The 70660-nt window shown below is 53.3% G+C and overlaps 1 protein-coding gene and 1 long non-coding RNA gene across 2 annotated transcripts; both read right to left on the reverse strand.

The window, feature by feature from the left end:
- Positions 1-14323: 14323 nt before the first annotated feature.
- On the reverse strand, positions 14324-18045 carry LOC138438014 (odorant-binding protein 2b-like). The gene is made up of 6 exons (XM_069586265.1): positions 16830-18045; positions 16497-16567; positions 15844-15954; positions 15117-15218; positions 14844-14870; positions 14324-14499 (listed from the first exon to the last, which is right to left on the reverse strand). Exons 2-5 carry the CDS (start codon positions 16531-16533, stop codon positions 14845-14847), a joined length of 276 nt encoding a protein of 91 aa, XP_069442366.1. The 5' UTR covers positions 16534-16567; positions 16830-18045; the 3' UTR covers positions 14324-14499; position 14844.
- Positions 18046-61886: 43841 nt separating this feature from the next.
- Positions 61887-63573, reverse strand: LOC138435384 (uncharacterized). Its single transcript, XR_011255072.1, has 3 exons — positions 63317-63573; positions 62677-62848; positions 61887-62172 (listed from the first exon to the last, which is right to left on the reverse strand). It is a non-coding gene; the product is annotated as an uncharacterized lncRNA (long non-coding RNA).
- Positions 63574-70660: the final 7087 nt, after the last annotated feature.

The raw sequence follows: 70660 nt of genomic DNA on the forward strand, positions 1-70660 counted from the left end.
TCAGGTTTCTGAGAAACAAACTTCATGAGGTTGAGGAGACGTTCTGTTTGCAGTTTGCCAGGAGGGTTTGGTCCTCTGGTTGTGTGGAGCTTTTTATCAAGTGCTTTTCCCATCTAGTGAAATAGACGTAGAGTTTTCTTTCGATCTGTGCATGTGGTGACCTATACGGACAGATTTCCTAAATTTCAGGAACAACAAGAGTCTGCCATGAAAACCATCACTACCTAATATTGTACCAGCCCATTTGTTAATGCAATTAGATAAGCAGGACAAACGGAAGTATAAAAACTGGGAAGAGGAAAGTAAACCGACCGCCGCAGACAGGTGATGTGCTTGTGTGTCTAGAAAGCCCGAGAAAATCACCCAGAGGTCAACTATGAATGATAGACATCCGATGACTCATGAGAAGACAAACACAGAGTTACTGAAAAATAAATAAATAAAGTTCTAGAGTGAAAAAAGAACATAAATAAAAGTAGTTTAGGAAACAGTGTCTTTCATACATGGGTAAGCGGCAAGCAGCTATAAGCCCTAAAGCAGGTAAAGAGTCAATTGGAATATGAGCAAAATAATAAAACCCTTGCAGCGCGTAACAGACAAGCGCAGGGACTTTTCCAGGAGAGCTTTCAAAGCCTTTTGGGGACCGCCTAGCAACTTGACTTCCCAGGCGGCGTTAGTGGTAAAGAACGTGCTTGCCAGTGCAGGAGACACAAGAGGCGTGGGTTTGATCCCTGGGTTGGGAAGATCCCCTAGAGTAGGAAATGGCATCCCACTCCAGTCCTGGAAGATTCCGTGGACAGAGGAGTCTGGTAGGCTACAGGCCATGGGGTCGTAAGGAGTCAGACATGACTGAGCATGCGTGCAGCAACTCAAAAGGAAGACAGCGCCTAAGGCTTGGCGTAAGGAAACCCGATGTAAAAATGTCAGTTTTCTCAAGAGCAATTATCAACGCAATATTTTTAAGAATTTATGGGAAAAAGTAAGTAACACAAATGTTGCCATCTTAACCACGCTTCGGTGCTCAGCGCAGGGGTATCAGCACGTTCCCATCGCTGGGCAGCCTCCACCACTGTCATCTCCAGAACTTTCTCGTCTTCCCAAACTGACCCTAAATCCCCATGAAGCACTCAGCCCCATGCCAGTGACTGGCCCCACTGTCTAGTCCAGTCTCCATGGGGCCCCACGTGGGTGGAATCACACAAGATTTGTCCTGTGCAAACTGGAGTGGGGGGGGCGGTGTGAGGGGCCCTGGGGTTTACAGGGGAAAGACCACGGTGTCACTGTCCCCTGTCCCCCTGCCCGTCGGTTAGAAACGGGTGCGCCCGCCCCTGCTGGGGGCGGCATTGGCTGCGGGGGGACCGGGTGGCTTCCCGGGCCGGAGCGGGCAGTGCTCGGTGACGTCCTGTGGACTCCGGTGCTAAGCGTTCCTCCAACACAGGCGGCTGCACAAGCAGATGCGGCCCCGTGGACGTTTGCCTGCGGGCCTGACGGGGCACGCACACCCTCGGGCACCCCCGGGGCCGAGCCTCTGGTCCCAGCCAGGAGGAAAAAGAGGGGGGGATGCGACTCTTACCCACATGCGAGGGGCTGACCATTTCTGTCTTGTTTAGCCCTTTCCTCTCCACAAACTCCTCGAAGGTTCTCAGGGCCTCTGGGCTCTCCTCCGGGGAGCAGCCTGCAGGGGATGGGTGGACGTGGGTCTGGGCAGCCAAGCAGGCAGGCCACATATCCTCAGGACTCCAGCCCACTCTCTCCGGGGGTACCCACGGATGGGGCCTTCCCCACCCAGATATCCCGAGGAGGCCAGATGGTGGGGCATGTGGTCTGAAGTGGGGACACTGAGGGGACATCAGGGGCTGGGGGCCGCTGAGGCCCTGTGGTCTCAGTCATGGGAGGCACCCAGACAGCGTCCTCTCCCTGGGTCTTGCTGCCTAGCCCAGCCTGGCTGCACTGGGACCTGGTAGGCACAGAGGCTGGGGGCATGACATGGACTGTCCCTGCTAGGCACATCGGGGGTGCTGGAAGGATGGGCCTGACGGGGGGAGCGCACAGAGGGATGGTCTGGACGCTCAGAGATCCTTGGGATAAACGGGAAAGCTGGTTGTCAGAGCGTCGCAGCTGCAAAACGGGGACACGTCTCAGCCGGGGTCACTGCCATGCCAAGGTCGAGGGCGGGGCTTCCCGACCCCGTTCGTCCCGTGCACAGTGAGGAGCAGCATCCGCCCACCAGGTACCTGGACCGCCTCCCTCCCTGGTCACGGCAACCACGGACATCTCCCAGCATCGCCCAGGGCCCCCGGGGGCCCCGTTTGGAACCCCTCGATCCAGGGCATGACCAGACCAGAGGCCGACTGAGGAAGGACGGGGTGGAGGGCCATGGAAGAGGTGGGTGCCTGAGTTGGACGCGGGCGCGGACAACGGGCATGGGTACACGAGATGGTGGACAAGAGCCGTCGAGAGAGCTTGCAAATCCCTCTCCCGCAGGCAGGCTCCGAGCAGTCGGGTACCGGGACCCCCGAGCCAGACCCCTGGACCTCAGAAAGCGCTGGTGCTCGGATGAGCATGGCCACGGGCAGTAGGCCCCGTCCATCCTGCCCTGGGAGTGCAGGACCACCTACCCCTTCCCCGGCAGGAAGTCTGTAGAGATGCTGTGCCTCCATCCTGCGGGTGACAAGAGGACCCTCAGGGTCTCAGCCCCGCCCCCCACCCCCGTCTGCTTCAGGGGAAACGGGCACTGGCCACTCACAGGTGCCGAAGTAGCCGGGGTTCGACCCTCCACCCAGGGCAGCTTGTACTGCAGGCATCCGATGGGCTCCCTGGAAGGCAGGAGTTACAGACGGGTGCCCGGACACAGCGCAGCCGGGCCGCCTCGCCCTCCCAACCGGCCAGCCCCTGCCAGCCCCTGTCCCGCCCAGGCTCTTGGACCCTGCCTGCCAGGCTCCCAGAGCCCCTCCCTGAAGCCCTGGAGTGAGGTCCCCACCACAGGGTCGCCTCGTTCAAACAGGGGAAGCAGGTGAGGGGGTCAGGTCGAGGTCTGGTGTGCTGGCTACGCCGTGCACAGCCCAGCCGCAGACCTCGGCCGGTTTCCAAAGGCCCTCGGCCGCCCGGCCCGTCCTTCCCCGTGATGGCTGGCTTCCCATGGCCGGCTCGCCCCTTCCCTGTGTTCCCAGGTGGTCCCAGCCAGGAGGGAAGCCAGGTAGGGCAGGGTCAGAAGGACCCCCGCACTGACTTCCAGGACAATTTGGGGCAGTTTTTACCCCAAACGAATGAGGCTCAGACCACTCTCTCCCGGTGCTGGGGTGGCCCCGGTAGGGGTCCATCTCAGACCTCCCAGTCCTTCACATCGCCTGAATCCCCAGCCTTGGATCCGCCTGGCTCCTGCCCGGTCTGCTCACTGACCCCAGAGCCCTGAGCACAGGCCTCTGTGGCCGCATGGGAACCAGACCAGGGCCAGGCTGAAGCTTCCACAGGAAGGGGTGCATGAGGCCCGCAGGGAGTGGTGGACAGGCTCCCATGGTGCTCACGTCGGGCTGGGCGAGGTCCCCATGGTTCCATGGGTCTGGGGGAGCGAAGCCACAGGATCAGGGCTTCAGGAGGCCGCTGTCCAACAGGGAGGGACTGGGCCGAGGGCTCCAGCGGGTGGCGGGCCTGTTTCCCACACAGAGGGTTGGGGCCAAGGACCCAACAGTGGGTGAGGGAAGGTGTGGGAGAGGGGTGCTCAGCTGACGTCCTGAACTGCAGCTTGCCCAGACTGTTCATCCCAAACTGGAGGGGGGCAGGGGGTGACCCCCCTTCTCCTTGGGGATCGCCCTGTTTCCTGCCCATCGCCTGATGTACAAGTTTCCTAAAAGCCGGATCGGGGTTGGGGGGGCTGGTCCGTGAACAAGGGTGGGGTTAACCAGGGCATGACCTGGCCTGCCTTGGCTTTCTCAGTACAGGCTTGGCCAGCTCCCAGAGAAGGGAGACACACAGGGGCATGATGGGCAGTAGGGGGACGGGTGCCCCTGGTCAGGAGGGGATGCAAGTGCCTAATTGGTCACTAGGGGGCGTAGGGCACCTGGACCAGCTGCCTGGATGCCCAGAGGCACCGGGGATGGGGTGAAGGCAAGCAAAGATGAGGAGGAGGCTACACCGGACACCTCAACCCCGGTGACAGGGCCCTGGCGGTGGAGGGCATTTCCAGGGCCCTGAGTCTCACCATAAATCTTAACTGAGCTTTTAAGAGTCACAGGCTATTGGCACAAATGCATGGTTTTCACATAGACCCTCACGCACTAGCCTCTCCCTGCAAAGTGGACGGTCAGACTAGAGTCCTCTTGGATGAGCAGAGAGAAGTTTCTGGGAAACACAGCCTGAGAAGGAAAGAAACAGGTCCGGGGCTGGCAGGTTCCCTCATCGGGAACCATCTGTCTGAGGCCTCACGAAGCCCCACTGCCCCGGGCCCTGGAGGAAGCCCTCTCCTTTGCCTGGACACGTCCCCAAAGACACAGACAGGGGACTCTGGCCAAGTCCGCCCAGGGTGGGAGCAGCAGGACTGGGACCCTAGCCCAGCACAGGCGCCTGACCTGGGCCATGCTCGTCCCACGACCCCACCCTCTCAGAGCCCCTCACCTCCTGAATGCTGGTGGGGGTCAGCTGGGGCCCCTGGGCCCCCAGCACGGAGAGCAGACCCAGCCCGGCCGTCAGGAGGGGCAGCTGCCTGGCTGGGGTCCCCATGACTGCTCCAGGGGTGCCTGGCCTTGGGGTCACCCATTTATCCCTGGACCGGAGGCCCCACCCCCTCCCCTTCACAAAGGCCCCTCAGTCCAGCGGGTTGGGAGTGGAAACATCATTTTCTTTGGATCCTGTGAATGGAGGTTCTCAATCATGTCATTAGCTTCCCTGGCTCTCAGGTCGGACAAGTCCAGAGAAGCCTTGTCTGGGAGGAGAATGTTATCAGAACGGGAAGCAGTGCCTCTGGGTTCAGAGCCAGGAGATAAGACAGCGGCTTCCTTCTGCTCCCCGCTCCCACCCTGTGGCCTTCACTGCCCCAGTCCCAGGAAGCCTGGACCCGCCCTGGTCCCTCGAGGCCCCTGGAGAGGTGGTCCCCATCCAGGCTCCAGCTCCCGCCTTGGAGTTGATGCCCCGATATCCCCAGACCTCCTGACCAGCTTCAGGCTGGCTCTGAGCACCTCCTCCAGGCTGCCCACTGGTCCTACCTTGCCTCTGCCCTCCAAGCAGCTCCCTTGCCCATCTCAGCCTGGATCAACTTTCCTGTGCTCTGGTCAGTACCCCAGTGGATCTGAGAGGCCTTACTGACCCTCTGGAGGCCTAGCTGACCCTTCTCAGCTCCCCTCACAGCCTGAACCCTCTTCCTTCCTCCCAAATCCACCTCCTCCCCCAAGCTGCTGGGGTGACTCCACTGACTAAAACACAGAGGTCTCGCTTCCCCAGCCCCCATTCCTCTGCCTTTCTGCTCCCAGAACTTTCCACCCAGGTTTAAATGGTGTTGTCTCACTCCCGTGCACCTATGTGTATGTCTGTGTTTGGGCACGTGTACACGTATGTGTGCCTATACTATGCACGTATGTACCTGTGTGTTCACGGGTGTCCACACGCTCACCCGCGTGTGTGTGAGCTTACATGCTCAGGTGTGCATGGATATGTGTCCGTGTGAGAGGGTATATCTGTGTGTGTCTGGGTGTGCATACGCACATGTGTACGTACGTCTGTCCATGTGCATGTGTGTCTGTGAGTGTGCGTGAGTGTGAGTGTCTGCCTGTGCACAGACATAGGAAGGCTCCAGACTGTTCCCACACTGCACAGCTCTTAACTCCACTGATGGGTGGTCCCATCCCCCCCAGACCCCAGAACCTTCTATGACCCCTCCCCCGACCGTGCAGCCACCCTGCTGGGGGCACACCACCCTGAGGTCACGAGAGGCCAGGGCTCCCCTCCTGGGAGGTCCCCCCGCTGCTCCCGAGGGGCTCAGCCCTTCTGTGTGTCCCCCGCTTGTGGCTCCTCACATGCAGTGGCCCCTCCTCGCTGTCGGATGGCAGGAAGGAACCTCTGCTCCATGGAATCAGCCTGGAGTGGGCACTGCCCCCTGAGAGGCCCCAGAACCATCCCTCTCACTGATCCTGGCAGTGCTGCCTACGTGCCCTTGCCAGCCAGGCGACGCCCAGGTGAGGCTCGTGGTAAAGACCTGAAGGCGGGGCTGGACCAGAGGGCCGGGCAGCTCAGCGTCAGACAGAGATGATCCTAGTGTGCCCAGGCCCAGTGCCATCACCCCTGATATGGGGAGGGGGCGGGAGGGACCAGGCAGGGAGGACGTGGGGTGGGCTGTCAGAGAACTCGGTGCAGGGGCTCCATGGGACTCTGTGGGGTCTGATGGTGGATGGAGGGGCCACGGGCCGTGGAGCTGGCAGCTCTAGAGCCGGGAAGGAGAGCAGACGGGTTCTGCCCGGAGCCCGAGGAGGAGCTGGTGCGCCGGTCTGTGGGCAGATGGTGTGAGTGGAGCACGTCAGCCCCTTCAGGAGGGCGTCTGGGTGTCCACTCATGAGGGGCAGGGCTCAGGAAAGGCTGGGGTGGGGGTGGTCTCTGGGAGGAGCTGGCCCAGGCCTCTCGGGACTGAAGGCAGGACCTCCAGGTGGGCTTTCAGAGCGGGTAATTCAGCCTGAGATGAGAAGCTCGCCTGTGGGCACGACAGTGGCCTGTGTGAGTGTGTCTGTGTGTCCTTAAGTGTGAGTCTACGTGGACACACACAATGTTGATGTTTTAAAATAACAGAAGTATGTCCTGGCACAGTTTGGAGGCCAGGCCTCTGAAACGAAGCTGTCTTCAAGATAACACAGTACGGGTCCAGAACCAGTGATGCCTGAGGCCGCAGCCCAGGGTCTGAAGGCCCAGTGTGACCAGCAGTCCAGGCTCTTCCTAAAGTGGGGGTGGGGATGTCCCTGGCAGACCACTGCCCCCCGGTTCCTGTGCATGGATCCAGTCAGAATGTCCAGATTCCCGTGAATCTCATTGAACTGTTTTTCTCTTTAAATCAGCTGGAGTCCTATCTAGTATTTGTAGTTAAGAATCCTGACTAGTGGTCCAGTGGCTAAGACTCTGCCCTCCCAATGCAGGGGGGCTGGGCTCGATCCCTGGTCGGGAAACTAGATCCCACATGCTATGACTAAGACCCATCAAAGCCAAATAAATGATGAATGTTGCTATGGTTTGTGCTGTCCCTGTGGTCGTGTCCGACTTCCTGTGACCCCACAGACTGTACCTCACCAGGCTCCTCTGTCCATGGGGATTCTCCAGGCAAGAATACTGGAGTGGGTTGCCATGCCTTCCTCCAAGGGGTCTTCCCAACCCAACGATTGAACCTGCGACTCTTTTGTCTCCTGCGTTCTTTACCACCAGCGCACCTGGGAAGCTGTTGTTTGGTTGCTAAATATATATATATATATATGTGCATACACACACACACACACACACATATATATATAAATAAATAACCACTGTGGCTTCTGCACTCAGAATCTGTGGCAGAACTAACACCCCCAGCGTCTTTGGGCTGGGTCATCAGACAGAAGGACCAAGAGACATCAAGCTTGTGAAGGGGAATAGGAACCCCCAGGAGGCTGTGCTGAGCGCCTGCAGCACTTAGTTGGCTTCAGTTCAGTTCAGTTCAGTCACTCAGTTGTGTTCGACTCTTTGCGACCCCATGAATCGCAGCACACCAGGTCTCCCTGTCCATCACCAACTCCCGGGGTTCACCCAAACTCATGTGCATTGGGTCGGTGATGCCATCCAACCATCTCATCCTCTGTCGTCCTCTTCTCCTCCTGCCCCCAATCCCTCAGGCATCAGGGTCTATTCCAATGAGTCAACTCTTCACATGAGGTGGCCAAAGTATTGGAGTTTCAGCCTCAGCATCAGTCCTTCCAATGAACACCCAGGACTGATCTCCTTTAGAATAGACTGGTTGGATCTCCTTGCAGTCCAAGGGACTCTCAAGAGTCTTCTCCAATACCACAGTTCAAAAGCATAAATTCTTTGGTGCTCAGCTTTCTTTATAGTCCAACTCTCACATCCATACATGACCACTGGAAAAACCATAGCCTTGACTAGATGGCCGCCGCCCCTCGGGCATGGGGTCCTCCCGACTTCTGCCCTGACCTCGGACATGGAGTAGCCATCATGGTCAACAAAAGAGTCCGAAATGCAGTACTTGGATGCAATCTCAAAAATGACAGAATGATCTCTGTTCATTTCCAAGGAAACCATTCAATATCACAGTTATCCAAGTCTATGCCCCAACCAGTAATGCTGAAGAAGCTGAAGTTGAACGGTTCTATGAAGACCTACAAGACCTTTTAGAACTAACACTCAAAAAATACGTCCTTTTCATTATAGGGGACTGGAATGCAAAAGTAGGAAGTCAAGAAACACCTGGAGTAACAGGCAAACTTGGCCTTGGAATGCGGAATGAAGCAGGACAAAAGCTAATAGAATTTTGCCAAGAAAATGCACTGGTCATAGCAAACACCCTCTTCCAACAACACAAACGAAGACTCTACACATGGACATCACCAGATGGTCAACACCAAAATCAGATTGATTATATTCTTTGCAGCCAAAGATGGAGAAGCTCTATACAGTCAGCAAAAACAAGACCAGGAGCTGACTGTGGCTCAGATCATGCGCTCCTCATTGTCAAATTCAGACTGAAATTGAAGAAAGTAGGGAAAACCGCTAGACCATTCAGGTATGACCTAAATCAAATCCCTTATGATTCTACAGTGGAAGTGAGAAATAGATTTAAGGGCCTAGATCTGATAGATAGAGTGCCTGATGAACTATGGACTGAGGTTCGTGACATTGTACAGGAGACAGGGATCAAGACCATCCCCATGGAAAAGAAATGCAAAAAAGCAAAGTGGCTGTCTGGGGAAGGCTTACAAATAGCTGTGAAAAGAAGAGAGGCGAAAAGCCAAGGAGAAAAGGAAAGATATAAGCATCTGAATGCAGAGTTCCAGAGAATAGCAAGAAGAGATAAGAAAGCCTTCCTCAGTGATCAATGCAAAGAAACAGAGGAAAACAACAGAACGGGAAAGACTAGAGATCTCCTCAAGAAAATTAGAGATACCAAGGGAACATTTCATTCAAAGATGGGCTTGATAAAGGACAGAAATGGTCTGGACCTAACAGAAGCAGAAGATATTAAGAAGAGGTGGCAAAAATACACAGAACTGTACAAAAAAGATCTTCATGACCCAGATAATCATGATGATGTGATCACTCACCTAGAGCCAGACATCCTGGAATGTGAAGTCAAGTGGGCCTTAGAAAGCATCACTACGAACAAAGCTAGTGGAGGTGATGGCATTCCAGTTGAGCTGTTTCTAATCCTGAAAGATGATGCTGTGAAAGTGCTGCACTCAATATGCCAGCAAATTTGGAAAACTCAGCAGTGACCATAGGACTGGAAAAGGTCAGTTTCCATTCCAATCCCAAAGAAAGGCAATGCCAAAGAATGCTCAAACTACCACACAGTTGCACTCATCTCACATGCTAGTAAAGTAATGCTCAAAATTCTCCAAGCCAGGCTTCAGCAATACATGAACCATGAACTTCCAGATGTTCAAGCTGGTTTTAGAAAAGGCAGAGGAACCAGAGATCAAATTGCCAACATCCGCTGGATCATCGAAAGAGCAAGAGAGTTCCAGGAAAACATCTATTTCTGCTTTATTGACTATGCCAAAGCCTTTGACTGTGTGGATCACAATAAACTGTGGAAGATTCTTCAAGAGATGGGAATACCAGACCACCTGACCTGCCTCTTGAGAAATCTGTATGCAGGTCAGGAAGCAACAGTTAGAACTAGACATGGAACAACAGACTGGTTCCAAATAGGAAAAGGAGTACGTCAAGGCTGTATATTGTCACCCTGCTTATTTAACTTATATGCAGAGTACATCATGAGAAACGCTGGGCTGGAAGAAGCACAAGCTGGAATCAAGATTGCCGGGAGAAATATCAATAAGCTCAGATATGCAGATGACACCACCATTATGGCAGAAAGTGAAGAGGAACTAAAAAGTCTCTTAATGAAAGTGAAAGAGGAGAGTGAAAAAGTTGGCTTAAAGTTCAACATTCAGAAAACTAAGATCATGGCATCCGGTCCCATCACTTCATGGGAAATAGATGGGGAAACAGTGTCAGACTTTATCTTTGGGTGCTCCAAAATCACTGCAGATGGTGATTGCAGCCATGAAATTAAAGGACGCTTACTCCTTGGAAGGAAAGTTTATGACCAACCTAGATAGCACGTTGAAAAGCAGAGGTATTACTTTGCCAACAAAAGTCCGTTTAGTCAAGGCTATGGTTTTTCCAGTGGTCATGTATGGATGTGAGAGTTGGACTGTGAAGAAAGCTGAGCACTGAAGAATTGATGCTTTTGAACTGTGGTGTTGGAGAAGACTCTTGAGAGTCCTTGGACTGCAAGGAGATCCAACCAGTCCATTCTGAAGGAGATCAGTCCTGGGTGTTCATTGGAAGGAATGATGCTAAAGCTGAAACTCCAATACTTTGGCCACCTCATGTGAAGAGTTGACTCATTGGAAAAGACTCTGATGCTGGGAGGGATTGGGGGCAGGAGGAGAAGGGGACGACAGAGGATGAGATGGCTGGATGGCATCACGGACTCGATGGACATGAGTTTGAGTGAACTCCGGGAGATGGTGATGAACAGGGAGGCCTTGCGTGCTGCAATTCATGGGGTTGCAGAGTGGACACAACTGAGCGACTGAACTGAACTGAACTGACTAGACGGACCTTTGTTGGCAAAGTAATGTCTCTGCTTTTCAATATATAATCTAGGTTGGTCATACTTTCCTTCCAAGGAGTAAGTGTCTTTTCATTTCATGGCTGTAATCACCATCTGCAGTGATTTTGGAGCCCCCCAAAATAAAGTCTGACACTGTTTCCACTGTTTCCCCGTCTATTTGCCATGAAGTGATGGGACCAGATACCATGATCTTAGTTTTCCGAATGTTGAGCTTTAAGCCACCTTTTTCACGCTCCTCTTTCAGAAACTTTCATCAAGAGGCTTTTTAATTCCTCTTCACTTTCTGCCATAAGGGTGGTGTCATCTGCATGGCTTACCTGACCCAAAAGAAGTACAGACCAGGACTCGAGTCCATGGCCAAGCCTGTTCTCCGGCTTTATTCCCTGAGCCAAACGAAGCAAACAACCCATCCTGAAGAATGGATAGCTGTATGTGGTCCAGCCACAGCGGTGTACCTTCATCCATAAAAGGAATGTGGTTCTGCCACACCTGCCACATGGATGAGCCTGAAACGTCACGCTGGGTGAAAGAGGTGCACGAAAGGCCACGTATGATACAACTTCACTGATAAGAAACGTACAGAGGAGGTAATGGGGGATATCCGGGTGTCTCCAGGGTGGTCTCCAGGATTCGGGGGTGGGGGAGGAGGAATGGGGGAGTGATTGCTCATAGGGTGAGGAGCATTTCCAGGGCGATGAAAATGTTCTGGAATGAGGTGGTGGAGGGGGTGAGGCGGGGAGGCTGTGCCTCCCAGAAGCAGGTGAGGGGCCCCCTGGAGTGTCTGAGCCTGACGGGGAGCAAAGGTGCCATGACCCGTGCTCTCTGCTGGCTGCTGTGGCCTGGGCAGCCCACTACCTATGGGCTGGGACCCCTGGAGGCTGACCCGAGAAGTAGACGGGGTGGAGGTGGGCGAACCCTGCAGGGCCAGCCCCTTGGGTGTGGGTCTTCTCCGCCTGCTGAGTGCACGGTGAGGCCTTGGACGTGCCATGGACGCTGATCCCGGTGTTATGCCCAGTGTCCGAGTCCCCAGAACTGAGAGAATAAAATGTCCACAGCAAAGCAAAAGCATAAAGGGGTTTATTGCTAGCTTGAGCTAGGGCCCAAGTCTCATCCAGCACAGTGGAATCTTGACGAGGGCCCTGAGCTCTGAATCACAGCTGCTTATATACAGGTGGTCTTTTGTCTCAGCAATAGTGTAGTTGGCGTGTGGTGATTGACTCAACCTTGGGTCATCGTGGTGATTGACTTAACCTTGGCGTCATCGAGGGGGACCTTGGTGTCATCGGGGACCTTGGTGTTATCGGGGACCTTGGTGGGGCTTCCCAGAATTATGACTCATGCTCACAAGAACCTGAGGCTTAGGCCTAGTGTGGCCTGTTGAGCCTGTCATGGCTCAGGTCAGGTCCCAACACCCGGTTTCCAGGGAGGAGAGCAGCGAGATCCAGAAGATTCTCCCCGACACCTTCAAACCAGAAGTGCGGGTCGGGCTGCTCCTTACATGGATGAGGTGCTGCCATGTGAGTGACCGGGAATGGACGCAGGCTGGCCGCCCCACGCGGTGTGCAGGTGGGAAGGAAAGGCTGGGTTGCCCCACCCCTGGGGGGCCTCGGGGGGGAAGGGCAGCGGCCAGGAGACCTTGAGGGTCAGTCCAGCCTGTGGGGCCGGTTTTGTTTGGGTGCCACTCCTCAGCCTCCACACCAGAGCCAGGTCCAGCTGGGGACAAGCTCAGTGGTTGATGGCGGGACACAAGCCCTGGGACACAGCCACCTGAGGTCCTCCTGGTCCCTCCCGCGGAACACGCGCTTACAGGATTCTGTTCAGACCCTGCTGCCCCCAGCTCATTTTGCCCTGACCATCCTCCCCATAGCCCCCAGCCCAGCGCAGGCCCGGGGGTTGAGGAACTCATGACACTGGGGCAGAGCCGGGCTTGGTTCCCAGACAGAGAAGAGCGTCTCCATGTGGGCCCTGCGGCCTCTCCCCAGGAAGACAGACCCCTAAAACAGTCTCCGTAGAAGCTGGAGCTGGACACAGGGCCCCCCTGCTCAGCCCAGGTTTCTCCAGGTGAGGTGGAGGGAGGCCTCTTGGGCAGGTCTGAGCAGGACTGTCACCGGGCAGGTCCTCGCACCCCCACCACAAGTCTTAGCCCCGAATATCAGGACTCTGAGCCCTGGCCCTGCCAGCTCCCAGCCCCTTCTCTGCCTCCCTGGGGAGAGCCAGATCAGAAGGGACCCATCGCTTAGGGACAGGTCAGTACCAAGTGGACAGATGGTGCCCGGCCTGGATCCCAAGACAGGAGCCCGAGGACCAGGCAGCCTTCACCGTGACCCCCGGTTGGACTCCCGGCATGATGGTCTTGCACTGTTGCGGGGACAGTGGGGCCAGGAGAGTTGTCACGACAGAAAGTGGACGTATGCCACCAAGGCCTGCGATGGTCTGGGCCCCGGGAGCCCCCACATTGATGAGAGGCTCACACCGAAGGGGGACCCCGGCCCAGTGTCTCCTTGTCAGCAAGGAACACTCCGAGTGCCCGAAACCTGGTATCTCCACGTGGGGCCTGCTGTGTCCAGGAGGGCCTGGGAGAGCTAGCCACCCCACTGGGGACTGGGGGGACATGAAACTCGGGGAATCTCACCGACCCTATGTGGAGGGACCCCTTATCCCCAGTCTCCAGGGAGGCTGGGCTGGGATCCGCCTCCCACCACGAGAAAGGAGACCCTGGTCGCCATCGGCTGGCTGTCAGGCGGCACGTTGCCAGGCCCCAGGGGGATAGGGGGAAACTGCGGGGTCACCGTCAGAAGAGGCCAGAGGTCCCTGCTGATGCGGGGACAGCCCAGGGACAGCGCCTGTGTGCAGCCAGGCCTGGGTGGGGGGACCAGCAGAGTCGTCCGGGTCTGGGGCCTAGTGTCGGGCCATCCTTGTCCTGTGCGCCTGGGCCAGCCTGGCCCCTCTTACTCCCACCTCGACCTCCAGCTTGTGGGGGCCCGGGGGCTGGGCGATCCCCACCTCACACGTGTCCCCACCTGGGCCTGGGGCTGATCCTGACACTCTCACACCTTCCCCAACCACAGGACCACACAAAGCCTGTGCTCCTCGGCATTAGACCCCTCATCCCAACCACACAACCACCCAAACCTGGGCTCATAGGTATCACAGCCCTCCCCCTAACCACAGGACCACCCAAACCTGCGCTCCTGGGCATTAGACCCCTCCCCCAACCACACAACCACCCAAACCTGCGCTAGTGGGCATCACATCCTCTCCCATCTTCATGACCACCCAAACCTGAGCTTGTGGGCATCAGACCTGCAGAGACCACCCGGGACCTTGGGCAGAGCTGCCAGCACCTGCTTCTCCCGGGACCCCCAGGCCCATCGGACAGAGACACACACCACCGGGACCCAGGACACAAGCGGGTCCTCTGGTCCCTCCTGCAAGGCTTCCACCTCCCTGTCCTCCCCTCTCACCCCCTGAGGGGCCCCACAGACAGGCAGAGCCCCCGGGGACACTGAAGCCTTTTATTTGAAGCCAGGAGAGGGGAGGCAGGGCTGGGCGAGAAAGCGGGGCAGGAGAGTAGGGGGTAGGGAGGCCCAGGTTCCAGGGGCTCCTCCCATGTCCCGCAGGATGGCAGGTCCTGATGGCGCTGCCGGGGGCTGCTGTGGAGCCTGGTGCCCCCTGCCCTGGAGAGGAGGGGAAAGGTCATGGAGGAAGGGGGCAAACGGGGCTCTCCCTGCCCCCAGGGCTGCAGCGTGGGGAGTGGAATGCACCCGCCACCGGGGACACAGCTGAGCGGGCACAGATGTCCTGAGTTACCCAACAGTGAGCCCTGAGCACAGAGAAGGTGCCTACGTGTGGAGTGCAGCCCAGGAACAGACCCTGCAGGGTGGGGCCGGCCGGAGGAGCCCTCAGAGCAGAGACCTCCCCCCCTCCTGGCCATGCGGGGTCCCTCTTGCCTGCCCTGGGGAGCCTGGTGGACCCTGACACCCCACTGAACCGACCTTCGATTGCTTCAAGGACCACTCACCCTAGTCACTTTCAGGCTTGCAGCTTTCTGTAGAGACAAACCCAGGAGTGAGAAGACGCCCCACACAGGGGCCCAGACCCCTCACCGCCTGTAGCCCAGATGTGGGTCACGGAGACCCAGAGCGGGGTCCCTCGGGGCTCTCTGTGACCCATCACAGCGCTGATGTCTCCCCAGGGAGGGGCTGGGGAGGTGCGGGAGGGGACGGAGGGAGGGACCCAGGGCGTGAAGAGGACGTAGAGGGGACCCAGGGATGCCGCAGGGCCGGCCCCTCACCCGTCTGCTCAGGTGTGAAGATGTCCTCCAGGGACAATCCCTTGCGCTGTGCAAATTTCTTAAAAGCCTCCAGAGCCTCTGGGTTCACATCGGGATTCCTACCTGCAGGCCAGGCGCCCGGTGAGTCAGGCTTCGGGGGACACCCGGAAGCAGGGTCCGTCCCAGCTCCCGGGGAGGGCGCAGGGCCGGAGGGCTCAGCCTGGGGTGGATGCCGAGCAGGTGCGGAGGAGACGGGCCCCTCCCAGCCAACAGGTCCCGGGGAAGGAGGTGGGGAAGCCCTGGGGGACACCTGAGTCCCTGGGGGCTCCGGGGGAACTCAGGCTGGATCCCAGAGCCACCTGCAGGGTCAGACCCCTGACCTGGAAGGGCTTCTCTCCCAGAGGAACTGCGCTGCCCTCTGACCAGAGAACACCGGCCGTCACCCCCGTGAGGGTCCCTGCCCCGAAAATTCCTCCGTCAGCGCCTCCTGCCTCCCCCACGCTGACCAAGCCCTGGCCCGAGACCCCAGGAAGCGGGACTTTGCATGTGCAGTGACCCCGAGGGCGGTCAAGTCCCAGAAGGAGCCTGGCCTGGCTGCCCGGGCCGTGAACTGTGCTGGGCGCACACGGACCACGTGGTCTGTATTCTGGAACCAGGAGTGGCCGGTGCGGTTCCCCCGGCTTCTGGAGGCAGAGGCCTTGGGGCGGGTCAGGACACGGGGATCCGAGGGCAGGAGGGGGACCCTCACCTATGAGCTTCCCCACGCGGACCGGTTTCCCCTGGCGCTGGCCTTCACAGTAAAGGACGCAGTGGCCCTCGACGGGCAGTTCCAGGATGTACATGTGCTTCTTGCCGCCATCTGTGGACGGACAGAGAAAACGCGTCTTGACTGTCTCAGTCCCTGACCTGGACATTAGAGAACATACTGGAGACCACAATAAGGAGCTTTCTGGAACATTCGGACTTCTCGACACCCTAGCCGTACTCAGCTCCCTGTCATCCAAGGACCCCATGGACATGCTGCTGCCAAGGCCCAACCTTGGGGAAGAGCCTCCTCCTAGGAAAGTCTCAACAGGAGGTGCGGAGTCAGAGAGGCTGGAGGGTTTGGATGCTTGGCTGGACCCTGCAGGCTCCAGCAGCTGCCTCGCGTGCTTCCCCATCCTGCACCTTGCTTCCCCGTGGAGTGGACGGCCAGGACCACCCAGAGGAAGGTGAGGGGTCCCTTCATCCTGCTGTGGACACACTTGTCCCATCTGGTGTCTGCTGTCAGGATGAAACCCCTGGGAAGGGAGGGGTCAGACTCTGAGTGGGGTCAGGGTGGGGACCCCGGGCAGCGAGGACGCCCGCGGGGAGGGCGAGGCCGGGGCTCTGCTTGCGGGGCGGGGACGGGCAGGGACTCACTGGAGCTGTATTTGCCAGGCTCCCCGGTTGGCTGCATCCTTGCTGTCTTCTCATGGCAGCGGGCCTCCTTCCTGGGACACACGAGGAGCAAAGGAGCCACGCTCCGCAATCACGCCTGGGCTCACCCGAGCTCGCCTGGCACGTGGGCCTCTTGCCCAGCGTCCGCCAGATGGCACCGTTGACCCCTGCCTCCTGGGACTTTTTCCCCTCGAGGTCCAGGAGATGCAAATCTTAGCAAACACTGCAACCTGGGTGGGAAGAGGTGTCCTGACAGGCGCTTAAGGGGAGGGGAGGGGACCTCAGTGCAGTGGCGGGGGGTGTGGCGACACGCACCGGAAGGTGAACCTGAGCTCCAGGTCCCCGCCGCCCAGGGCCGTCACCGTCACCGGGGACACCTTCCTGGATCTCGTCTCCTTAGGCAGGTCCCCGTCAGTCACTATGGCCTTCACATACCAAGTTCCTGCGATCTGAGCAAGGCGGGGCTGTGAGCCTCCTGCGTGGGGCAGGCCAGGTTCGCGTCCGCACCCACCACCTGCCTCCCCCAGTGCAGGCTGGGCTCCAGCACGTCTGCACCCCGAGTGTCGGTTGGAACAACCCGGCGTGCGGGGCTCCCAGTGCTAGACAGAGGCAGGATGCCCATCTTCTTCCGGGAGCAGCTTCCGCACCTGATGTGTCTTCTCTGCGGAGGGTGCAGCCGTGCCATCGGGGGTCCCAGGAGTCGCTTCCCTGGGCCCTGAGCTGGAGCTGCTCCCCGGGCAGCCCTGGGCTGAGCAGGGGCTTGACTGAGAGGCGGACAGAGAGCCCCCTGCCCCCCGACCCCTTCCTGTAGGGAGCCTGAGGCCAGGGCCCTCCTCCTGAGACGGGCCTGGTCACGCAGCCCCCACAGGTCACTGCCTTCCCCTCCACCAGGCTCACCTTCTGGGGCTCCAGAGGGCAGGATGGGGGGTCCTGGGCCCTCAGGGCAGCAAGCAGGCTGAGGGCGATGGGCAGGAGCAGGGCCTTCATCTCTGGGGCTTTGGGCTCCCAGCTGCCGGCGGGTCTGGGGGTCTGGGGAAAGTTGTGCCGGCTCCACACGAGGCAGCTGTTTATACCCGGAGAGCCTGGCACGGACCCCGCCCCGCCCACCCAGCACCCCGGCCCAGTCCTCGTCAGGGGTGTGTGTGTGCTCAGCACTGGAGTCTGAGGGGCGGGTGCCCCAGAGTGAAAGACACGCAGTGCTGTCCTGGGTCCGCCTCCCGAGGGTGCTGGCTCACAGACAGCCATCTGGAGGACGGACAGCCGGGGGGTGCGGGGCAAGGGGGCCGCTCATGTCTCTGCCCTGAGCCCAGAGCGAAGGTCAAGGCTTCCTCCCCTCCTCCTCCGCGCCCCTCCCGGAACCCTGGGCTAAGATCTTAGGCACGCTCTCTGGGAGCCCACTGAAGGGACTGAGCTTCAGAAGGGACACGCGGGGTGTGATTGGTGGAGTCCCAGGGTCCCCAGAGCCGACTTCTCACATACCTGGCACCCGTGCCCTGGCTGATCCCAGGCCTGGGAAGCAAACCCCAGATCCTCGTGGGGCTGGGGGTGCTGGTTTATGACCTGGGGTCAGTCTGGATATCTCCTCTTCAGAGTGTCCCACCCTGGGGCCCCAGAGGAGGAACCCAGCCTCCCAGCCCCTCACTCCGGACCCCGAGGCGAGGCTGGGTTTCCAGGTGAACGTGTGCTCTCCTCCCAGTGGGGCGGCTCGTTCCTGCACATGAGGGTTCACCGCCCATCTGCCCTGCTGCACCTGTAGTTCCCCAAGGTGGGGGCTCCGGCCACGTGGTAGGCGGTCACAGGATGTTTGTGGCTAAAAGAATAAACTAGTGACTGGGTCTCTGGGGCCTCAGAGGCTCGCTCTCTGAGGGGAACCCATACTTCTGTGGCTCTGGGTCCTATGAGCCGTGGGAGGACCCATGAGTGCCGGCCCCTGGGCACGTAGGAGGCTCAGCAAACCTGGGCTCTGCCTTGCACCCTCCTGCCTGGAGTGGGACCCACACTCATGCCACTCCCTGACTTCTTTCATCCTTCCAGAGCCCCGACCACCCCGGACCTTCCCCTCTCCCACCAGCTTTGACCCCTGTGTCCCCCCAGGACAGGCCTTGCATCCTATTCCATTTGGATAAACGGGCTGAGTAAGGCGCAAACCAGCCACAAGTGGGCTGGGGCTCAGGGGTCCAGGCTGAGCCTCCCTGCGCCCGGCTCCGTTAGCCTCAGCGCCGGCTGCCCTCTAACGAGATACTGGCTTCCCTCCTCCCTGACCGTGTGGGTCCTGGGTCTGAGTCACCTGCTCTGAGACCCATGCTGACCCAGGCCCCACAGGCAGGTGCTGGGGACACACAATGGCTTCTTTGTGCCTTGTTGGCCCAAGGCTGGACACGGCTGTAGATGGTCCACCCCAAGTACTGGCTCAATAATAATGATCAGCCTCTCCATAACCCCCAGGGGCTGCACGGAAGGGCTGGCGGGACCCAGTAATTACCGCATCTGGGAAGGAACTGCTAAGCACAAAGTCCACCCTCCCTGGGAGCGGAAAAGGGCGGGGTCCTTACTAAGGGCCTGACCTTAGCAAGCAGGCTCGTGTCTCCGGATCATGAGAGAGCTTTTCCTCTTCCCTATTCTCCTGCACGTTCCCCAGAGAACCTGGATCTGGGTTATTACCTGAGAGTCCCTAATCTAAGCATTTATGACAGTGACAGGCTCCATTCAGGCCTTGAGGAAACCCTGGACACAGGCAGGTCTCCCGGGGAGAATGGGGTGCCGCCCCCGCCCTCTGCGGGGTGCGACCCAAGCCCTCCAGGCCCTCCGGTCCTCCTCCACGGCGCTGTGCCCTGGCGGGCGGAACCCAGCCCAGGTGTCCAGCTGTGTTCTTCCTGGATCCTGGAGGGGCGTGCGTGGGGGTGGGAGAGGAGGCTGGCCGTGGGGCTGCAGCTGGCTCCGCTCACCACCCCTGGACAGCGTCTCAGGGCCTGTGGTCAGAGCCGCCCAGAAGCTTCAGTTCCAGAACTGACCAGAGCGGATTCCTGTGAAGCCTGAGCGCATCCGCACTGGAGCAGGGCGAGCGGTGGTCGTGGGACTGAGCTGATGCAGTGCGTGGCTCCTGCACGCAGACCACCTTCCTGCCTCCACTCCTAGCACCACTTCTTCTGGGCCTCCCCGATACACATGGGTCATAGCCGACGTGCAGGTGAATGGACATGCCCAGTCCGCATGGAGCGGAGCTCAGGGGCTACATACCTTGGGCTCCTCACTCCACAGTGAGACAATCTGACGTGATCCCACCCATTTCTCAGAGGTCCTCAGGAAGACTGAGTCCCAGTTGCCCACAGTGAGAACATTCTCATTGAAACTCCCTTTATTGCGTTTTCTACCTCCCCATCTGGGCTTCCCTGATAGCTCAGTTGGTAAGGAATCCGCCTGCAATGCAGGAGACCCCGGTTCAATTTCTGGGTCAGGAAGATATGCTGGAGAAGGGATAGGCTACCCACTCCAGTATTCTTGGGCTTCCCTGGTGGCTCACCGGGTAAAGAATTCGCCCGCAATGCGGGAGACCTGGGTTCGAGCCCTGGGTTGGGAAGATCCCCTGGAGAAGGGAAAGGCTACCAACTCCAGTATTCTGGCCTGGAGAATTCCATGCACCATGTAGTCTGTGGGGTTGCAGAGAGTCGGACACGACTGAGCAAACTTTCACTTTCACCTCCCGGTCTCACCTGACCTCAGATTTCTGGCTTCTAGAACTGGGAGAGAATGGAACTTCTCTGTTTATGCTGCAGAGTTTGTGGCAATTTGTTACAGAAACTCTAGGAAACAGATGCAAGCTCTACCATTAAATATTCTGTCAAAATATAAGTGGACTAAATATGCAAAGTAAAAGACAAAGATGGCCAGGGTGGATTAAAAGTCATGATACAGCTACACGCTGTTTTTCCAAAACCTACTTCAAATGTAAAGTAGTTGGAAGTTAAAATGCAGAAAAAAGTAAAGTACTTAAGATCGCTAGCTGATTCCAGTGCCAGCTGTGAGTGGGCTGCCTCTGTAACCCAGCACCCGTCCCCCATGGCCAGCTCTGCAGTGACAGAGCTGGGCCAGGGGCATTCCTCCTTTGCTCCTGCCCTGAGTTAAGTTCTGTTGGCAGGAGGGTGAGGATGAAGCGGCTTCCTTCCTGGTTCCAGGGTGCTTCCATTTGATCCTTCTTCTTTCTCCTGCTGTATGGCTAACGGTGGCAGCAAGAAGGGATGTCCACAGCCACTCACTGCACTGAATACAGGGGGATGCCGCCCCCTGTATTCAGTGGCACCCCCACCAATGGGTTCCCAGTGAGTCCTGTAGGCGCTCCAGCCTATCCGCTCGGAGGGGAGAGGGCCCTCCTGCTTGCTGGTCTCAGCCTGCATTTCCCTGCCTGCTGGCCACTGCCCAGACCATGAATCAGCTCTGGTCCAGGGCAGCCCAGCAGCTTCTCCACCCTTTGCGTTACATGCTCCCTTCTCCCACAAGGTCGGACCTCAGCCCTGGGGAGGGGGCTCCCCGAGCTTTGGTACTTCTTTAGCTACTCTAAATGCAAAGAAATAGAGGAAAAGAAGAGAATGGGAAAGACTAGAGATCTCTTCAAGAAAATCAGAGACACCAAGGGAACATTTCATGCAAAGATGGGCTCAATAAAGGACAGAAATGGTCTGGACCTAACAGAAGCAGAAGATATTAAGAAGAGGTGGCAAAAATACACAGAAGAACTGTACACAAAAGATCTTCACGACCCAGAAAATCACGATGGTGTGATCACTCACCTAGAGCCAGACATCCTGGAATATGAAGTCAAGTGGGCCTTAGAAAGCATCACTATGAACAAAGCTAGTGGAGGTGATGGCATTCCAGTTGAGCTGTTTCAAATCCTGAAAGATGATGCTGTGAAAGTGCTGCACTCAATATGCCAGCAAATTTGGAAAACTCAGCAGTGACCACAGGACTGGAAAAGGTCAGTTTTCATTCCAATCCCAAAGAAAGGCAATGCCAAAGAATGCTCAAACTACCACACAGTTGCACTCATCTCACACGCTAGTAAAGTAATGCTCAAAATTCTCCAAACCAGGCTTCAGCAATACGTGAACTGTGAACTTCATGATTGTTCAAGCTGGTTTTAGAAAAGGCAGAGGAACCAGAGATCAAATTGCCAACATCTGCTGGATCATCGCAGGAGCAAGAGAGTTCCAGAAAAACATCTATTTCTGCTTTATTGACTATGCCAAAGCCTTTGACCGTGTGGATCACAATAAACTGTGGAAAATTCTTCAAGAGATGGGAATACCAGACCACCTGACCTGCCTCTTGAGAAATCTGTATGCAGGTCAGGAAGCAACAGTTAGAACTGGACATGGAACAACAGACTGGTTCCAAATAGGAAAAGGAGTATGTCAAGGCTGTATATTGTCACCCTGCTTATTTAACTTATATGCAGAGTACATCATGAGAAACGCTGGACTGGAAGAAACACAAGCTGGAATCAAGATTGCCGGGAGAAATATCAATAAGCTCAGATATGCAGATGACACCACCCTTATGGCAGAAAGTGAAGAGGAACTAAAAATCCTCTTGATGCAAGTGAAAGAGGAGAGTGAAAAAGTTGGCTTAAATCTCAACATTCAGAAAACGAAGATCATGGCATCCGGTCCCATCACTTCATGGGAAATAGATGGGGAAACAGTGGAAACAGTGTCAGATTTTATTTTTTTGGGCTCCAAAATCACTGCAGATGGTGATTACAGCCATGAAATTAAAAGATGCTTACTCCTTGGAAGAAAAGTTATGACCAACCTAGACAGCATATTCAAAAGCAGAGACATTACTTTGCCGACTAAGGTCTGTCTAGTCAAGGCTATGGTTTTTCCTGTGGTCATGTATGGATGTGAGAGTTGGACTGTCAAGAAAGCTGAGTGCCGAAGAATTGATGCTTTTGAACTGTGGTGTTGGAGAAGACTCTTGAGGGTCCCTTGGACTGCAAGGAGATCCAACCAGTCCATTCTGAAGAAGATCAGCCCTGGGATTTCTTTGGAGGGAATGATGCTAAAGCTGAAACTCCAGTACTTTGGCCACCTCATGCGAAGAGTTGACTCATTGGAAAAGACTCTGATGCTGGGAGGGATTGGGGGCAGGAGGAGAAGGGGACGACAGAGGATGAGATGGCTGGATGGCATCACTAACTCGATGGACATGAGTTTGAGTGAACTCCGGGAGTTGGTGATGGACAGGGAGGCCTGGCTGCTGCGATTCATGGAGTCGCAAAGAGTCGGACACGACTGAGCGACTGAACTGAACTGAACTGGCTACTCTACTTCAGTCCTGGGCTATGCTTCGTGGTTCTTTTTTATTTATTTATTTTATTTAACACCAAAACCATTTTGTATTGGGGCATAGCGGATTAACAATGCTGTGATAGTTTCAGGTGAACAGTGGGGGACTCAGCCACACACATACATGGATCCAATCTCCCCCAGACTCTGCTCCCATGAGGCTACGCTTCATGCTTCTTTATAGTTAACTGTTCATTCTACAGACCATCTCTTCTCAGTCTACTGTATGGCTCCTGTATCCTGATTGAAGGCTGATTCATATAATTATACATTATTTAAAGAGGTGATAAGTGCTAAGCGGAACAGTCAAGGTGGAATGAGTGCAGTTGGCCGTGTGGGGACAAGGGGGTAGTTTATACTTTAAGTGGCGTGTCCGAGAGAGCAGAGTGACATTTGGACACAGAATAAAGATATTGGAGGAAGTGAGCCATGAAATCACCAGGTGGAGAAGCTTCCAGGTGGAAAGATCACCCAGGGCCTGTGTTCAGGTGGGAGAGGATTGGGCACGTGTCAGGGACACACAGGAGGGCAGGGGGCTGGAGCAAACGACACCGGGACCACGTGTGAGTCGGAGCCGGGGAGGGCTCGGCCTGATGGCGTCAGGTGTGCCGGCCACCACGTGGACCTTATCATTTACTCTGAGGAACAGAGATCCTACGGAGAGATTTTACGAAGTCAGAGGGTGACTTTTGGATTCAAAGGGTCACTCCAGTTGACGCCTTGAGGATAGAATTTGCTAAGGGGGCTGGCAGAGAATAAAGGCATAAAGGCAGAGAAATCAGTCAGAAAGACGCTGCTTGTAATCCAGGTCAGAAGGGTAATGCACTGAGGTCTACCCAGCCATCAGGGAATCACAGGGTGTGAACCTATACAGCCACCGCGAACAAATAGAAAACCAGTCAAATGTGTGAAACAGTCTCTGTTTTTAGGTGTTGGCCCACAGGCAATGCAAGGCTGCGATCCCTGGGAGGGAGAAGCTCTGAGTCAGAGGGGAGGTCCGACACTGCAGCGTGGGGAGGCGATCAAGTCGGAGCACAGCACAGACCAGGGTCTGGGGCATCTGAGACGACTAGAGGGAGATGATGAAGTGCTGGAGCAGAGAACGCCGTGCGGAGGAAGAGCTCCAGAGGCCTGCGGAGGATCTCACTGAAGGCCAGTCTATATTCTGATCAGTAAGAGCTGAAATCTTATTGTAGTTTTGACTTGCATTTCTCAGCCTCCCTGACAGCTCAGCGGGTAAAGAACCCGCCTGCAAAGCAAGAGATGCAGGAGACAGGGATTTGATCCCTGGATCAGGAAGATTCCCTGGAGAAGGAAATGGCAGCCCTCTCCAGTATTCTTGCCTGAAAAATCCCACGGATGGAAGAACCTGGCGGGCTACCAGCCAAAGGGTCGCAGAGAGTTAGACATGACTGAGTGACTAAGAAGAGTAATTAGAAAAGACTTCTGAAGTTAGGTAGTGTTGATGATTACACAACCTTGTGAAGATATTAAAATCCACCGTATTGTACACTTTTAAAAAATTGAAGAGTTTTTTTTTTTAATGCAGTTTTAGATTAACAGCAAAATCAAGGGGAAGGTGCAAAGCTTTCTCATACACACTCTACAGCACATAGATATAGCCCCCTGTCCTCAGTATTTACTCAGGGTGGTAAATATTTCATGACGATAGCCTACATTAACATGTCATAACCACCCGAAGTCCATAGCTTGCCTTCGGGTTCACTCTTGGTGTTTGGACAAACGTACGGTGTATATACATCACTAAGGAATCATGCAGCCTATTTTCCACGCCCTAAACATCCTCCCAGCTCCTGCCCCCACCAGTCTTTGGCAATCACTAATTGTTTTACCATCTCCCTGAATTTGCCTTTTCCAGAATGTCGTATCGATGGAATCAAACCGAGTGTGCCCTTTCAGAGAGGTGTGTGTCGCTTAGTCACATGCATTTAAGATTCCTTCATAGCTTCATGGCTCATTTCTTTCCAGTGCTGAACAATCCCCCTTGTCTGTTTGTACTGCAGCTTAATGTTGAATAATATCCCATTGTCTGGATCGACCACGATTTAACAATCCATCCACCTACTGAAGGACATCTTGGCTGCTTCCAAGTGTTGGCAATTTTGAATAAACCTTTTATAAACATCCGTGTGCTGGTTTTTCCGGGGACATAGGTTTTCAGTTCCTTTGGATAAATACCAAGGAGTACAACTGCTGGATCACGTGGTATGAGTTTGTCAGCTTTTGCAAGAAACCAGCAAGCCATCTTCCAAAGTGGCTGCACCACGTTGCATTCCCACCTGCAGCGGTGAGAGCTCCCGTTGGTCCACATCCTCACTGGCGTCTGTGATGTCTGTATTCCAGATTTTGTCCATTCCAATAGGGGTGTGGCTGTCGTTCAGTTGTTAAGTCATGTCCAAGTCTTTGCAACCCCATGGACTGTAGCCTGTCAGGCTCCTCTGTCCATGGGATTTCCCAGGCAAGAATGCTGGAGTGGGTTGCCATTTCCTTCTCCAAGGGATCTTCCCAACCCAGGGATCACACCCAAGCCTCCCGTGGTTCCTGCAATGGTAGGCTGATTCTTCACCACTGAGCCACCTATGCTTCCCCAACAGGGGTGTAGTGGTATCATATTGTTGCTTTAATTTGCATTTTCCTGCTGACACAGGATACGGAGCATGTTGTTGTTGTTCTAGAAAGTGCTTAGTGTTTTTTTTTTAATTTTTAGAGTATAACTACCGCACAATTGCACTCATCTCACATGTTAATAATGCTCAAAATTCTCCAAGCCAGGCTTCTGCAATATGTGAACCGTGAACTCCCTGATGTTCAAGCTGGTTTTAGAAAAGGCAGAGGAACCAGAGATCAAATTGCCAACATCCGCTGGATCATGGGAAAAGCAAGAGAGTTCCAGAAGAACATCTATTTCTGCTTTATTGACTATGTCAAAGCCTTTGACTGTGTGGATCACAATAAACTGTGGAAAATTCTTCAAGAGATGGAAATACCAGACCACCTGACCTGCCTCTTGAGAAATCTGTATGCAGGTCAGGAAGCAGCAGTTAGAACTGGACATGGAACAACAGACTGGTTCCAAATAGGAAAAGGAGTACGTCAAGGCTGTATATTGTCACCCCGCTTATTTAACTTATATGCAGAGTACATCATGATAAATGCTAGACTGGAAGAAACACAAGCTGGAATCAAGATTGCCAGGAGAAATATCAATAAGCTCAGATATGCAGATGACACCACCCTTATGGCAGAAAGTGAAGAGGGACTAAAAAGTCTCTTGAAAAAAGTGAAAGAGGAGAGTGAAAAAGTTGGCCTAAAGCTCAACATTCAGAAAACGAAGATCATGGCAACTGGTCCCATCACTTCATGGGAAATAGATGGGGAAACAGTGGAAACAGTGCCAGACTTTATTTTTTGGGCTCCAAAATCAAAGCAGATGGTGTAGCCATGAAATTAAAAGACGCTTACTCCTTGGAAGAAAAGTTATGACCAACCTAGACAGCATATTCAAAAGCAGAGACATTACTTTGCCAACTAAGGTCCGTCTAGTCAAGGCTATGGTTTTTCCTGTGGTCATATATGAATGTGAGAGTTGGACTGTGAAGAAAGCTGAGCGCCAAAGAATTGATGCTTTTGAACTGTGGTGTTGGAGAAGACTCTTGAGGGTCCCTTGGACTGCAAGGAGATCCAGCCAGTCCATTCTGAAGGAGATCAGCCCTGGGATTTCTTTGGAGGGAACGATGCTGAAATTGAAACTCCAGTACTTTGGCCACCTCATGCGAAGAGTTGACTCATTGGAAAAGACTCTGATGCTGGGAGGGATTGGGGGCAGGAGGAGAAGGGGACGACAGAGGATGAGATGGCTTGGATGGCATCACTGACTCGATGGACGTGAGTCTGAGTGAACTCCGGGAGATGGTGATGGGCAGGGAGGCCTGGCGTGCTGCGATTCATGGGGTTGCAAAGAGTCAGACACGACTGAGAGACAGAACTGAACTGAACTGAACTGATTGACAACGTTGCATCAGTTTCTGCTCTGCAGCAGGTGTATCAGTTACACGTGCACATATGTATTGTGCTGTGCTAGGTTGCTTAGTCATGTCCCGCTCTGTAACCCAGTGGACTGTAGCCCACCAGACCCCTCTGTCCATGGGATTCTCCAGTTAAGAATTCTGCAGTGGGTTGCCATGCCCTCCTCCAGGGGATCTTCCCAACCCAGGGGTCGAACCCAGGTCTCCCGAATTTCAGGCGGAGTACCCTAGCCCTTCTCTGGGGGTATCTTCCTGACCCAGGAATTGAACCAGGGTCTTCTGCATTGCAGGCGGGTTCTTTACCAGCTGAGCTATCAGGAAAGCCCCGCATATACATACAGCCACTCTTTTCTTCAATTCTTTTTCTGTATAGGTCATTACAGAGTACTGAGAAGAGTTCCCTGTGCTGTGCAGTATATCTTTATTAGTTACCTATTTTATATATGGCAATGTGTATGTCAATCCCAGTTTCCCAGTTTATCCCTCCCTGGCTCTCTGCTTTCCCTCCTGGTAACCATAAGTTGGTCTTCTCCATCTGGGTTCCTATTCCTGTTTTGTAAATAAGTTCATTTGTATTGTTTTATTTTATTTTATTTTATTTATTTATTTTTTTGAGAAGGAAATGGCAATCCACTCCAGCATTCTTGCCTGGAGAATTCCATGGACAGCAGAGTTTGGGGGGCTGTCACATGGGATTGCAAAGAGTAAAAATTCCACATATCGCAGTAGCATATGATATTTGTCTCTGACATTTCACTCAATATGACAATTTCTAGGTCCATTCATGTTGCTACAAATGGTGTTATTTCATTATTTCTAATGTCTGAGTAGTAGTCCATTGTATATATCAGTTCAGTTGTTCAGTCATGTCCGACTCTCTGCGACTCCATGAATCGCAGCACGCCAGGCCTCCCTGTCCATCACCATCTCCCGGAGTTCACTCAGACTCGTGTCCATCGAGTCCGAGATGCCATCCAAGCCATCTCATCCTTGGTCATCCCCTTCTCCTCCTGCCCCCAATCCCTCCCAGCATCAGAGTCTTTTCCAATGAGTCAACTCTTCGTATGAGGTGGCCAAAGTACTGGAGTTTCAGCTTTAGCATCATTCCCTCCAAAGAAATCCCAGGGCTGATCTCCTTCAGAATGGACTGGTTGGATCTCCTTGCAGTCCAAGGGACCCTCAAGAGTCTTCTCCAACACCACAGTTCAAAAGCATCAATTCTTCGGCGCTCAGCTTTCTTCACAGCCCAACTCTCACATCCATACATGACCACAGGAAAAACCATAGCCTTGACTAGACGGACCTTAGCGGCAAAGTAATGTCTCTGCTTTTGAATATGCTGTCTAGGTTGGTCATAACTTTTCTTCCAAGGAGTAAGCGTCTTTTAATTTCATGGCTGTAATCACCATCTGCAGTGATTTTGGAGCCCAAAAAAATAAAATCTGACACTGTTTCCACTGTTTCCCCATCTATTTCCCATGAAGTGATGGGACCGGATGCCATGATCTTCGTTTTCTGAATGTTGAGCTTTAGGCCAACTTTTTCACTCTCCTCTTTCACTTTCATCAAGAGACTTTTTAGTTCCTCTTCACTTTCTGCCATAAGGGTGGTGTCATCTGCATACCTGAAGTTATTGATATTTCTCCCAGCAATCTTGATTCCAGCTTGTGTTTCTTCCAGTCCAGCGTTTCTCATGATGTACTCTGCATATAAGTTAAATAAGCGGGGTGACAATATACAGCCTTGACATACTCCTTTTCCTATTTGGGACCCGTCTGTTGTTCCATGTCCAGTTCTAACTGTTGCTTCCTGACCTGCATTCAGATTTCTCAAGAGGCAGGTCAGGTGGTCTGGTATTCCCATCTCTTGAAGAATCTTCCACAGTTTATTGTGATCCACACAGTCAAAGGCTTTGGCATAGTCAATAAAGCAGAAATAGATGTTTTCCTGGAACTCTCTTGCTTTTTCGATGATCCAGCGGATGTTGGCAATTTGATCTCTGGTTCCTCTGCCTTTTCTAAAACCAGCTTGAACATCAGGGAGTTCACAGTTCACGTATTGCTGAAGCCTGGCTTGGAGAATTTTGAGCATTACTTTACTAACATGTGAGATGAGTGCCATTGTGTGGTAGTTTGAGCATTCTTTGGCATTGCCTTTCTTTGGGATTGGAATGAAAACGGACCTTTTCCAGTCCTGTGGCCACTGCTGAGTTTTCCAAATTTGCTGGCATATTGAGTGCAGCACTTTCACAGCATCATCTTTCAGGATTTGAAACAGCTCAACTGGAATGCCATCACCTCCACTATCTTTGTTCATAGTGATGCTTTCTAAGGCCCACTTGACTTCACATTCCAGGATGTCTGGCTCTAGATGAGTGATCACATCATCATGATTATCTGGGTTGTGAAGATCTTTTTTGTACAGTTCTTCTATGTATTCTTGCCACCTCTTCTTAATATCTTCTGCTTCTGTTAGGTCCCTACCATTTCTGTCCTTTATTGAGCCCATCTTTGCATGAAATGTTCCCTTGGTATCTCTGATTTTCTTGAAGAGATCTCTAGTCTTTCCCATTCTGTTCTTTTCCTCTATTTCTTTGCATTGATCACTGAAGAAGGCTTTCTTATTTCTTCTTGCTATTCTCTGGAACTCTGCATTCAGATGCTTATATCTTTCCTTTTCTCCTTGGCTTTTTGCCTCTGTTCTCTTCACAGCTATTTGTAAATCCTCCCCAGACAACCATTTTGCTTTTTTGCATTTCTTTTCCATGGGGATGGTCTTGATCCCTGTCTCCTGTACAATGTCATGAACCTCAGTCCATAGTTCATTAGGCACTCTATCTATCAGATCTAGACCCTTAAATCTATTTCTCACTTCCACTGTAGAATCATAAGGGATTTGATTTAGGTCATACCTGAATGGTCTAGCGGTTTTCCCTACTTTCTTCAATTTCAGCCTGAATTTGGTAATAAGGAGTTCATGATCTGAGCCACAGTCAGCTCCTGGTCTTGTTTTTGTTGACTGTATAGAGCTTCTCCATCTTTGGCTGCAAAGAATATAATCAATCTGATTTTGGTGTTGACCATCTGGTGATGTCCATGTGTGGAGTCTTCTCTTGTGTTGTTGGAAGAGGGTGTCTGCTATGACCAGTGCATTTTCTTGGCAAAACTCTATGAGTCTTTGCCCTGCTTCTTTCTGCATTCCAAGGCCAAATTTGCCCGTTGCTCCAGGTGTTTCTTGACTTCAGCTGCGACCGACCGGCGCACTAAGCACAGCTGGGAGGAGCTACCCTGCTTCCGAGGTCAGGGGGGATGGCCGAGAGGAGCCATCCCGCGTCCGCCAGGGGCTGCAGCCAGGAGGAGCCACACCACGTCCAAGGAGCGGTGGCTACGTGGGCACAGGAAGGCTAGAGGAGCTATCCCAGGTTGAAGGTCAGGAAGGGCGGTGGTGAGGAAATACCCCTCATCCAAGGTAAGGAGCAGTGGCTCTGCTTTGCTGGAGCAGCTGTGAAGAGATACCCCATGCCCAAGGTAAGAGAAACTCAAGTAAGATGGCAGGTGTTGCAAGAGGGCATCAGAGGGCAGACACACTGAAACCATACTCACAGAAAACTAGCCAGTCTAATCACACTAGGACCACAGCCTCGTCTAACTCAGTGAAACTAAGCCATGCCGGCGGGGCAACCCAAGACGGGCGGGTCATGGTGGAGAGGTCTGACAGAACGTGGTTCACTGCAGAAGGGAATGGCAAACCACTTCAGTATTCTTGCCTTGGGAACCCCATGAACAGTAGGAAAAGGCAAAATGATAGGATACTGAAAGAGGAACTCCCCAGGTCAGTAGGTGCCCAACATGCTACTGGAAATCAGTGGATAAATAACTCCAGAAAGAATGAAGGGATGGAGCCAAAGCAAAAACAATACCCAGCTGTGGATGTGACTGGTGATAGAAGCAAGGTCCGATGCTGTAAAGAGCAATATTGCATAGGAACCTGGAATGTCAGGTCCATGAATCAAAGCAAATTGGAAGTGGTCAAACAGGAGATGGCAAGAGTGAACGTTGACATTCTAGGAATCAGCAAACTAAAATGGACTGGCATGGGTGAATTTAACTCAGATGACCATTATATCTACTACCGTGGGCAGGAATCCCTCAGAAGAAATGGAGTAGCCATCATGGTCAACAAAAGAGTCCGAAATGCAGTACTTGGATGCAACCTCAAAAACGACAGAATGATCGCTGTTCGTCTCCAAGGCAAACCATTCAATATCACAGTTATCCAAGTCTATGCCCCAACCAGTAACGCTGAAGAAGCTGAAGTTGAACGGTTCTGTGAAGCCCTACAAGACCTTTTAGAACTAACACCCAAAATAGATGTCCTTTTCACTGTATATATGTATACTAGATACCACATCTTCTTTATCCGTTCATCTGTTGATGGACAGTGAGGCTGCTTCCACGTCCCGGCTATTGTAAATAGTGCTGCAATGAACAGTGGGGTGTACGTGTCATTTCAACTTATGGTTTTCTCTGGATTTATGACCAGGTGGAGTATCTTTTCATATGTTTCTTTGCAATCTGAATCTCTTCTTCCGTGAGGTGTCTGTTAAGATCTTTGGCCCATTTTTTAATAGAATTGTTTGTTTCCTTACTGTTGAGTTTCAAGAGACTTTTCTTTTTAAAAAACTTTTTTTACATCAGTCCTTTGTCAGATGTGTCCCTGATATCTTTCCTCCTGGTCTGGCTTCTCTTCTCATTCTCTCATCCTTGTCTCTCACAGACAGAAATCCAGCTTACCCATTATTTCCCTCATGGATTATGCCTCTTGTATCCACAGAGTCATCACCATGCCCAAGCTCATCTAGCAAACGATGGATGTGGGTGTGGAGGGGCTGGGCCCCCAAGCCTGGGATTTGTCAAAAGCTGGCCCTAGGAGGTGACTAGGACGAGTTTGGGGTCCTTGGAGGCTGAGGGAGGCGGCCCTGGGGGGAGTCCTAGGCTGCTCCACAGGGAGCCTTGGGGTGGGGAGCTTGGCAGGGGCTGGGGTGTTGGGGGAGTGGCTTTGGCAGGTCCAGGAGACTAGGCTCCTCACCAACCCAACCTGGACGGCACAGGGGGCTGTCCCCTTCATGGACCTGGAGCTGCTGGGATCTGCAGTGGAGGGCTCTCTAGGGTGGGGATCTGAAGGCTGGGCCGAGGGGGACCAGGTTCCTCAGGTGTAGGAGGGAGAGACCCTGCTCTGAGCCCTGAGCTCTTAAATCCCCCCTCTGAGAGCCTCCCACCTTCCTGGAGGCTGGACTTTGGGCCCCTCTCCGCCTGGAGTGAGCGGAGGCTTCACAAAGCCCCCCTGCCAGGCCTCGGGCTGGTGGGCTCGGAGCTGCCCACAGAGCCTCAGGAGACTGGTCTACGCTGGACCCCAGCCTTGGCTCAGGTGGCACCGCTGGGGAGGGAACTGGGGACCCCGCAAAATCGGGGAGCACAGACCTGCCGCAGCAGCTCCAACCTGACCCCGCCTCAGCCTCCTCCTGTGTCATCAGAGAGGGTGGAGCTGGGGGCCTCCTCCCCTGAGACCCGGGCCTGGGGCAGATGCTGTCCTGTTTCGGGCTATGTTCTGCCCCTGCTGGTCACTGTCGGTAGTGCAGCCCCAGAAGGAACCCAGGTGGTGGTGGGCTGGACCTTTCAGGGGAACATGAGGAGGGTGGGGCGGGAAATCAGAGACCCACCGGCGAGGACCACCCCCATCCCAGCTCCATCCTCTGCATCTCAGATTTATTGGGAGTTTGATGCACAGAGCTGACCTGTCCGATTGGCTGTGGGGGGAAGGGTAGCCAGTGGGAAAACTTCCTGGAGGGGGTGGTATTTGAAGCCAGCTGTAAGAAAAGGGTGGAGAAGGCAGTGGCACCCCACTCCAGCACTCTTGCCTGGAAAATCCCATGGGTGGAGGAGCCTGGTGGGCTGCAGTCCATGGGGTCGCTAAGAGTCGGACCCGAGTGAGCGACTTCACTTTCACTTTTCACTTTCATGCATTGGAGAAGGAAATGGCAACCCACTCCAGTGTTCTTGCCTGGAGAATCCCAGGGATGGGGCAGCCTGGTGGGCTGCCGTCTATGCGGTCGCACAGAGTTGGACACGACTGAAGTGACTTAGCAGTAAGAAAAGGGGAGGTCCGGATGGAATTGGAAGGAAAAGGGTCCTATGTGAGCAAAGGCCCAGGAACAGTCCCCTGCCCCAGCCTGCATCCCTGACATGCCCAGGGTCTGTGTCCTGTCATTTTTCAGCAGTGAGGGCGCAGCTGGGCCCTCGGGGTGCCCTGGGCTGGCTCCTCCCACTCTGATGGAAGGAGAGCCTAAGGAGCCTTTTCGAGGGTCCCTGAGGCCACATAGGGGCTTCCCTGATAGCTCAGTTGGTAAAGAATCCGCCTGAAGTGCAGGAGACCCCTGTTCGATTCCTGGGTTGGGAAGATCCGCTGGAGAAGGGAAAGGCCACCCACTCCAGTATTCTTGCCTGGAAAATTCCATAGATTGTATAGTCCATGGGGTTGCAAAGGGGCCGCATAAGAGGGGAGGGGAGGGAGCTCCCTGCCTGTCTCTCGGGCAGCCCCTCCCCAGAGACTATCCCTCTCCGAGGGAGGAACAATGTCTACCTGTCTTGATTTCTTATTAAGCCCAGGCTCCGTGAGAGCCGAGCAGCTGCGATTTTGCCCTTTCACTCCCTGGGTGTTTTGTTTTTTTTTTAATCTATTTTGATGGACGATGATTACTTTACAACACTGTGATGGTTTTTGCTGTACATCAGCATGAATCAGCCGTAGGCATGCATGTGTCCCCCCCCCCGAACCCCTGTCCCCACCCCCTGTGTTAATAACACCACACAGAGACTGTTAAATCCGTCTCTGAATAAAGACATTTGCAGGATCGGATGAGTTTCATGGACTCTCAATGCGCCTTCCCTGGGTTTTCTCTTCCCCTTCACAAGTTTATGTCTCTTTGTCCTTCTGTCTGATGGACGCAGTCCAAGGACACGGAGGGGCCAGTTCTGCCCCAGGCTTCTGTGCAGGAGTCACAGTGGTTAACTTGTTCTGTAGCCTTTGGGCTTTCAGGGTTCTGACCGCAAATACCAGGTGGGACTTCAGCGAATTTCAGCAGAAGCGGTTCAGGAGGAGGACCCTGCAGCTCATACATCTAGCAGGAACCTGGGCGATCAGACCAGAGGGTGAGCGGGATCCAGGGGGCAGAAGTCACAGGACACCCAGCCCAGAAAGAGCCAGGTCAGCAGCGTGTCCTGGGCCACAGAGGTCACTGGTTAAGGCGTGCACTCTGTTAGTTTCCTGACAGCACCTGACTTTGCACACTGGGCCTCCACACTGTGAGAGCATAACTGTGTGTTATTTCGTGTGTGTGCACACACACATAGACACACGCACAGACTCACACACAGACACATACATAGATACAGACACACACACACACAGACTCACACACATACACACACACAGTGGCCACTCTCCTGCCCACAGTGAGCTTGTCATCTCGAGCTGAATGGTGGGTGCGTTCAGTCTCTAAGTTGTGTCTCTGTGACCCCATGGACTAACAGCACGCCAGGCCTCCCTGTCCCTTACCATTACTGGAGTTTGTCCAAATTCATGTCCATTGAATCAGTAATGCCATTCAACCGTCTCATCCCTTCTGTCATCCCCTTCTCCCATCTTCGATCTTTCCCAGTACCAGGGTCTTTTCCAGTGTGTCGGTTCGTCACATCGGATGGCCAGAGTATTGGAGCTTCAGCATCAGTATTTCCAATAAATATTCAGGGTTGATTTCCTTTAGGATGGACTGGTTGGATCTCCTTGCTGTCCAAGGGACTCTCAAGTGTCTTCTCCAGCACCTCAGTTTGAGGCATCAATTCTTTGGTGTTCAGCCTTCATTATGGTCCAACTCTCACACCCATACATGACCACTGGAAAAACCATAGCTTTGGCTACACAGACCTTTGTCAGGAAAGTGATGTCTCTGCTCTTTAATATGCTGTCTAGGTTTGTCACTCCAGTACGCTTGCCTGGAAAATCCCATGGACGGAGGAGCCTGGTGGGCTGCAGTCCATGGGGTCGCTGAGAGCTGGACACGACTCAGTGACTTTCCCTTTTCACTTTCATGCATTGGAGAAGGAAACGGCAACCCATTCCAGTGTTCTTGCCTGGAGAATCCCGGGGGCTGGGGGAGCCTGGTGGGCTGCCGTCTATGGGGTCGCACAGAGTTGGACACGACTGAAGCGACTCAGCAGCAGCAACAGCAGCAGGTTGGTCATAGCTTTTCTTCCAAGGCTGGATTACCCCCTGAAAAGCCCACCCGGTGACTTGAAAACATCTGCCTTCAGTCCTGCGAAGCCTGGACCAGCTCCTCCCAGAAACCACCCCCACCCCGGCCTTTCCTGAGCCCTGCCCTTTGTGAGTGGACACCAAGACGCCCTCGTGAAGGGGCTGACGTGCTCCACTCACACCATCTGCCCGCAGACAGGCGCACCGGCTCCTCCTCGGGCTCCAGGCAGAGCCCGTCTGCTCTCCTTCCCGGCTCTAGAGCTGCCAGTCCACGGCCTGTGGCCCCTCCGTCCACCTTCAGACCCTGCAGCGTCCCATGGAGCCCCTGCACCGAGTCCTCTGACTTGGCCCACCCCCACGTCCTCCCTGCCTGGCCCCTCCAGCCCCCTCCCCATATCAGGGGTGATGGCACTGGGCCTGGGCACACCAGGATCGTCTCCATCTCACACTGAGCTGCCCAGCCCCCTGGTCCAGCCACACCTTCAGGTCTTCGCCACGAGCCTCACCTGGGCCTCGACTGGCTGGGAAGGGCACACAGGTGGCGCTGCCAGGACCAACGAGAGGGATGGTTCTGGGGCCTCTCAGGGGGCAGTGCCCACTCCAGGCTGACTGCATGGAGCAGGCATTCCTTCCTGCCATCCGACAGCGAGGAGGGGCCACTGTGTGTGAGGAGCCACAAGCGGGGGACACACAGAAGGGCTGAGCCCCTCGGGAGCAGCGGGGGGACCTCCCAGGAGGGGAGCCCTGGCCTCATCGTGACCTCAGGGTGATGCGTTCCCAGCAGAAGGGCTGCATGGTCAGGGGGAGGGGTCATAGAAGGTTCTGGGGTCTGGGGGGATGGGACCACCCACCACTGGAGTCAGAGGTGTGCAGTGTGGGAACGGTCTGGAGTCTTCCCCCACCTGTGCACAGACAGACACACACCCAGGACACACACGCACATGCACAGACGTACATACGCACGTGCACATGCATAGGAGACACACGGACACACTCACACAATACAGTATGCACGCAAACACACACTCAGACATGCATATCACACAGACGTACATGCAGGACACACATACACACACACTTGGGCAGACAAGACACACACATGTACATCCATATACACAGAAAGGCACGCATGCACAGACACGTGTGCACAGGCAAACCCAGATGCACACATGTCACACACAGACGCACACACACACACACATGCACAAACAGCTGCACGGGGGCATGATGATGCCATTTGCACTTGGGTGGAAAGTTCTGGGCTCAGAAAGGCAGTGGAATGGGGGCTGGGGAAGCGAGACCTCTGCGTTTGTCGGTGGAGTCGCCCAGCACCTCTGAGCTGGAACCAGGGAGGAGCGGCAGCGATGGGGGAAGAGGTGGGTTTGGGAGGAGGGCAGACAGCTCAGGCTGTGTGGGGAGCAGAGAAGTTTCCAGAGAGTCAGCGAAGCCTCTTGGGTCCACACTGGGGTACTGACCAGACAACAGGAAGATTGGCTCAGGCTACGAGGGGTAAGGGGGCTGCAGTAGGCCTGGTGGGCTGCCTGGAGGAGGTGCTTAGAGCTGTCCTGAGGTTGCACTTGGGGCTCAGGAGGTCTGGGGATATTGGGGTATCAGCTCCAAGGCGGGAGCTGGAGCCTGGATGGGGACCACCTCTCCAGGGGCCTCGAGGGACCAGGGCGGGTCCAGGCTTCCTGGGACTGGGGCAGTGAAGGCCACGGGACGGGAGGAGGGAGCACAAGGAAGCCGCTGTCTTATCTCCTGGCTCTGAACCCAGAGGCACTGCTTCCCGTTCTGAGAACACTCTCCTCCCAGACAAGGCTTCTCTGGACTTGTCTGACCTGAGAGCCAGGGGAGCTAATGACATGATTGAGAACCTCCATTCACAGGATCCAAAGAAAATGATGTCTCCCCTCCCACCCCGCTAGACTGAGGGGCCTTTGTGAAGGGGAGGGGGTGGGGCTGCCGGTCCAGGGATAAATGGGTGACCCCGAGGCCAGGCGCCCCTGGAGCAGACACGGGGACCCCAGCCAGGCAGCTGCTCCTCCTGACGGCCGGGCTGGGTCTACTCTCCGTGCTGGGGGCCCAGGGGCCCCAGCTGACCCCCACCAGCGTTCAGGAGGTGAGGGGCTCTGAGAGGCTGGGGTCGTGGGACGAGCATGGCCCAGGTCAGGCGCCTGTGCTGGGCTAGGGTCCCAGTCCTGCTGCTCCCACCCTGGGCGGACTTGGCCAGAGTCCCCTGTCTGTGTCTTTGGGGACGTCTCCCACACAGAGGAGGGGTGCTGGGTGATGTAGGGAGAGCCCACTCCCCTGTCGGAGCACAGTGTCTTCCTGGCCACCCGGGGTTGGGGGCAGGCTTAGGGAGCCTTTGGGCAGATTTCCATCCACAGTGGGTCCTCTCGGCCTCTTCATCCTGGTGAAGTCACGGCCGAGGCGGATGGCCTTTCTAAGACATAGTTCCCTCAGAGGTCAAAGTCATGGTTTGCAAGGAACTTTGCATATCTCAAGCCCTTCCGTAAACATAAAGAATATTGTCCCAATTATATTTTTCAAGGCTTACTACATTTAGGGTCAGTATTGAAGATCAAGCACATTATTATCAAGCATGTTAAAAACGTGGAAGAATAATGGTGCAGACGGAACAGTATCTGAGGTTTGCATGTGTCTAGATGCCACCACTCTCCGGTCACTGCTGAGCTCCCCTGGGGGACTGTCCCAGCCTCACCTTCTCAGGGGCCTTGGTGCCTCCTTGGCACATCCAGGGATGTGGCCTGGATGTCCCCAAGACTCAAGCCTGTGTTCCTGGTGTCCCCAACACCTGGGCTCCCGCTGAAGTGTCCAAGGGCCCCCAACCTTCTCTGCCCCCTTACCCACCACGTCCACTTTCCCTCTCTCAAAGATGGTCAACTTGATGGCTTCTTGTCCGTCTGGGTCTAAGGATCCAAATTCCTCTCTCCTTCCCTTTTTCCTTATTCAATTCAGTTCAGTAGCTCAGTCGTGTCCGACTCTTTATGACCCCATGAATCGCAGCACACCAGGCCTCCCTGTCCATCACCATCTCCCGGAGTTCACTCAGACTCACGGCCATCGAGCCCATGATGCCATCCAGCCAACTCATCCTCGGTCGGTCCCTTCTCCTCCTGCCCCCAATCCCTCCCAGCATCAGAGTCTTTTCCAATGAGTCAACTCTTCGCATGAGGTAGCCAAAGTACTGGAGTTTGAGCTTTAGCATCATTCCTTCCAAGGAAATCCCAGGGTTGATCTCCTTCAGAATGGACTGGTTGGATCTCCTTGCAGTCCAAGGGACCCTCAAGAGTCTTCTCCAACACCACAGTTCAAAAGCATCAATTCTTCGGCGCTCAGCTTTCTTCACAGCCCAGCTCTCATATCCATACATGACCACAGGAAAAACCATAGCCTTGACTAGACGGACCTTAGTCAACAAAGTAATATCTCTGCTTTTGAACATGCTATCTAGGTTGATCATAGCTTTTCTTCCAAGGAGTAAGCATCTTTTAATTTCATGGCTGCAGTCACCATCTGCAGTGATTTTGGAGCCCCCAAAAATAGAGTCTGACACTGTTTCACTGTTTCCCCATCTATTTCCCATGAAGTGATGGGACCAGATGCCATGATCTTAGTTTTCTGAATGTTGAGCTTTAAGCCAACTTTTTCACTCTCCTCTTTCACTTTCATCAAGAGGCTTTTTAGCTCCTCTTCACTTTCTGCCATAAGGGTGGTGTCATCTGCATGTCTAAGGTTATTGATATTTCTCCCGGCAATCTTGATTCCAGCTTGTGTTTCTTCCAGTCCAGCGTTTCTCATGATGTACTCTGCATATAAGTTAAATAAGTAGGGTGACAATATATAGCCTTGACATACTCCTTTTCCTATTAGGAACCAGTCTGTTGTTCCACGTCCAGTTCTAACTGTTGCTTCCTGACCTGCATACAGATTTCTCAAGAGGCAGGTCAGGTGGTCTGGTATTCCCATCTCTTGAAGAATCTTCCACAGTTTATTGTGATCCACACAGTCAAAGGCTTTGGCATAGTCAATAAAGCAGAAATAGATGTTTTTCTGGAACTCTCTTGCTTTTTCTATGATCCAGCGGATGTTGGCAATTTGATCTCTGGTTCCTCTGCCTTTTCTAAAACCAGCTTGAACAATCAGGAAGTTCACAGTTCACGTATTGCTGAAGCCTGGCTTGGAGAATTTTGAGCATTGCTTTACTAGCATGTGAGATGAGTGCCATTGTGTGGTAGTTTGAGCATTCTTTGGCATTGCCTTTCTTTGGGATTGGAATGAAAACTGACCTTTTCCAGTCCTGTGGCCACTGCTGAGTTTTCCAAATTTGCTGGCATATTGAGTGCAGCACTTTCACAGCATCATCTTTCAGGATTTGAAACAGCTCAACTGGAATGCCATCACCTCCACTAGCTTTGTTCTTAGTGATGCTTTCTAAGACCTACTTGACTTCACATTCCAAGATGTCTGGTTCTAGATTAGTGATCACATCATCATGACTATCTGGATCGTGAAGATCTTTTTTGTACAGTTCTTCTGTGTATTTTTGCCACCTCTTCTTAATATCTTCTGCTTCTGTTAGGTCCAGACCATTTCTGTCCTTTATCGAGCCCATCTTTGCATGAAATGTTCCCTTGGTATCTCTAATTTTCTTGAAGAGATCTCCAGTCTTTCCCAATCTGTTGTTTTCCTCTATTTCTTTGCACTGACCGCTGAAGAAGGCTTTCTTATCTCTTCTTGCTATTCTCTGGAACTCTGCATTCAGATGCTTATATCTTTCCTTTTCTCCTTTGCTTTTTGCCTCTCTTCTCTTCACAGCTACTTGTAAGGCCTCCCCGGACAGCCATTTTGCTTTTTTGCATTTCTTTTCCATGGGAATGGTCTTGATCCCTGTCTCCTGTACAATGTCACGAACCTCAGTCCATAGTTCATCAGGCACTCTATCTATCAGATCTAGGCCCTTAAATCTATTTCTCACTTCCACTGTAGAATCATAAGGGATTTGATTTAGGTCATACCTGAATGGCCTAGCGGTTTTCCCTACTTTCTTCAATTTGAGTATGAATTTGGTAATAAGGAGTTCATGATCTGAGCCACAGTCAGCTCCTGGTCTTGTTTTTGTTGACTGTATAGAGCTTCTCCATCTTTGGCTGCAAAGAATATAATCAATCTGATTTTGGTGTTGACCATCTGGTGATGTCCATGTGTAGAGTCTTCTCTTGTGTTGTTGGAAGAGGATGTTTGCTATGACCAGTGCATTTTCTTGGCAAAACTCTATTAGTCTTTGCCCTGCTTCATTCTGTGCATTCCAAGGCCAAATTTGCCTGTTACTCCAGGTGTTTCTTGACTTCCTACTTTTGCATTCCAGTCCCCTATAATGAAAAGGACATCTTTTTTGGGTGTTAGTTCTAAAAGGTCTTGTAGGTCTTCATAAAACCATTCCACTTCAGCTTCTTCAGCATTACTGGTTGGGGCATAGACTTGGATTACCATGATATTGAATGGTTTGCCTTGGTGATGAACAGAGATCATTCTGTCATTTTTGAGGTTGCATCCAAGTACTGCATTTCGGACTCTTTTGTTGACCATGATGGCTACTCCATTTCTTCTGAGGGATTCCTGCCCGCAGTAGTAGATATAATGGTCATCTGAGTTAAATTCACCCATTCCAGTCGATTTTAGTTTGCTGATTCCTAGAATGTCAACGTTCACTATTGCCATCTCCTGTTTGACCACTTCCAATTTGCCTTGATTCATGGACCTGACATTCCAGGTTCCTATGCAATACTGCTTTTTACAGCATCGGACCTTGCTTCTATCACCAGTCACATCCACAGCTGGGTATTGTTTTTGCTTTGGCTCCATCCCTTCATTCTTTCTGTAGTTATTTCTCCTCTGATCTCCAATAGCATATTGGGCACCTAACGACCTGGGGAGTTCCTCTTTCAGTATCCTATCATTTTGCCTTTTCCTACTGTTCATGGGGTTCTCAAGGCAGGAATACTGAAGTGGCTTGCCATTCCCTTCTCCAGTGGACCACATTCTGTCCGACCTCTCCACCATGACCCGCCCGTCTTGGGTTCCCCCGCGGGCATGGCTTGGTTTCACTGAGTTAGACAAGGCTGTGGTCCTAGTGTGATTAGATTGACTAGTTTTCTGTGAGTATGGTCTCAGTGTGTCTGCCCTCTGATGCCCTCTTGCAACACCTACCATCTTACTTGGGTTTCTCTTACCCTGGATGTGGGGGTATTTCTTACCCTGGATGTGGGGGTATCTCTTCACAGCTGCTCCAGCAAAGCAGAGCCACTGCTCCTTACCTTGAATGAGGGGTATCTCCTTACCGCCACCGTTCCTGACCTTCAACGTGGGATAGCTTCTCTAGGCCCTCCTGCGCCTGGGCAGCCACCGCTCCTCGGGTTGCTCCTCCCGGCTTTGGGCCCTGGCCTCGGGCGTGGGTGGCTCCTTCCAGCTGCCGTCTGTATCTGAGTCCTCCCTCTTTCCCATCCATGAAAGGACTGCACTCATTCAATCCTGAGAGTCATCCTCATTCTCCCAAGAAAGTGAGTTCCAGGACCCGAGGATGAGGCAGGAGCTGGTGCTGGGAAACCAAATGCTGGTCACTGGTCCTGCCCCAAACCCAAGGACTGCCAAGCACATGTGTGCTTGTCATCAGATCAGAACTGCCCTGGGTTTCAGGGGATGGGGTTTGGCAAGAGCAGGGGTTAGAGGGCCTGGGGCCCTCAGGTATGTCAGGACAAAGAAAGGTCTGGCCACACGGTCACAGTAATTTCTATGGCAGGTTCCTCGATGACCCAGTAAATGAAAAGATAAACAAATGATAGCTGAATGGACGGTGGGCGGAGGAATGTAAGAATGGAGGGATGCATGGCCCCATGGACGGGTGATGGATGGATGGATGGGTGGATGGACGGCTGATGGATGAAAGAGTGGCGGAAGGGTGGGTGGGTAGGGGAAGGATGGGAGAATGGTGGGTGGACGGATGGATTAATAGATAAATGAATGGTGGGTGGACGATAGTGGACGGATGGATGGTAATAGTCGGATGGTGGACGGATGAATCGATGGTGGATGTATGGTGAAAAGACAAAAGGGTGTGGATGGATGGATGAATGGATGGTACGTGCGTGAATAGATGAATAAACGAACGGATAAACAGTTGGAGGGAGGGATGGTGGACGGTCGGGTGATGAACACATGAGATGAGATGAATAGACAGAGGGGTGGATGCCTGTGAGACCAGGACTGATAAGGCGCACGTGGACACCTCTAAGGGCACAGTCTAAACTGACTTGACCATCACTGTGTGCTCTCTGCACACTTGCTCCCTCCTCTCCTCTCGCTTTGCTTGTTGCTTCTCACCTTCTGAATCCAGAACTGTCCCATGCTCACGGGGTCCAGCGCCTTGCACATCTCCACTTGATGGGTTTATCAGCCCACCCTGCTCAGGAGGTTAGGGCCCAGGCAGTCTCAGTAGTTGTGGCGACAGGCTTAGCTGCTCTGAGGCAAGTGGGATCTTCCCAGACCAGGGATCAAACCGGTGTCCTTTGCATTGCAAAGCAGATTCTTAACCACTGGACCATCAGCCATGCTCAGGTGCTTCAGTCATGACTGACTCTTTGCGACCCCATGGACTGTAGCCTGCCAGGCTCCTCGGTCCATGGGGTTCTCTAGGCAAGAATACTGGAGTGGGTTGCCATTTTTCCTCTAGGCGATCTACTCCAGGGGACCTTCCCAACCCAGGGATCAAACCCCCGTTTCCTATGGAGCCGTATCATTGCAGGTGGATTCTTTACTCCTGAGCCACTGGGAAAACCAGGAGCACCAGGGAAGCCCCCAGTCATTTTATATTTTCCTCACAAAAGCTCTCATTACAGACATCCTTTCCCCCCAGCATTTTAGGAACATCGTATATAAAGCACTGGGTCAGAACCCTAGATATCCCCAGGGAAAAGAAGCTTCACCCCCTGCCACGCTTCACCTTCGTGATGAACATCAACGCTGCTTTGGAACTTAGAATGCACATCATGTGAGTGCCCTTCTCCCCCTGCCAATTCCTGGGGTCCGCCATCCTGACCTTGGGGCTGTTGGACCTTCCTGAGCTCCGGAGCCAGGCAGCAGCTACCAGGGTCGATCCTGTGTCTTCCACATGGTTTGTATGCTGGTTCTCCTGGCAGACTCCATGCAAGTAATGATGAGGGTGGAGGTAATGAAAAACAAGGCCAAGTCGCCATCATGGACTGAGAAGGAACTAAGCCTCAGTTACCTGGGAAGTGCTTCACAAGCCTTGTCTCATTCGCACCTCGCAAAGCTCGGCACTGCGGGTTCATGGGAGGACCACTCTTACAGGCTCTCACTCGCGCTGGAAATGAATGGTTAGCTAGGCACACGGCAAACAGTCAGACTGGCTTCCATGGAGACGAGGAACGGAGGCCTCTCGTCCATTGGACAGGCAGACCAGTGGTCATCCTAATGCGCTCGGTGGACCCTCCGGTGGGCTCATCCTGCAGCTCAGCACTGTAGGTGGGATGGGCGGGAGACAGGCTCGGGGCTTCACCATCGCAGGTTGACAGCCCGCTGGGATGGTGCTGGGTGCTATCAGCAAGCTGAGCTTGTGTTTCTGAGGATAGACCCGATGGTGCAGTTCCGAAGGTCCCATCACGAGAGGCTCCAAGCCCCGTGTCCTCGTAGGGGGAGGGCAGCCAGTCAGGGCACTGACCTTTCCAGCAGCTCCTCCCCACCCCAACCCCGGCCCCCCCCGCACCTGCCAGGTGTTGCTCTGCGCCGCCCTCGGCTCTGGAGACACATAGGTAAACAAGATGTGTTCTCATCCCAAAACTTCACAGCCTTCTTGAGCAACAGGTGGGCAAGCTTGATCCAAGAGAAAGGCCAGTCCTGCTGCCTGAGGCCTCACCAGGCTTGAGATGGGGGGACTTCATCCAGGCTGAGGTCTGGGGGAGAAGAAATTTGCAAGCTTCCTCGGATAACTTGTGACTGTTCGTTCTGCATGGCCAAGTCGGTGCTGGCTGGGGACTTGGATGGGGGAGGCCATAGGTGTCCACCTGCTTTGGAAGAGCACGACACCAGAGCACCCGAAAGGCGACAGCAGGGGCTAGTGTTGAAACCATCCTCTTGTTTTGTTTGAGCGAAGATGCTGCGGAATTCCGGGACGAGGTCCTGGAAGCCTTGGGGAGGGTGGGGCGGTGAGGGGTGCTGACAGGGCAGGGGCCTGGCTGGGAGGATGAGCTGGAGATGGCCCCTGGGTGAAGGAGGCAGGTTGGGACACGGCAGGGAAGGAGCGGGCCCTTTGTTTGAGAAGCCAGGGCCCAGCCCCTCCAGACTCCGGGACACTTCCATCACCAGACGTGGGCTCCAAGGTCACTTCTGTTTTCCAGGAAGCCAAGCAGATGCCTTCTGTTTAAAATGCCCTTCCAGGAACTATCACCTGAGAAATTCCAATCCTGTAAGTGACCACTGGCTCAGCCACATGGAGGGCCGGATCTCCAGGTCTTCAGGAGACAGCATTCCCGTGGGGATGTCAGAGGGGACACCCAGCCCCTGAACGTGAGAGACTGGGCCTCTCTGTCCCCTGCGAACCTTAGCTCTCCACGGGCGGGTGGGGGCTGGCAGTTTTCTGTCCCGCGCTCAGATCTCTCAGGTCCCTGGCTGCGCCCAACACCGGCTCCTGGCTTCTACACCACATCTGAGAACCAACTTCCTCCGGTTTCCTGGAGCCCAGGAGCTCTGTTGCCAGGCCACCCCCCGCCCCTGGTGATGGCCCTTCTCACTGAGGCTGGCCCTGCACCCAGGCACAGGACCGCTGTGCTCTCCCTACTTACCAGGTCCCACGCTTGGGGGACACGGCACCCTGTCGGCACAGTGCCTGCCGTCTCCCCTTATTTCATCCGGAGACCCAGCCAGGAATTCTGGGGGCCACGAGTCAGCTGCTCACCCGCTCCCTGCAGCATTTGGGAGAATCCACGGGGGTGAGCCTCCAGGAGCCTTGGCTGCTGGAAGCCCTGCTGGGGCCAGTAGAGAAGGGGCACCGTGCCTGGTCCCCGCAGCCCTCAGCCACTGCCTCCCTCCATGGGGCAGCGGGAGCCTGCCCCCTCCTGACTTCAGGGCTCCCCGCACAGGCCTCCCTCTTCCCTCTGGTCACCCTACTTCGGGCTCCGGGCCTCTCTCTGACCCCGTGGGCCCCAGTGAGTCCGACCTGCATCCCTTCCAGGGTGGAGACCCATCATCCAAATCTGGTTCGTCAAAGAGAGGATGCAGGCCCTAGCCTACTTCAAGGACCTGATGAACAGCCAGCACTTCCAGATGATGGCGCTCTTTGGTGAGGGGCTCCAGGGCAGGAGGGGCCGTCAGGACTGCAGCCTGGCCACAGAGGGCCTGCCCACCTCCACGGACACCTCTGGTAGTAGCGCTCAGCCTTTGGGTCAAACTGCATTGCACCCTGATAACTGATCGGGGCCTGTGTGTGTGTGTGTGTGTGTGCGTGCGTGCCTGCACTGTCCGCCACCATCACTGTCGGTGACCTCTCTCGGTCACTCTTTTTTAAAAAATAATGTCTTTATTTTTGGCTGTGCTGGGTCTTCGTTGCTGCACGGGCTTCTCTCTAGTTGGAGTATGGGGGCTTGTCACGTGGGATCATCCCGGACCAGGAATCGAACCCGTGTCTCCTGCACTGGCAGGCAGATTCTTTACCACTGAGCCCCCAGGGAAGCCCCCTCCTGGTCACTCTTCATCCCCCCTCCCCATGATCCTTCCAGCATCCTGAACCCTCAGGCCCTGGCCTCCTATCTTCCTTCCCTGGACCCCCACCACTCACTGCCTCGGCCTCCCTTGACACGTTTCAACACCTGTGACTTGCAACCAGCCGCCCTTGCCAGTACCTACTTGGTATCTTTCCCGCCAATTCATCGTGGGTTCCTGCCCCTGACAAGTCACCAGCCCTCTGGGTCTTTTCCTGCCAACCTTGCCCCATGCCCACTTTCCTTCCTTGGCATCACATCCCTCCCAACTCTGCACCTGCTGGGCTCTGGGGCAGCCCCCGACACCTGTCCTCCCCGGGTCCTGGCTGGTGAAGCCCGCCCTGGGAGCCCTACTCTCCGCTTCATGTGCAGCTGTGAGCCAGGCAGAGGCTGGGGCCGCGCAGGGGCTGGTCTCGCCCTCACAGTATCACGACAGACCACAAGGGCCCTCAGGGACGCCCAGACCCCTCCCCGGGGTCCCTGGGTCGCCTCACTCCTCCCTGCTCCAGGCAGCATCTCCCAGGTGCCTTCTCTCCTCACCGTCCACCCCTGCTTTCCTGTGCAGGACAAACCTTCACCCTGAGCAAGGCCCCTCCGTCCCTGGATTGCGCACGCCCCGGGCGGACAGAGCTGGGAAGGCCTGGATGCAGGTGCGATGTGCCATTGCCCGCTGGGAGGGGCTTGGGGGCAGCTTCTGGGTCCCCGGCTCCCGCAGGGAGAGGCTGGCCCAGCAGCTGGAAGGGGCAGACGCCCTGGGGGGCCGAGGGCCGCAGCGAGAGACCAGCCGATTCCAGGATGAGTGTCTGCACGGGGTGGGGGTGGAGGAGCTCCTGGCCATGCTGGGGGAAAATGGGGGCCCCCTCAGGAGGGACTAGGGGGCTGGTTCAGGGTGAGGATGATGAGATGGGAAGATCACGGGACGCTGGATGTCAGGCACAGAGAGCTGGGGCCCTTTCGTTAGAGTGGCACCTCCCACCCCCACCACCTCCATCAAATGCTGGAGGCCCTTCCTCCAAGGCTGAGGAAGAAAGGCATAGGGAGGAGGTGTGTCTGGGGGCTTCCCCACCATCCACCAGCAGAGCAGCTCTCTGCCCTCCAGGACTAGGGGGCCGGTGGGCCCCCTTGCCTTTGGAGCCTTCGGATAAGGGGACCACCCCAGGGCCCCCAGTCATGCGGGCGGCTCCTGCCCCAAGTGGCACTCACACGCACCTTGTGGCTGAAGGCTCTGGAGGGCCCCACCTGTTTGGAGGCCTTGGCAGGGCAGGCTCCAGCCTGGGGTTGTCCCTGAGGACAGCGGGCAGGTGTCCTCTCCGAGCCCACAGGGCCCTGGCTGAGACAACGGCTCTCCTGACGCAGGCTTGGTCGGCAGGCATCAACATCCTGGACCCACCTTCACGCATCTCCCCTGCAGGCCACACCCTGGATGAGAACCCAGAGGTCAGGAGAATATTCGAGGGTTTTGTGGAAGGCGAAGGGTGGAACAAGACAGAAATCATCCACCTGGCTCAGGCTGGTAACGAGAATGTGTATTTATTTCTTCTGACCTTTTAGCTGTGGGTGCTAAACCCAGGAAATGACTTTTGGCCTGTCCCTCCTCATGCACTACGGTAACCATGTGAGAAGCCTGGAGTAATACACACGGCCCCTCACGGCCCCTCACCATGCTATCTCCCCACTTCTGCAGGCATCTGTCAGTTACACCGTATTTCCTGGTGCACAGGAGCAGCTCAGGAGGCAGAATCACAGGGACCCTGCAGCCCACCTCCTCCTGGTGGTGCTTCCAAGTGACCTGCACCCCTCTCCTGTCAGAGGCAACCCCCCGGCACCCCTCAGTCTGAGCACCCAGGCTGCCTGTTTTCTCTCTGTGGCCATTCCCTTCTCCGTCCCCAGTTTTGCCCTCTGTGAGGTGGGTGTGGGATATTCATTCCTAGGCTCCTCTGTGGAGTTGGTCTTGATCCTCTGAGATGCACAAGGAGGAACTCCTCATTGCATGTCTTCTCAATAGAACCCCCGAGGTAGGGTCTGCGTTCGGCAGGGGAGCTAGACAGTGTTTTCCTAGGGGACTGGTTAGAGTTTTCCTTTTGGTTAATAGATGAGCTAGGCTAGAAGTCCTGGGCTCTGACCCCTGGTGGCCTTAAAGCAGGAGACTGAAGACACACAGGTCCAGGAGCTTTTGGAGGTGCTTGGAAAAGGCAGCCCAAAGTCCAGGGGACTGTCCAGTGAGGCTCAGCCCTGCCAGCGGTCAGCACCAGGGAAGATCTCTCCAGGACAGCGCTCAGAGGTCTTCCTCCCTTCCCTCTTCTTGCTGATTTTCTTCCCCAACAACATTGTGTTTCCTCGTGTGGACGTTCATCACGTATCCTCTCCCCTACTGGAGGGAGCTGGGGTGTTTTCAGTCCTTTGCTCTGATGAGGAAGGTGCAGGAAATAAAACATACACATAGCAAGTGTAGAGGTGTTTCTACAGCGTAGAATAAAATTTCCTTTTTGCATACAGCCCCCGAGTATTATTTTAGCTTATCAGGTCTTTCCTGTGTGTGTATGTGACAGAGGGAGAGATATTATAACCAGAACTGAGCTTACTTCCTTGGGCTGAAGTCTCTGTTCATTTTTTTTTAATGAATGATAGTGTCTTTTGTGCATATTCCCTGGATGATTGCTTTTTTCTTTTTAAAGTCTAAACATCTGTATATAAGGCGGTCAAGCCACTTTGCTTGTGACATGAGGCACAAATATCTGTCCCAGCGGATTATCTGTTTTCAATTTATGCGCCTTACCTTTACATATTGTCAAGATGTCAGTTCTTTCCCAATCTGTTACTATCTATACATCAACATATCCTTTTTAACACCTCAGCAGACATCTCGGGGAGAAACTGATGTGATGATTTGAACATTGACATAAAAATACGAAGGCTGAGGACATGCAGGGTGATCTTGAAGAAGACAGCGGAAGGCTCTGCCACCAGGCATTCAGACTTCTTCTGAAGCTCCAGGAATTGGGGCAGTCCAGCCCAGACCCACACAGGGGGACGTTCGTGACTGACCAGCCTGATGAGGACACCCGGACCTAAAGAGCAGACTGCATCCTTCCATGGAAATACAGTCCAGCACAGACACACAGGCGTCGTACTTGCAGCTGAGAGGCACTGCAGGGCAGCGGGGGCGGGCGCTCTCGGTGACTGGTCCAGGGCCACCTGTTCCTCATTTGGGAAAAGCATTCATCCTGCTCTTACTCCACGTCATAAGTAAAGATCCCGGAGGGGACCGGGATGAGGGAATAGACTGTGTGATTCCAATAGTTTCAGACTACGGGATTTCGGCGCCCTGGTTTATGTCCCTGGGTGTGTTCCAATGTCTCCTACTTTACAGTCTATGGGAACTTGAATAGAATCTGTAGCCTACTGTTGTGAGACATTTGCATGAAGCTTAGTTATGCTGAATTGGTGCCTGTGCTTTTCAGGCCTACCATATCCTTCTCCTTCTCAGTGTATTTATTCTAGTAATTTTGGGGAGTCTGACGTTAAAACGTCAACTAAAAATCTTAATTTATCTACTTTTAAAAAAATAGTAATATATAGTGGGACTATACTAGTTCTGTATGTTCCAAGTCTCCTGTAAATATTAAATGTGTTATCATACTTTCATAATTTAAAAAAAGATAAAACACTTTTAGAAAGGTTTTATAAAACAACATAAAATAATGAAATACTAGCTGTACAAAAATCAGGTGTGAACACTGTAAACACAGCATGACCTTAATTAGGCAAAATAAAAGCACAAATACTTTAAAAAAAATCAAGGTGGATATTAGATCTGAGTGTGAGAGTTTATAACGATGACATTTCTAGTAGAATAGAATATTTTTGTTCTTGGAGTAAGCAAAGACTTCTTAGAACCCAGAGTACATTAACAAATGGAAAAATTGATAAATTGGATCTTTACAAAATTAAGAAATTCTCTACACCAAATGACACCATTACGAGAGTAAAAATGGCCCAGGTAGAGAGAGGACAAACACCTTCCCTCCTAACACAGTCTGCTGGGCCTCATCCAGTTTTTCCAAATCAAGAGGGTGGAGTGTGTGCTGAGTACCTGCATTTCTGACTAGTAGCTGGTGCTACTGATGACTTGAGAACCACTGTCTCAGAGGATGCGTGGAACAGCCACTTGACAGTCTTTGATGTGCTAAGACCATCATGAAGCTGGACAAAACTTACATAAGATTTTGAGAACATTTTCTCTGCCTGAGGCAGATTTTTCATTCACTGTCTAGTTCAAATGCCCAGTCAGCCTTGTTCATACCCTTCCACCCACTGGAGACGGACTTGTCCACTACATAGGAGCCTCAGGTCTCTTTGGAAGCTATCCCTCCTCTTAATAAAAATAGGCTCCAAAATAATTTTTTCAAGCCATTAATGCACATGTAAAATGTAACCTTGTTTTACAGCCAAACTTCATTACTAAAAATTTATATTTCTACAATGTTGAAAGTATCTATTATTATACAAGGTGGGCTTCCCTACCCCAGCCGGAGGAAATGTAATGGTGAAACACACACCTGTGCTGGGTCGTATGTCTGGGCAGAAGTGCGAGGACGGAGTAAGTATATGTCCATGTTGACAAAGTATTGAAACTGCATTCCTTGCGTGGGACTCAAACCCACCCGCACCTCGGGATGGAACTTAAACCCACAATCCCTGACTTAGGAGGGAACTTGAACCCACTGTCTTCACTGAAACCATTAACCAGGTGTCAGGACTTACTAAAGCTCAGGGTTTTTTTTTTGGTCTCATCACAGAAAGAACTGAACGTGAGGCAAAGTGGTAGGCAAAGAGTGAGTTTATGAGCATCCGCGCTTGTGAGAGATACAAGTGGGCAGGTGAGCAGGCCCTGCCTTGAGGACTGAGAGGGCTTTATTTTTGTAAACAAAAGTGGGCAGGAGAGACCCCCACCTTCTTCCTCATTGGCAGACTTCAAGGCTTACATCATTAGCTCCTCTTCTGACCCTACAGGGTCTAGCCCAGACTGTCACGGCACTGTTCAAATCACATGTACAGTTAGCACAAGGATGGCAGTGCTAAAACACGGCAACGCATCAGCTTTCAGGACACCGTCCCCTCCCACCTACATTTCTGTCTTGGCTACACGCAGAAACGCTACCCTCCAAGAACTATTAACTCCCTGACTTCATGGAACAGGATTCAGAAACCCCGAATCTCATGTCTTGTGCTTTAACTACCTGGCTCGAGGCGTGAGTGTTCCTAGCGCTTAGATGCACCTTTCTTCCTTCAAAGTAGCGCAGATTGTCACTAGGTTACTGGATTCTCTTCTTGAGTGGTTATTAGCTTACAACAGCCTCCCAAACTCCCTTAAAATTTCTGTTCTATCTTTAATCCCGTAGTGGGATTTCTAAACTGACTATTTAATTATCCTACTCTATCCCTATCAATGGTGGTGGTGATGATGGTTTAGTTGATAAGTCGTGTATGACTCTTGAGACTCCTTGGACTGTAGCCCGCCAGGCTCCTATGTCCATGGGATTTCCCAGGGAAGAATACTGGAGTGGTTTGCCATTTCCTTCTCCAGGGATCTTCCCAAGCCAGGAATCGAATCCACGTCTCCTGCATCACAGTCTCCTGCACTGCAGGCAGATTCTTTCCTGACTAAGCCACTGGGGAATCCATTCCTATCAACAGAACCTCAGAAAGGGGACTGAACAATTTCTACTCAAACAGCCATGAGTGAGAGGCCTGAGCTGCCCACGTCCTCGCCAGCGCTGCAGGATGTTTCCACCTCAACCACTCTGGCGTATGTGTGGTGACATCTCACTATGGCTTTAATCTGCATTTTCCTAGAGCAGTATACCTAAGCAGTAATAATGTGCGTACCACCACCATTTGGTGACTTTTCTTTGTGAAACGCCTAGTCAAATCTTTTGTCCAATTTTTTCTGATGAAATTGTCCATATAAGTAAGTCTGTGTTGGGCTCAGTTTAAACAGCTTCACATAGAATTACTCTCTTTTTATTGTACGGGTTTTTTTTTTTAAGATATAGCATTTAATTTACCATCTTAACCATGTTAAGTGCACAGGTCAGTAGTGCTCAGTACATTTACATTGCTATGAAACAAATCTCCACCCAGAGCTTTTCATCTTGCAAATGGGAAACTCCACACCCCACACAAGACTCCCCCGTCTCCCTTGCCCCAAGTCTCCTGGTAAGCACCATTCTAGTTTCCATTTCCATGAGTAAGACCACTTTAGAGGCCTCCAAGAAGTGGATTCCACTGTGCTTCTCTCTTGTGAATGGCTTATTTCACTTATCATAATGTCCTCAAGATTCATCTATGACATTAGCATGTGCCAGGATTTCATTATAAGGTTGAATAGTATTTCACTGTATGACTCAGCCACGTTTGTTTACCCATTCATCCACTGCTGAACACGGGGGTGCTTACACCCCTTGGCTATTGTGAAATACGGGCACGCAAATTGCTCTTCCAGACTCTGCTTCCAATTCTGGATATATACACAGAGTTTGGAATACTGGATCACAAAGCAGTTGTATTTTTTTTAAGTCATCTCCATACTGTTTTCCACAGTGGTTATGCCATTTTAAAATCATATCAAGAGCGCATGCAAGTTCCAGTTTCTCCATATCTTTGCAAATACTTGGTATCTTCTCTATTTTTAATTAAGCAGTCAGCCTCATCTGATGTGTGACATTTTCTCTTTTTGTGTTTGGGGTTTATATTGCTCTAATGATTAGTGATTTTAAGCACATTTTCATATGCTTGTGGCCATCTGTGTACCATTGAAGACATGTCTATTCAAGTCCTCTGCCCATTTTTCAACAAGCACGAGTACTTTACTCCTTCTGGATATTAACCCATTGTTAGAGACACGACTTTCAAATATTTCCTGCCACTCTGCAGGCTGTCTTTTCAACTGCCACATCCTCTGGCGTGGGCCAATTTGCTCTGTTGCTGATCTTGTTTCCTGTGACTGCAGTCACATACAGAAAATCATTATCAATCTAGTGTCATGAGCGTTGCCCGTTTTATTTTGGGAGTTTCGTAGATTTCGGACTCTCATCTGGGTCTTTAATCCATTCTGAGTTAATTTTTGTACAGTGTAAGGGCCCAGTTCTGTTCTTCTGCACATAAACATCCAGCTGTCCCAACATCATTTGCTGAAGAGACTGTCCTTTCCCCACTGCGTGCCCTGGCTCCCTCCTGAAGGCCAACTGAACACACACACAAGGGTTCCCCTATGGGCTGTCTATGCCGTCCCTCTGGTCTACTTATTGTCATGCCAGTGCCACGCCACCTTGATTAACAAAGATTTGTGATGTGTTCTGGAGTCAGGAGGTGGCATCCTCCTACGTTGCTCTTTACAATTTTGTTTCTGCGGCTCAGGTTCCCTCGAGATTGCAAAAGGGTTTTAGATAAATATTTCTATTTCTGCAAAGAAAACACAGAGGGACTGACGGAGATTGCACTCTGTGGACTGCTTGTGGTAGTACGAACACTGTAGTGACACCGTCTGCTCATCTGTGCACGAGGTTTCTTCCCATTTATTTGTGTCTTTAATTTAGAAGTCTTTCACTTTCTTGAAAGATTTCTTCCTCAGTGTTTTGTCCTGTCGATGCCACCGTACATGGACTCTGAATTTTAGATTGTGACTGTTAGCATACAGAAAGGCAGCTCATTTGTGGGCGGGCTTTGTGTCCAGTGATTTTGCTGAAGTACTTTATTAGTCCTACAGTATTTTCTGGCGGAATCCTTAGATAAGAGCTCCCACACAAGGTCACATCACGTGACGACAGAAGCAATTCACTTCTCCCCTGCAAATTTGAATACCTTTCCTTTTTCATGCCTGACTGCCTTTGCTAGGACTTCCAGGACTGTGTTGAATACAAATGGCGAATCAGTATCATTGCTTTGTTCTCGCTTTTAGAGAAAATACTTCAGTCTGTCATCACTCAGTGTTAATGTGGGTTTTTCAGAAACGGCCTTTATTGTGTTGAAGTAGTTTCCGTCTACTCCTAGTTTGTTGTCTTTTTTTATCATGAAAAGGTGTTGAATCTTGTCTGTCCCTTTTCTACATCAGTTCGGATCATCATGTGGATTTTGTCCATCTGTGAATGAGGGGGCAATAGCTTGGGTTCATTCATTTACTTTTGCGTGCATTGAGCGTCTGTGCACTGTTCCCTGCTGGGTGCAGTCAGCTGAAATATCACATCATCTTATATCCTAGATGCCACTGTTTCCTCGGCACTCACGGCCACGGGGCAGGGGGAGAGGCGAGGGCAGCATCTCAGCCACAGCCGCAGGTGGGGGGCAGAACCAGGGCATCTCCAGCACAACATCTTGCACAGCTGTGGAGCTAGAGCGGGCTCTGGAGCCAGTCCAGGGCCAGAGTCCCCTGAAGGACTAGGACGTGCCCCATCCGTAGACTAGTGCCCACACTGACAGCAACTATTGAGCTGCAGCTGGTGCCAGCTCAGACTAGAGCCGGCTGCAGCTCAAACAGACCAGCTCCAGAACAAGAGCGAGCTCTGGCTCTAACTCCAGAGCTAAGGCCATCTCCATCACCAGCTCTCCCACCAGTTCTCACACCACCGCCAGGCTTGGAGCCGGCCCCAGTATCAGCTCCCATTAGGGAGCCAGCCCTGCACCGCGGGGGAAGGCTGCAGGACGTGTCTCTCTTCGGGAAGTCACACGGAAGGGCAGTCAGGTGCCTGGTCTTTCCTCTTCTTGCTGTTTCAGCGCCATCTCAAGATCTAGAGTGGAGCTGGCTCCAGCACCAGGCCTATTACCATCTGAGACTTAGATCCAGCTGCAGAAAACAGCCGCAGAACTAAGAGCAGCTCTAGACTGTCACTTCTGTCACTGGCTGTAGTGCCACCTTCAGCAGACCCCCGGGAACTGGCACCCACGACACAACCAGTTACAGCAGCAGCTTGGAGCCTGGCCAACGTCTGCACCAGGACCAGGAAGAGAGCCAGAGTCATCACAGGACTGTTCGCCCCCGGGGTAAGTAGAGGCACATCTGATACACGCAGGAAGGCCGGGGTCGCCTTGCCCTACAAAGCTAAGGCCAAAAAAGCCCCACAATTTGCACCAACTTGGACTAAAGTCAGCTCTGTCACCAGCAACAGAACCAAAGCCCCTTCCACCCAAACACAGGGACCGGCTCCACAATGGAAGCCTCGGCAGGTGCTGGTTCTTGCACCAAATTTGGGAGTAATACCAGAGACCTAGAGTCAGCCTCAGCACCACAGCCAGGTCAAGAGCTGGTTCTAACACTACGGCCAGAGACAGGGCCAGCTTCAGCCCCAGTGCAGGCACTGCTCCCGGGCCAGACCCTCGGCAGGGCCAGCAGCATCTCAGCATCAGCCACAGCTCCCGCTCTGGGGCCGGCTCCACCTCTGCAACACCTTCAGCTCCAACAACTGACCTCCAACCACACCAGCTCCAGCCCCAGAGCTCGCTCACCTGCCCAGGAAGGCAAGTTTTTCTTACTTTTCTTTTGCATATCATCTTTGCTTTTATATTTCATGTGTTCAAATTCAAATTCAATGACAATTAGCCCTGCAATTGTTTTAAATTGTACAATTCAGCAGCACTAACCACATTCTCTGTGCTTGTGCACACCACTGCCCTCTAGTTCCAGACATTTCTATCTCAATGGGAACCCTGTGCCCATTAAGCAGTCATGCCCCAGCTCCACTCGCTCAACCCTGACAGTCGCGAGTCTGCTTCCTGTCTCTATGTGTTTCTGTCTCCCTGCTCCACAGCCCCTTCATGAGTCCAACTGACCCTCCATCACAGGGGTGAAGACCCAAAATGCCAACACGTTCCATCATATGACCTCGACCACCAACTGTGATGGTGTCCTGACAAAGACGGCCTCTAGCAAACAGGTGGAGGTGAGACACAGAGCCAACTCAACCCTCTCCCACCCAAAGCAAAAGGGACTCAAGATTGCGAAGGGCATCTTCTAATTGGTCCTCAGCACTGGCCAGTCACATGGCTGCCCTCCCCAGCATCTGTAACTAGGTAACTAGTTAGTTACAGACTGGTCAGGTGGGCACCTGCCTCCCACCTGCCAGCCCAGGTCACCTCCAGGCTGTTTCACCCTGAACCTCTTCTGCTGCCAGCGTGATGCTTGCCAGTCAACAGGCTGACCCGACCTCCAGTAGACCACCGTAGCCTCAGGCGCCTTCTCACCCCTGGGGTCCAAAGGACTACCTGGCTTTGCCAAGGAGCACTGCCCACGGGCCTCAGCCCCTGCAGGCACTGCAACCCATGCAGCGTGCCATCCAGGCACTGCCGTCTGGAGTTTCTTCATAAGTTCCTAGTGCAGGTCACTGTCATTTGTGCCCATGGGTTCCACCGAGCATCACTCACCCTGTGGATTTAACCACTGCAAAGCCAGCTCTGCCACGCAGTCACCAGGTCCCTGGCACAGAGTTCAGGACCAGGGGCAGCTCCTACCTTAGTGCTGTGACCGGCTCAGACGGGGGCAGAGGTCTGCAGCGGGGACTCTGCCCACGTGCTCACCGTGCACTTGGCCAGCTCCTCCAGCTTCGGAGTATAGGAAATGATACAAGCTTTGGCACAGAGCCCTATGATGTCCAACCAAAGAAGGCTATTGCCCACCCCTTCTCCCTGACTTCCCTTCCCAGCCCCTTCATTCCTGGACCGGAGCTCCCCACTCCACACCCACAAAAGGGGCCAGGAAGTCCTGGGTCCTAAACGGAGTTTCTAGAAGCCCATGAGTGGGTGGTCAGCCTCTCTTGCCCAGCAGGGTCCAGAAACTCTGCTGACCATGCTGGCTCCATGATTACTGAGATCTGGCATCAGCTCGGCCCCCAGCATCACTTCCCCCTTCTGAGCTTCAACCACACACCCACAAACTCTGTCTCAGGGGTCTGCACCCACACCTCCTCACTGCCTCCAGCACATGGGCAGCACCGCATCATCCACCATGGACATGGACAATGGCAACATGTGCGAGAGCATCCTTGTGAGCTTGTCAGGCTGAGTGTCCTCTTGATCCCCTCATTCAGGACCTCTCTGGGTACCAACCTCTTTTGAATGGCTGCCTTCCTGGCAGCATGCCCATCCCTGAAAGAAAGGATGCCACCCTTCCCCTCACTGGAAAGTGAAAATTAAGTCACTCAGTCGTGTCTGACTCTTTGCGACCCCGTGAACTGTAGCCTACCAGGCTCCTTCGTCCATGGGATTCTCCAGGCAAGAATACTGGAGTGGGTTGCCATTTCCTTCTCCAGGGCATCTTCCTGACCCAGGGATCAAACCCAGGTCTCCTGCATTGCAGGCAGACGCTTTAATCTCTGGGCCACCAGGGAAGCCCTGAGGTGGGCTCATCAAGAGCCAGCACTGGCTCCAACAGAGTCAGAGGCAATGCCAGGTTCAGAGGACGACCTGGCTCGAGCATGAGCTCCAGGGTTCGAGCACGGGCCGGCCCCAGCTCCAGAGTTACCGGCAGTTCTAGCACCACCGCCAGGGCTGGAAAGAGCTCCAGCATCAGCTCTAGCACCAAAACTAGAGGTAGAAAAATCTTGAATGCCAGTCTGAACACAAACTACAAAGAGAGAGGCAGTTTTATTACCAGCTCCTGTGGAAACTCCAGTGATAGTTCTAGCACCAGGCCTAGAATTAGAACCAGCTCAAATCAGAGTCTGGTCCAGAACCAGCTCTAGTACTACGTCCAGTCAACTACATCCAGTCAAGAGCCAGCTCTAGTACTACATCTACCCACTCCAGAACCAGCTCTAGTACTACGTCCACACTTAAGCACGTGCAGTCCCGAGTGCCAGGGAACATTTAACAGGATTCCTGCATGCTGTTTTCTATTTCTCAAGGATTCTCTGTTCCTTATCAGTTCCTATTCCGAGAATGAATAGAGCTACCCGCAGTTCTCAGGACTGAGGTCATAGGATGAGACATGCAGTGACTCTTTTCAGCGTCAGTAACCTTCTATGTATTAGACTATCCATATTGTGGCTATTGACAAATTTTCATCCTGTGTAATAGCTGAGTAATCATCCCACTAAAGACATATAAGCCTGCATTTCTGCTAATAAAATACCCATCAGAGCTTGGGTCCCCATATCTGTCTTTCTTTTTTTCTCTCTCTCTTTCACTTTCTTATTGTCGACTCTGGACCGCCAGGCTCTGGTCCATTAAAGGACTGCAACACCAGAGCCAACAGCAGCTGCAACAAGAGTTCGAGCTCCAACACCAAAGCTGGGAGAAGCTCTAGCCTCCCGTCACCATCATCCGGGAGACAGGGTAGTTCTGTCACCAATGCTGGAGTCAGCTCCATCCCCAGCTCCAGAGCCAGAACCTGCTCCAACATCAATTCCAGAGACAGAGCCAGTTCAAGTCTCAGGACTAGAATCAGCCCCAGATCTAGCTCTCGCCCACCTACTGCCAAAGAGCCCGCTCTGGAGCCCCGTGCAGAGCTATGGCTGGTGCAGTCGACACAGCAGGAGTCAACACCAGCACCAGCCCCAGAGCTCAGCCTGTTCCAGCCACCAACCCACAAAGCCCTGAACCCACCTCCAGTAGCTGCTCATGAAACCCAGCTGGTGTCACCTCCAGAACCAGAGTCTTCCTTCCTCACCTGTGAGGGTATCCTTTTTCTGCTTTTTCGTTGCACATACTCTATGGTTTCTTCATGGTGCTTTGTGAGTTAACTTTCAAGTAAAAGTTCATCTTTTCCAACATATTTAACTGCATGATTTGGTGGCACTAACTACATTCACCATGCTGTGCACCACCACCATTCTCTAGTTCCCTAACGCTTTCATCACCCCCAAAAGAAACCCTGTAGCCATGTAGCACTCACTTGCTGTTGCCCACTCCCCCTCTTCCACGGCACCCCCCACCCACCAGTGTACAAGAATTCCAATTCATCAACATCCTCACCATCTGTTACTGTTCACTGCATGACAGCTGTCCCAGTGGGTGTGAAGCAGTGTGTCCCTGTGGCACTGGCCTGCATTTCTCTAACACCTGGTGATGCTGATCATCCTTCCATGAGCTTCACGGGCCATTTGTGTATCTTCTTTGGAGAAATGTCTATTATTTGCAATGATGCTGTGTCTATGCTCTTGTGTAAAAGTCCTTTATGTATTCTGGATACAAGACCTTTAGAAGATTTATTATTTGCCAATATTTTATACCATTATTTGGGTCTTCTTTATAGTCTTTTGAGATTGCCCTTTCATTCACAAAAGGTTTTCGTTTTGATAAAGTCCAATTTTTCTGTTTTTTGGTTTTTTTTTGTCTCTTGTATAATAGCCATTCTATTAAATATCACATCAAGAGTATGAGATTTATCCCTATGTTTTCTTCTAAGATGGTTCCATTTTAGGTCTTAAATTTAGGTCCTTGTTCCATAATTAGTTTTTCTTTCATGTGAAGTAAGGCTCCACCCTCGTTCTGTGGCATGTGGGCATTCGGTTTCCCCAGACCATTTGCTGAAAAGACTTTTTCTCTTATGAATGATCTTGATATACAAGTTCAAAATCAATTGCCTGGATTTATTTCTCAATTCTATTGATATGAAAGTGAAAGTGTTAGTTGCCCCATCATGTCAGATTCTTTGCAACCCCAGGGACTGTAGCCCACCAGCGTCTTCTGCCCACGCCATTCTCCAGGTAATAATACTGGCGTGGGTTGCCATTCCTTATCCAGGGGATCTTCCTGACTCAGGGATCGAACCCAGGACTCCCACATTGCAAACGAATTTTATACCGTCTAAGCAAGACATATATCTATATATCTATTGATAGATGTCTTGCTAATTGCTCGTCAGATTTCCATTACCATTTTGAAATGAAAAGCAAAAGTGGGCATCACTGACTTACTCCCATCCTTAGGGAGAGAACTTTCAACCTTTCTCCCGAGTATGATGTATGTGTTTTTCTCAAATATCCTAAATCATGTGAAGGAAATGCTCTTCTATTTCTACTTTATTGAGAGCAGCTATTAAAAAAAAAAAAAAGCTTGTGTTTATTCAAAGTTCTAAATGCTTTTTCTACATCAGTTGAGATGACCTCGTGTTTTTATTGAGGTGGTGTATGACACCGATTAACTGTGCTAAACAGCCCTGCTCATTCCTGAGATAGACAGCACTGGAGATGACTATACAGTTCCTTCAATATGCTGCTGGGTTCTGCCTGCCCGCCTTTTGCTGAAGATTTTTGCATCTTTCTAATGGATTTTCGGCCTACAGATGTCTTTTCTTATGGCATCTTTCAGTTCAGTTCAGTCGCTCAGTCACGTCTGACTCTTTGTGACCCCATGAACTGCAGCCCACCAGGCTTCCCTGTCCATCGCCAACTCCTGGAGCTTGCTCAAACTCATGTCTGCCGAGTCCATGTTGCCATCCAACATCCCATTCTCTGTTGTCCCCTTCTCCTCCCACCTTCAATCTTTCCCAGTATCAGGGTCTTTTCCAATGAGTCAGTTCTTCACATCAGATGGCCAAAGTATTGGAGATTCAGCTTCAGCATCAGTCCTTCCAATGAACATTCAGGACTGATTTCCTTTAGGATGGACTGGTTGGATCTCCTTGCAGTCCGAGGGACTCTCAAGAATCTTCTCCAACACCACAGTTCAAAAACATCCATTTTTCAGTACTCAGCTTTCTTTATGGTCCTACTCTCTTTACAGAATCTTTGAAGTTATGTTAATGTCATCACAAAATGAGTTTAAAAGTGTTTGCTTGTTTTGTACTTTTTGAAGAATTTAGGATCTGTTTTCTATCTTTAAGTATCTGAGACAAAACACCAATGAAGGCATCAGGTTCTGGGTTTTTCCCTGTTGGGTTCTTATTACTGCTTCAGTTTGTTTACTTATAAGAGGTCTACTCAGACTTTCCATTTCTTCTTGAGTCAGTTTTGCTAGCTTGTGTGTTTCTAGGAATTCATCCATTTCATTTAGGTTAAGCAACTTGTTGACATACAATTGTCCCATGTTGTCCATTTTTTAAATCTTTAAAAGAAAGAACTATTGGTGTCACTGATTTTCTCGAGTGCTCCTCTATTCTGTTTATCACTGCTCTGAATTTCATTATTTACTTTGTTCTGCTAACCTTGGATTTATGTTGCTCTTCTTTGCCTATCTAATCAAGGGCATCATCTCACCAGCCCCCGACAACAGCCAGGGCCTCTCTCCAGATATGCGTTGTTGGGTGGACAACAATCATAGATTGGAGTGGACTAGGCTACCGGGCACTTTTCACCCCAACTGGCAGTCTAGATCTCTCCCAGACTACAGTTTCATCCTGAACCTTGCCAGCCCCCAGGCTTTGGTGGCTGCCATGGACGGGCTGACCCGGCCCCTCACAGACCACAGCCTCAGGTGCTGTCTGTGATCTGCAAACAAGAGGACCTGCTGAAGTCTGCAAAGGGGCACTGCCCACATCACAGGCCCTACCCACCACCACCAGACTCTGCCTCTGGGTGCTTCCCTCACACCTTCCAGGCTTGGGTCCCTGGTGCCTATGCCCTTGGGCACTCAAGAGCATCCATCCGTCAGGTCTGACAACGGCAAAGCCGGTCCTTCCATCCAGCCACCAGTTCCCCAACACGGAGCCCAGGACCAGCAGAAGCTCCCATTCCAGGATCTGGGATCAGCTAAGGAGATGGCCTGAACTCAGCAGCTGGGGAGGTGCCCACCTGCTCGGTGTGCACTCCAGGCCCAAGCAGAGAGGATCAACGTGAGCTTTTCCAACATGAGCTTGGCCCCCCTCGTGGCCAGGGGGAGGAGATGACTGCCCCACCCCTTCTCTGGGACAGCCCCTCCCAGTTCCAGCGTACTTCACTCCCTCCATACCCAGAGGGGACCAAGACGCCCCAGCTCCTAGAAGCCCCTGGAGGTGGATGCTGGCACGGGGCGCCCTGCGGGGTCTGGGTGCTGCTGATCCTCCACTCCTCGGGGGCCAGAAGTAGACGTTCCGTCCTCAGCATCCCCACGGCCCTCGGCCTCCAGCAGCCCTCGTCTTCAGCTCCACACGCCCTTGGCAGCCTCGGGCACATGAGGGCTGGTCTCAGGGTCTGCCACGGCAGCTTCTCGCTGCTCTCCAACCAGCAGGTGAGGGACGCCCTGCATCCATGTCAGCCTGGACATCAGAAGAGCGACAAGGGCCAGAGCGCCCTGCTGATCCCCCCGGCCCCTCACGTGGACCTCTCTGGTCCAGACGGCACCCGAAGGGCTTTGACGAGAAGCCCCCCTGGGCCCTCAGGGCAGCAGGCCCCTCCCTGAGAGAAGCAGGAGGACTGCACAGCCTCCACTGAGCACAGGAGGAGACAGAGGCCGCCTCCGCGTCTCTGGGGGGTTCTCTGGGATCCATGCTATACGGGCTGGAACACAGGTTCAACAAAACACCTCTGAATCTAGGAGCTAGGAAGTGGGGGTTCTGACCAGACAGCCTGTACCTTGTCCCCCTCACCCTGCACTGACCTCTGACCCCTGGCCCCACACTCAGAGTCCTGTGTGGTCTGGTCCAGACACCCTCCCCTGTGAGCACCTCTCCTCCCCACCCCAGGCTCCCTACTGCCTTCCTCCCCCAGGGACCCTCCCAAGTTCCTCCCCACCCCGTCACCCCCATCCACAATGGACTCACCTCCAAGGCCGGACTCAGAGCCTCAGGCTCCTGTGCAAGGACAGCCTTCGGGGCCAGGTTGGCCTGCTCAAACCCACGGCGGGGCCACGTCACGGCCCGTGACAGGCCAGCTCACGCGGTGACTCTCTGAGCCTCAGTCTCCTCCACTGAAAACGGGATCAGTGACTCTGACCTTGGGAGAGGGTGCTGGGGTTAAAGCAGGGAGAGGAAGACACCCAAAGTGCTTGGACTCAGGAGGTCCCCTGTCTGGGGGAGTCCCCCAGGACAAGGTCTCAGCGTGGGCTCAGTGAACATGAGGAGCCATGATTCTGACCGCCCCAGTCACAGCTGGACTTGGTCACTTAGACTTGAATGACCCTGAGTGCTGGGACCTCTGCTCATCTACAAAGTGGGGTGACATCACTGAGTGACGAGAGGGCTCACTATTAACAGTAACTGCCCCCCAACTCTCGCCCATAGGGGTGCTGGGCGCCCTTCTCCACGGCTCCCTCTGACCCTCGGCCACCAGCCAGGCCTGCCCGCGGGGACAGGCCGGACCTCCGTCTTGGGGTGCTGTCAGAAAGACAAGCAACGTGGGCAGAGGGCGCGGGGACGTGGTGGCCTCCCCTTCTCCCTGCCGAGTCGGCGTCCAGCGACTCACCCAGCCGGGCCCTGGGGTCCAGACGGAGGGCTGGGGGCTTGCGCGGGGACTGGCCTGCCTCCTGCTCTCCAGGAGCACCCAGCCCAGCGCTCGGCGGCCGGCCTGGCTGCGGCGGGGGCGGAGTCGGAGCTCAAGGGGACACAGGCCCCAGCGCAGCCGACTGGGGGGCCGGCGGGCCGGTCACGACCGGAGGGGCCGTTGGCGGCGCGCGCGGGGCGGGAGGGGGCACGCGCGTGCGCGGTGCGGCCGCGTGGGGCGGGGTGACCGAGGCCCCGCCCCCTGGCGGGTCACCCCGCACCCCCCCACCCCCGAGGCGCGCGGGGAGGGCTGAGCGCCTGCAGCGCACCCCCAGCCCCCAGGAGGGAGAGTCAGCGCAGTGAGCGCCCTGAGCCTCCTGAGCAGTCCTTGTCCAAGCCCTCACGGGACAGTTAGGAAACAGGCCAGGAGAGCCCCGCGAAGAGCGGAAGGCAGGCTTCCAGGCTCCGAGGCCGGGCTTCAGCCCTGCCGTGGGGTTTGCTCTGGGAACCAGACGGCCTGAGGTCCTGGGGTACCCTGCGCACCCACCCTGCCCACCCCTCCCACGTGGGACCTTTTCCTTTGGGCATCCGCACATGGGCTCAAGTGTGCGCGTGCCACACACATATACACACACACACACACTGAATGCCCTGCTGGGGAGTGCACCCTGGAAGGAGATGAGGAGGAAGAAAGAGGTGGGAAGTGGCCTGATGGCACCCACCGGTGGGGAGGGCACAAGAGGCGGTTCCCTGCTGCCTGGACGCCTTCATTCTCCCCCAGTTATCGAGCGCCTATTCCTTGAAGGCTTCCGCCTGCGCGAGTGCTCAGTCATATTCGACTTTTTGCGATCCCATGGACTGTAGTCCGCCAGGCTCCTAGGTCCATGGAATTCTGCAGACCAGAATACTTGAGCGGGTTGACAGTTCCTACTCCAGCGGATCTTCTGACCCAAGAATTGAACCCGCAGTCTCCTGCATCTCCTGCGTTGGCAGGCAGATTCTTTACCACTGCGCCACCTGGGAAGCCCCCTATCCCATGCAGGCGCCTCCTAAATGCTGGTGGCAGAGCCATGAGCACAGGCTGACAGATGAGGTCTTCATGCCCAGGCACACACGCCTCCCAGGCAGGGTTAGTTCTCAGGAGACGGGTCTGACAAGAGGCCTAAGTAAGGCCCCTGGAGTTCCATAGTCCAGGCTGGAGGAGAAATGGGCTCCCTGGGGACCTTTCAGCATCCCATCACCAGGACAGGGCTGGGAGGGCACAGGGTCCCCTTGGGAACATGAAGCATGTGCTCGCTGCCTTGGGGAGAGTTGTAAATTCCTTTGTCTCTGACCCTGGAACCCCGGGTCTTCTTCCAGCATCTGGGAAATGGTGACAGGCTCAGTTGTTAGTGTGCAAGTGGGCCCAATCTCAGACCCTTCTTAGTTCTCAATGGACCAAAACCGAAGTTGCTCTTCATGGTCCAGCCGAGCACTGGGGCAAAGAACTGAGGGCTTGAGGAGAGCAGAAAGGGCTTAAAGCAACCCTTAAGAACCACGATTTGGACAGGAACGGGTTTGGGGCTCCAGCAAGTGCTGGAGCATGTCGACTGGATGCGAGGGCAGCCTCTGGACCAGTTCTTTGGGTCTAAATCATGTCTCTACTACTTAATTTGTGTAGGTCACTTCCTTTCTCTGGGCCTTGGTTACCTTTTAAAGGTAAGAATCAGGTGAAGATTAATGAGCTAATACAGGGAAAGCTCTTAAAATGTCTGGCACACCAAGAGTTCTATAGAAGGTTTTGTGCCATTGGCTCAGATCAGGGCCCCTTGGGCAGGACAGGGGGCAGAGGCTTTGCTGGTGGGAAGGGCATGGAGGCAGGGCAGGTCCAGAGGATGAGGGGGCTAGCTATGGGCTGCTGTCCCCTGATACCTGTCCAGCTGTCTGTCTGGTTCCCCGGGAGGCTAGCAGGGGTAACAGTGCCCCACAGTAGAATTGGGGGACTGTTACCAGGTGGGCAGAACCTCTGGGAGAGAGAGGAAAGCACCCTGAAATTGACTGCTCGGCCAGGTCATCAGGTGCAGGAGAAATGTGAGGGGCTTGGAGAGGAGGAGAGAGTGAGGGGCTGATGGATGAGCAGATAGTGAGAAAGAGGCGCAGCTAACTCAGGAGACGCTCGGGGCTTCTGGTGGCCTTCTGTGCTCCCTGTTACCAGATACACAAGGGAAGGGAAACTTGGATTTGAAAGAACCTGGCTGGGGTGCCTAGGGCCAGTGGAGTAAGGAATCCAAATTTATTGAAAAGCAGTGATTTTACTAACAAAGTGGGTTTCATCAGGAAAGGCAAGAGGATTGCTATCAGGACAGGCATACCACGGCAAAAACCACAGCCAAGTCCGCAAAACAGAATACTCTGCAGAGAATAGTAGGCAGTTGGGAAACCGAGCTTTGGAGGAAAATCCATTGGAGGAAAGTGCCAGTTCAGGGCTGGTGAGGGCTTCCCATTGGCTGAGCTGCTTGCTTTCCCATTGGCTAAGAAAAAGTTACCCAAAACGGCAAAATGGTTGTCCAAGGAGGCCTTACAAATAGCTAAGAAGCCAAAGGCAAAGGAGAAAGGGACAGACACCCAACTGAATGCAGAGTTCAAGAGAATAGGAAGGAGAGATAAGCCTTCTTAAGTGAACAATGCAAACAGAGGAAAACTATAGAATGAGAAAGACTAGAGATCTCTTCAAGAAAATTAAAGATACCAAAGGAATATTTCATGCAAAGATGGGCACGATCAAAGACAAATGGTATGGACCTAACAGAAGCAGAAGAGATTAAAAAGAGGTGGCAAGAATACACAGAACTATACAAAAAAGTCTTAATGACCTGGAAACCACAATGGTGTGGTCACTTACCGAGAGCCAGACATCCTGGGGTGTGAAGTCCAGTGGGCCTTAGGAAGCATTGCTACAAACAAAGCTAGTGGAGGAGATGGAATTCCAGCTGAGCTATTTCAAATTCTAGAAGATGATGCTGTGAAGGTGCTGCACTCGATATGCCAGCAAATTTGGAAAACTCAGCAGTGGCCGCAGGACTGGAAGAGGTTCGTTTTCATTCCAATCCCAAAGAAGGGCAATCGGAGCTCTTTCCTGGGGGGTGAGGCTGGTGTGCGTTCTGGAGAGGGTCAGGCTGCTTCCTCGGAGATGATCCGGACGACCAGGGGAATCTGGTATTCACACTGTAGACCGTGGTATTCCCTGGGCCCAGAGCTTTCCAAACATAAAGCTGAGACAGGAGAGTCAGGCTTTATAAAATACACAGTAAAGGGAATTCCACGGCAGGCCAGTGCTTAGGACTCGTGTTTTCACTGTAGGGGGCATGGGTTTGATCCCTGGTCAGGGAACCAAGTCCCACAAGCGGCATAGTGAGGCCAAAAAGTAAAATAAAAATATATAACATATATAAACTAAGTGAATAATAAAACAAAACGACAGTGAAGACCTTTGTCTCTGCCCCCAGGCTGCCCCTCTGGTCCCAGGGTCTGCTCACACACTCGGACGCTCCCATGTTCCTTGCTCTGGAGGCATCTGTCTGCTGTCTGTCTCTCTTACTTGGGACCGGCAAATGCTATTCCATCAGTGATCCCGTTATTCCCACAGAACTCCCACTCCAGCATGGAATCTGCTAGCCTCTCCTCCTCACCAGCTGCTTCATGAGCTCTGGGGGCAGAGAAGGGCTGGGGTCCTGCTGAACAAACCCAGCTCAGTTTAGTTCAGTCGCTCATTTGTGTCCGACTCTTCACGACCCCATTGACCGCAGAATGCCAGGCCTCCCTGTCCATCACCAACTCCCAGAGTTTACTCAAATTCATCTCCGTTGAGTCGGTGATGCCATCCAACCATCTCATCCTCTGTCGACCCCTTCTCCCACCTTCGGTCTTTCCCAGCATCAGGATCTTTTCAAATGAGTCAGCTCTTCGCATCAGGTGGCCAAAGTATTGGAGTTTCAGCTTCAACATCAGTCCTTCCAGTGAACACTCAGGACTGATCTCCTTTAAGATGGACTACTTGGATCTCCTTGCAGTCCAAGGGACTCTCAAGATTCGTCTTCTCCAACACCATAGTTCAAAAGCATCAATTATTTGGCATTCAGCTTTCTTCACAGTCCAACTCACATCCATACAGGACCACTGGAAAAACCATAGCCTTGATGAGATGGACCTTTGTTGGCAAAGTAATGTCTCTGCTTTTTAATATGCTGTCTAAGTTGGTCATAACTTTTCTTCCAAGGAGTAAGCATCTTTTAATTTCATGGCTGCAGTCACCATCTGCAGTGATTTTGGAGCCCCAAAAAATAAAGTCAGCCAGTTTCCACTGTTTCCCCATCTATTTGCCATGAAGTGATGGGACCAAATGCCATGATCTTCGTTTTCTGAATGTTGAGCTTTAAGCCAACTTTTTCACTCTCCTCTTTCACTCTCATCAAGAGGCTCTTTAGTTCTTCACTTTCTGCCATAAGGGAGGTGTCATCTGCATATCTGAGGTATTGATAATTCTCCCAGCAATCTTGATTCCAGCTTGTGCTTCATCCAGCCCAGCGTTTCTCATGATGTACTCTGCATATAAGTTAAATAAACAGGGTATCAATATACAGCCTTGACATACTCCTTTCCTGATTTGGAACCAGTCTGTTGTTCCATGACTAGTTCTAACTGTTGCTTCCTGACCTGCATACAGGTTTCTCAAGAGGCAGGTCAGGTGGTCTGGTATTCTCATCTCTTTCAGAATCGTCCACAGTTTATTGTGATCCACACAGTCAAAGGCTTTGGCATAGTCAATAAAGCAGAAATAGATGTTCTTCTGGAACTCTCTCAGTTTTTCGATGATCCATCGAATGGTGGCAGTTTGATCTCTGGTTCCTCTGCCTTTTCTAAAACCAGCTTGAACATATGGAAGTTCACAGTTCATGTTCTGTTGAAGCCTGGCTTAGTGAATTTTGAGCATTACTTTACTAGCGTGTGAGATGAGTGCAATTGTGCAGTAGTTTGAGCATTCTTTGGCACTGCCTCTTTGGGATTAGAATGAAAATTCACCTTTTCCAGTCCTGTGGCCACTGCTGAGTTTTCCAAATTTGCTGGCATGTTGAGTGCAGCACTTTCACAGCATCATTTTTAGGATTTGAAATAGCTCAACTGGAATTCCATCACCTCCACTAGCTTTGTTCATAGTGATGCCTCCAAAGGCCCACTTGACTTCACATTCCAGGATGTAAACCCAACGGCTCCAAAAAGCCACACCATGAAGAATGCCCCAGGCTTCAGCCCCCAGGCCAGAAGGGCAGCATGCAGGGCAATGAGGCAAAGAGAACCCCACAACCGTACAAAAACAGTGCTGTGCACACAGGGACCACGACAACAACGTCCTCTGTGGCAGCAATTCAGAAGGCCACCGGGGCAGAGATGGGAGCGAAGAATGAAAAGGCCAAGTTTCCACAATGAGATGTGTGCTACGGTATTCTATCGAGTGTGTGTTAAATCAGGGGAGAAGAAACATCTTAACAATACATGAGGCGAGAGCACATAAATTTGAGAAGAGGAAATGATCAGCTGGAACTACTCATTGTCACCACACGTCAGAGCGGCTCCCGTCCTCTTATGAAACAGTCCCGAGGGGCCTCCCTGGTGGCCCAGGGGTTAGGACTCAGGCTTTCACTGCTACGGGCCCGGGTTCAATCCCCTGTCAGGGAACTAAGACCCTGCAAGAGGCACAGCTGAACCTGCTTGCGGTCTCCGAGCAGGCCCCTCGCCCCGGCCCGCAGGCCCCTTGCCCTGGCCTGCAGCCCCCTCCAGAGCTCGGCTGACCCTCCTGTGCCCCGCCCCACCAGAGGTGAAGACCTCTGACAACACCATGTGCTCAGTGCCACTGGCTCCACCGCCCACCATGACTTTGTCCTGGAGATGCTGACCGTCACCAGAGGGGTGAGGTCAGGCATGGAGCCAGCTCAACCCTCCCCCACATGTAGCCAAAGGGGCTCAAGGTTGCCAACAGCACCTTCTCATTGCCCCTGCACTGGGCAGTCACAGGGTGCCCTGCCGGGTCTACACCCAGCTGGGAAGCCAAGCACTTACAGACTGGAGACCAAGACCAGCTGGGCACCTTGTTCCCAAAAAGACAGTCCAGACCACCCGAGCGCACTTCTGCTGCCAAGATGACACGCTGCTCAACAGGCTGACCTGACCTGGTCCACTCACAGCCGCGAGCGCCTTCTCACCTGAAGACCAGCTCCAGGGTCAGAGCGCGCTCTGGCTTCCCCTCCAGAGCTAAGCCACGCCCATCTCCACTGGCTCGGGCAGCACTTTGGGCACAGCTGCCAGAGGCAGAGCCGGCCCAGCCCTGGAGCCCGTCCACCAGGCTAGCTTCAGCTGACTTTCCGAGGAACGCTGCCCACCAGCACAGCGCTCTGTCCACCACCCAGGCCCTGCCCTCTGTGCACGTCCCCTGCACCTTCCCGGGTACAGGGCACACGGTCCCTGGGTGTGCCCATGGACACCCCAGAGCACCACTCACCCAGCGGGTGTGACCCCTGCAGAGCTGGCCCCTCCATCAGTCACCAGGTCCCCCCCACAGACTCCAGGGCCAGGGCCAGCTCCCACCCCACGGCCGTGAGCAGCTCAGGCGGGGCGCCGACCTCAGCCGTGGGGACGCTGCCCTGCACTGCGTGAGCACGTGCCCAGCTCCCCAACTCTGCAGTGTGTCACGACAATGTGGGCTGTGACCCCGAGGCCCCTGATGTCCAGGAAAACAAGGTGATTACGCCACCCCCCTCCCCGAACAGCTCTTCCCAGCTCTTCCTTCCGGTGCCCAGTCGCCCCCTCCACACCACAGAAGTGGCCGAGAGGCGCCCCTGCGGGATGCTGGCATGGGGCGCCCGCAGAGTCCAGGGCCTCCGCTGCTCTCGCCATCCTTGGGCTCTGGGAGTCGACACCGTCTTCGTCCTCAGGGACCTCGGGCCCCCGCAGGGCCTCCAGCCGCACCTGGCCTTCAGCTGCCCGCACGTCGTGGAGCCCTGGGCACACGAACGCTGGGTCTCGGGGACCGTGGCCCAGCCCCTCACTGTCACTCTCCATCCGGCAGGTGGACGATGCTGCCTCATCCATGTCAGCCTGGACATGAGAACCCAACATGGACAAGAGCTTCATGCTGACCGGGAGGGCGACGCCTCGGGTCCCCTCACTCACACGGCCCTGGGTACAGACCTCTGCTGAATGGCCGCCTTGACGAGAGGCCACCTGTGGACCCTCTGGGCAGCGGGCCCCACCCTGAGACGGGGCAGATGACCACCACAGCCCCCCCGTGCGCAGG

Source organism: Ovis canadensis, chromosome 3 (assembly GCF_042477335.2).
Source record: "Ovis canadensis isolate MfBH-ARS-UI-01 breed Bighorn chromosome 3, ARS-UI_OviCan_v2, whole genome shotgun sequence".
Classification (NCBI taxonomy): domain Eukaryota; kingdom Metazoa; phylum Chordata; class Mammalia; order Artiodactyla; family Bovidae; genus Ovis; species Ovis canadensis.

What these genes read in the sequence shown, in the direction of transcription:
- LOC138438014 (XM_069586265.1), bottom strand. Translation starts at nt 16,533, where the DNA reads ATGCAGCCAACCGGGGAGCCTGGCAAATACAGCTCCA. An exon ending in CCGCGTGGGGAAGCTCATAG is followed by an intron (nt 15,219 to 15,843) that starts GTGAGGGTCCCC and finishes CCTGGCCTGCAG; the next exon opens with GTAGGAATCCCGATGTGAAC. An exon ending in CTTCACACCTGAGCAGACGG is followed by an intron (nt 14,871 to 15,116) that starts GTGAGGGGCCGG and finishes TTGTCTCTACAG; the next exon opens with AAAGCTGCAAGCCTGAAAGT.